The sequence below is a fragment of the Vulpes lagopus genome, chromosome 11, assembly GCF_018345385.1.
Source record: "Vulpes lagopus strain Blue_001 chromosome 11, ASM1834538v1, whole genome shotgun sequence".
Lineage (NCBI taxonomy): Eukaryota > Metazoa > Chordata > Mammalia > Carnivora > Canidae > Vulpes > Vulpes lagopus.
The window spans coordinates 108,245,630-108,315,437 of NC_054834.1; the positions used below are offsets into that span (position 1 = coordinate 108,245,630).

Sequence of the window (69,808 nt, forward strand, 5' to 3'; positions counted from 1 at the left end):
TGCTCCACCGCTGAGCCACCGGGCGCCCCTGTCATACACCCTTTAGTTCTGAAGGTACTGACCGCACAGAGCTAGATTCTGCTCTTTAGTCGTGTCCCCGAAAGTGAGTGACAGGATGTAGATGCTCAAGGCCCACATCACCTACTGCAGTATTTGCCTTCCTACATCTGAAGGGGAGCAACACCTGCCACCCCAAAACATGCCCCTTCGGCAGATTGAGTCCCTGAACCGGTACTGAAGACGGATGGATGCCCTGATCCTACTTGCCCGCCTGAAAGCAGGAGACAAATGTCCCAGGTGACGGTGTCCTTTATCACCAGAAGTCGGGGATTCAAGACTGAGAAGGCTGCTCATATAAGCAAACTTTGTTGCTGCTTCTTTCATTCGTTGCCTCGAGCCCAAACTTCTTTGCTTTGTCAAATCTTCACAAGTATTGTTTACTGTCTGAAACCTGTAAAAGCTGGTCACTCTTTGGAGCTCCCGTGAGTATGAAATTAAATTTGTTTTTCTCCTGTTCATCTGTTTTATGCCAATTTAATTATGAGGCCAGCCAGAGAACCTAGAAGGGAGGAAGGTTCTTCAGCTACGTATCCATCACCCTAGTCCTGGGCCAAGCATATGGGTTACGGTTGTAACAGAACCCCCGGGAGGAATTCACATTGACAGGGAAAATGTGGAAGCCAGCGTCACAGAGTGGAAACAGGAGGGGACTACCCTGCCAGCCATCAGATTCGAAGCTAAAGTCATCATTTTTCTCTCCTAAATCTTTTCTTCTTTCTCTTTCTTCCCCTCCTTACTGAGACTTTATCATCCATCTACTTGAACTACAAAGCACCTGTTGGTTATTCCTACCCCACGGAGACCTCTTGCACATCCATCCTCCTCTCTAGCCACTGGCCCCTCTTACTAACGTATATGACTCGGGCCCTCAAATTCCTTCATAATCATCATATTATTTATCTTCCAAACTAGGACATTTTTTAGTGTAAAAGAGACATCTCGGACGCTGAAGAACTCTTTCAATGCTTAGGCTGGGACCACTGATTGTACATTGGAACCGCCCCTTACAGACCTGGGCGTACGGTCGCTGTGCTCTTAATTAAATCTAACCCCCTCCTTTTCTTCCTCCCCTCTTTTCTTCATCCGAAGCACTACCAGGCTTCCCTTCTTGAGGCATTGCTTTAATCATGAGATTTCCACCTCCCTAATTCTTCAGCGGCTCTACATTTGAACAAAAGAAATCTAAATATTTGGACACGATCTTCCAAAGTCTTTGGTCTGGTTTCAGCTTCCCTCACCTATATTGTCACTTCTTTTGTCCCCCCTGTTTTATTGAGGCATAACTGATACCCAGCACTGTCTCAGCTTAGGGGGTGCCACATAACGACTTCACTTAAATATAGTGTGAAATGATTAGCACAGTAAGTTAACATCCATCATCTTATATAGATTTAGAAAATTTCAATTTTTTTTTTGTAATGAGAACTCTTAGGATCTATTCTAAGTTTTCATTTAAATTCCAGTAGTTGGGATCCCTGGGTGGCGCAGCGGTTTGGCGCCTGCCTTTGGCCCAGGGCGCGATCTGGGAGACCCTGGATTGAATCCCACATCGGGCTCCCAGTGCATGGAGCCTGCTTCTCCCTCTGCCTGTGTCTCTGCTTCTCTCTCTCTCTCTCTCTCTCTCTGTGACTATCATAAATAAATAAAAAATATTTAAAAAATAAATAAATAAATTCCAGTAGTTAACATACAGGATAATATTAGTTGCAGGTGTATAATTTAGTGATTCCGCAGTATAATACCCAGCGCTCATCAGAACAAGCACACGCCTTAATCCCTATCACCTACTATCATCCACTTAACCCGCCCCCCCCACCCTGGTAACCATCAGTTTGTTCTCTCTAGGTAAGAGTCTGTTTCTTTGTTTGTATCTCTCTTTCTATTTCCTTTTGCTCATCTGTTTTGTTTCTTAAATTCTACATATGAGTGGAATCATATCTTTGTCTTTCTCTGATGTATTTCACTTGGCATAATACTATCTCCAACCATGTCATTGCAAACAGCAAGACTTTGTTCTTTTTTGTGGCTAATATTCCAGGGTGTGTGTGTGTGTGTGTGTGTGTGTGCGTATATATATTTATATATATATGTATATGTATACCTTACTTCTTTATCCAGTCGTCAGTTGATGGATACTTGGACTCTTTCCATACTTTGGCTGTCGTCGACATTGCTGCTATAAAAAGTAGGATGCATCGATCCCTTCGAATTAGCATTTTGTATCCTTTGGGTAAATACCCAGTAGTGCAATTGCTGGGTCGTAGGGCGGCTCTATTGTCAACTTCTTGAGGAGCCTCCACACTGTTCTCTGGAGCGGCTGCACCAGCCTGGGTTCCCACCCACAGTGCAGGAAGTTCCCCTTTCTCCACATCTGTTGTTTCCCGAGTTGTTGATTGTAGCCTTTCCGACAGGTGTGAGGTGACATCTCATTGTAGTTCTGGTTTGTATTTCCCTGATGTTGGGTGATACGGCGCATTTTTCATGTGTCTGTTGGCCATCCATATGTCTCCTTGGGAAAAATGTCTACTCATGTCTTCCGCCTGTAGGAATTATTCATTTTGGTGCTTTTATTATTATGTTATTATTACTCATTTTAGTTTTATTAAGTTCTTTATAGATTTTGGATACTAACCCTTTATGTCATTTGCAAATATCTTCTCCCATTCTGTAGGTTGCCTTTTAGTTTTGTGGATTCTTTCCTTCACTGTGCAGCAGCTTTTTATTTTGGTGTAGTCCCAATAGTTTATTTTTGCTTTTGTTTCCTTTGCCTTGGGAGACCTATCTAGAAGGAAGTTGCTATGGCTGATGCCACAGATGTCACTGCCTATGTTCTCCTAGGATATTTATGGTTTCCTGTCTCACATTTGGATCTTTCAGACATCTTGAATTTATTTTTGCGACTGGTGTAAGAAAGCTGTCCAATTTCATTCTTTTGCATGTGGCTGTCCATCGTAAAACTTTCAAATATAATACACAGCGGTGTTAACTATAGGTACCATGTTGTACATTAAATCCCTAGTACCTATTTATCTTCTAGCTGGAAATTTGTACCTTTTGACCACTTTTATTCAATTTCCCCGTCCCCACCCTCACCGTTTGTAACAAGAGATCTGATCTCTTTTTCTATGAATTGTTTTTTTTGTTTTTAATACCACATATAAATGAGATCATACGGTGTTTGTCTTGTCTGACTTACTTCTCTTAGCATAATGCCTTCAAGATCCATCTGTGTTGTCACAACATTATCATTTCTTTAGTCAAATAACTCAAAATGTTAATGCTTAACTTTCCTGATCCTGAGTTACCTCGCTAATAAAATGGGAATACAACACTCCTCGGTTGTGAAGCTAAAATACGGTTTTATGTGTAAAGAATGTGTCTTGGCACATAGGTACTTAGTACTTGCTACCAAGTACTTAGGACTTGCTGCTGAGGAATTGGTAGCTGTTATGTTATAACATAATAATTACTGTATATACTGTCGTTTGGTATGTCTTACCCACTTGTTTCTACTTTGTGAAGTAGTCTCTCGCTCTTCCCTAGTCTCCCAAAGGCCACATTCCTAAATCCTCCCTATCCTTGAATATTCTGAGGATGCATTCCCTTGAAATCACCTTTGATTCCCCCAAATTGGTGGTCTGAAATTCACATCGCAATCTTTCTAACTTGTTTATTAATGTATATGTCTTTGCTCCCATCATAGAGTAGTATTTGCTTGAGGACAGGAACTCTGTCATTAATTTCAGTGCTTCCCCCAGTGCTATGCTTTTAGGCAATAAATATTGGTTCATTATTAAATTTTTTATCATTAAAGGGCTCATTCCTTTGGAAATATTAAGTCTCTAAGACCTCTGGTTCTACACATGTCAAGTATGGTACATCCATATGATGAAGTGCTCTACAGCTCTTTAAAAGAATGAAGTACAGGGATCCCTGGGTGGCGCAGTGGTTTGGCGCCTGCCTTTGGCCCAGGGCGCGATCCCGGAGACCCGGGATCGAATCCCATGTCGGGCTCCCGGTGCATGGAGCCTGCTTCTCCCTCTGCCTGTGTCTCTGCCTCTCTCTCTCTCTGTGTGACTATCATAAATAAATAAAAATTAAAAAAAAAAAAAAGAATGAAGTACAGAGGGGCGCCTGGGTGACTCGGTTAAATGTCTGCCTTTGGCTCAAGTCATGATCCCAGGGTCCTGGGATCGAGGTCCGCATTGAGCTCATTGCTCAGCAGGGAGCCTGCTGTTCCCCCTCTTGTGCTCCTTCTCTCTCTGACAAATAAATAAATAAAATATTTTTTAAAAAATGAAGTAGAAAGACACCTGGCTGACTCAGTCAATAGAGGCTGCAACTCTTGATCATGGAGTTGTGAGTTCAAGCCCCATTTGGATGTAGAGATTACCTTAAAAATAAAGAAATATAAAAAAAGAAAAGTTGTTGAAGCTATATAACTGTTAACAGTAGTTGTCTTTGTATCACAGTGTTTATGTAGGATAATCATAGTAGGGAGGGAGTCAGAGAACCTTGACTTTCAGATTTGGGTGTGTGTGTGTGTGTGTGTGTGTGTGTGTGTAGCACAAAAATCCCACATAACATCAAACTTACCACCGTAACTATTCTTAAGTGTAACAGCTCAGTAGTGTGGTATATTCCCTTCGTTGTCCAACAGATCTCTGGAACGTTTTCGTCTCGAAAACCTGAAACAGTAATTCCCCTTTCCTCCTTCCCCTGACCTCAGCCCCAGGCAGCCACCCTTCTACTTTCTGTTTCTATGATTTTGGCTACTTCAGATACTTCATATGAATTGAACCATACGGCAGATGTCCTTTTATGACTGGCTTATTTCTCTTACCTTAATGTCCTCCAGGTCGTCACCTGAAGGTAGCATGTGACAATTTTTCTTCTTTTTAAGGCTGCGCCACAGCCCATTGTATGTACACACTGCATTACTGTTGCTGTGTAGTCTACTTTGAAGTAAGGAGATGTGAGAGCCCCCACTTGGGTCCTTTAGATTGTTTTGGCTACTGAGGATCCCTTGAGATTACATATGAATTTTAGGATTTTTTTCTATGTCTTCAAAGGATATTGTTGGGATTTTGATACGGATTCCCAGAATCTGTAGGTTCTTTGGGTGGTATGGATATTTTAACAATGTCAAGTCTTCCAAAGTTTTCCTCTTTTTTGGTATCTCCTTCAATTCATTTTAGCAATGTTTAATAGTTTTCAGTATCTAGGTCTTTGATGACCCCCTTTGTTAAGTTTACTCCTAAGATTTTATCCTTTTTGGTGCTCCTGTACATGGGATTGTTTTCTTAATCTCCTCTTCATCCTGATCATTATTAGTGTATAGAAATGTGACTGAATTTTGCATGTTGATCTTGTGTCCTACAACTTTGCTGAAGTAGTTTTGTAGTTTTAACAGTTTGGGTGTGTGTAACATTTAGAATTCTCTACATGGACGTGCATTTGTACACATCATCTGAGGACAGAGATAATTATTTTACTTCTTGCTTTCCAATTTGGGCACCTTTTATTTATTTTTCTTGTCTAATTGCCCTGGCTAGTAGTGGCAAGAGTGAGCATCTTTGTCTTGTTCTGAATCTTAGAGGAAAAGTTTTCAGTCTTTCACATTTGAGTATAATGTTGACCGTGGACTTTTCATATATGGCTTTTATTATGTTGAAATACTTTCCTTTTGTTCCTCATTTTTATCATGAAAGTGTATTGAATTATGTCAAATTTTTATTCTGCATCAATTAAGTATTTTCTCGTCTAAAAAACCTGTTTTTAGGGTGTTTGGCTGGCTCAATCAGAAAAGTGTGCAATGCTTGATCCTGGGGTCATGAGTTTGGGTGTAGAGATTACTTAAAAAAATAAACTTAAAAAAAAAAAACCTGTTTTCACATCATTTTATTTTATTTTTTTTTAATATTTATTTATTTTATTTTATGATAGTCATCAGAGAGAGAGAGAGAGGCAGAGACACAGGCGGAGGGAGAAGCAGGCTCCATGCACCGGGAGCCCAATATGGGATTCGATCCCGGGTCTCCAGGATCGCGCCCTGGGCCAAAGGCAGGCGCCAAACCGCTGCGCCACCCAGGGATCCCTTCACATCATTTTAATAGGTTGAGTGGCACAAAGTCTCCTTTCATGAGACTATGCCTAAATTCCTATAATATGTACATACTATGTGTATAAGTGAATAAATATTTAGATTTATATTTTATTATATACATTATAATTATAAAAGCAAGATATTAGAATTGTATATATTTAGAATTATATAAATATATATATAAATAGAATTAGAATTATATATATAAAATATATAATATATATATTTATATATACATTATAATTATAAAAGCAAGATATTAGAATTGTTTACTGGATACTTAAAAATACTGTGAAAGATTTTTTAAAACCTATTTGATTACTAAATTTAGATTTGAGTTTCCTCTACTTGGGGCTCAAACCCTGTAGAGTTGAGGAGGAATAACACTCATACAATAACATTCACATGGAAAAGCAGCAGTAGGAATAGTGAGGATGGCACTTTATATCTTGAGCACTTGCTGTGTACTAGGCATCATGCTGAATTCTTTGCGTGCTGATCTCACGTATTCCCCACAAGAACTCTGTGAGCTCAGCACTCATCCCTCTCTCTTCCATAAAAAGCAAATGAGTTCCAGAGAGGTTAGGAAAATGTCCCTGGGGCACCTGGGCAGCAGAGTCAGTCGAGCACCCAACTCTTGGTTTCAGCTGAGGTCATGACCTCAGGGTCGTGAGATTGAGCCCCGCATTGGGCTCTGCACTCTGTAGGGAGTCAGTCTGCTTGAGATTCTCTCTCCCTGTCCCTCTGCTCCTCCCGGTCATTCTCTCTCTCTCTTTCTCTCTCTCTCTTTCTCCCGGTCATTCTCTCTCTCTCTCTCTCTCTCAAATAAATAAATCTTAAGGAAAAAAAAAAAAAAAGAAGAAGAAGAAGAAGAAAATACTCCAAGGTCAAATAGCCACTAAGTGTTAGAAGCAGAATCAAATCTGTCCGTCAGTCTTTGGGGCATTATGTTATGAATAGTTCTTTATTTTTAACCTCAGCTAGTATACTGTGGCCTATTGTGATTATCAATATGAAAGTCAACATTACTATGATTTAATTAGTAGAATATCTGAATCTGTTCAACTACTCGTTTCTGGGCAGTGGTTCTGCAAGATGAATTAATTGGGCCAAGGCACAGCAGACTCATTCAGAATGAACGCTGAACCCGGGGCCCCAGATGATTATGCAGTGATACCAGTGAAAGGCTGAGGCAAAAATTTGGTCACTTCATGAATCCATTCATTCCATTTTTTTTTTTTTTTTGGATCTACTCATTCCCTTCTTTTCAGTGTAACATTATCCTCACAATCCTCATTGTAACTAGAACTTTTCAATTAGAATAACCAAAACGTCCCCAGTAATAACGTGCTATTGTTATATGTGGCACTAACCACACAGTAACTCACCTGAAACCATCAGGGGAGAAGGAGTCAGTATAGCAACTGACCGTCTGGGTGCTGTGTTTACTTAGTTATGACTAATTCCGTCAAGCATGAAGGAAAAAAAATAGTGAAATCCCCATGATTTTGTTCCCTTGTTAAGCATCTCAACTTATTCATTCATTCAACAAACACCTGTGGAGGTACCACGTGCAAGCACCCTCCTAGGTATTGGGGATAGCAGAGGTCAAACAAAACAAAACTTTTCGCAAGGCCCCAGTCCACTGGGGAAGATGAAAAAATAAGTGGATGAGTTTAATATAATGTCATAGAGATGTGCACGTGTGCTATGAAAGCTTGTGAAAGGAGCACCTGACTCAAACAGGGAGGATCAAGAAAGTATCCCACAGAAAATAATACTTTAAGTCTTGCAGCACGAAGGGACAGAAACGTGAGCAAGTGGGGCTCATAGTTCAGTATAATCAGAGGAGAGGGGGAGTCATGAGAAATTTCTGATTTCATGGTTGAAAACATCCCGGGCATAAGAAAACCATAGTTTAAGAGAAAAAGAAAAAAGGAAAAGAAAAACAAAACAAAACAAAACAAAAAACCATAGTTAAGATCCAGGGTCTTAAAAAAATCCAAAAGTGAGTTTTCACAGTCAAATGATATTGCTAAAAGTAAAGGAAAATACTAGGCTTGGTGTTTTTTCCAAAATGATCAAATTCTTGGCTTCTTCCAAAACTTTTGATGACTTAGGTCAGTCTAGTACCGCTGGCCTTTAGTTAAGGCCAGAAAGTATGATTTGAGTTGAAGCCCCGAGGCGGCTTGTGCAGGAGAATGAAGACAACACAAAGGTTCATTCCTGAGACGGTTCAAGAAAGAGCCCACACGGCAAAGGGTTAATCAGCTCCTGTTTCTTGAAATGGCCGTGAAGGTCCGGCTGCCTACCGGTCCCGGGTCCCGAGTCCCGATGTGAGCAGAGGCGGGTGCGCTCCTTCGGCAGACGCCAAGCTGATTCTGCTGACCTGTTACACCGTCGAAAAGGATCAGGCTTGGAGCCCCAAAGTGTGCATTTCCCCCCCACTTGCGAATCCCAACCGTCCAGCTTCATCCAACCCGTAATGAATCTGTCAGCCGTAAGTCCTGAACATCGTTGTTGCCGATATTTCAGTCTCATACGTCGTGCTTCCGTGGACACTAGCCCATTGATCGAGCGTAGATTAGATTTAACTACACTGGTCGAGTTCTCGGTGTTTATTGAACGAGATAACCCAGAAAAGACGCGGTGCCGCCCAATGAACTTGATAGATAAACAAACATCTTCAAACAACGGATTGTTTTCCGTTGTTGTACGTGTCTGGTGTGAAATGCAAGGTTCATTCTTGCGTTGTTTCGTATACCCAACATCGAAATGGAAAAAACAATCTTGTTTTCCGCGTTCACTCCCAATTTCAAGTCATTTCTGGCAACCGTACAGGGCTTCATTGCTGTAGGTTTTTCTTTCTAAAAAATCGTGACGGGTCACGGCAGAGCTCGCACCTCTCACGAGGGAAGGCGTCGCCATCGGTGTGCTCGGGAGTCCGGGCTTGAGCCCAGGACGACGGTCCCCTCCCCCGCGGCTCCACCTGCCCCGTCCCTTGGCACCGCCACGGGCTGCCAGGCGTGGAGTCCGAGCGGGACGAAGAGGGAAGGCGGAATGGCAGGTGGCCGTGCTTGCCCCCTCCTCGGCTCCCTGAAAGCCCCGATCCTGCGCCTGGCCATGGCACCGACACCAGGCGCTCGCCCGCTCTCCCGGAGCCCTGCAAGGAGGCGCTGGAAGCACCCGGTCCGGCTCCTTGAACCCGGGCCTCAGAAGCCCAGAGTGGACCTGGGCACGGCCGTGCAGACGTAAGGGCCCTCCCGGCTGCGGGAGCGCAGTGCGCGGCCGGCGGGTCGCTCTGTCCTCCTGTTTGCCCGGTGGCTGCCCGTGGGCTGCGTGGGCTGCAAGCCTGCGGCTCTCCAGGCCGGACCCACTTCTCCCTGGAGCTCTGAGCTGTGGGCGCGACAGGCGAAGGCCTCCCTGGGGTGCTTGGGGCAGCAGGGCGACGCTGCAGACACGGGAGAGCACCTCTGCTCCTCGCACCCCGAACATCCCCGGGCGTGAGCACGTGTCCAGCAACATGCGAGCCCCCCCGGGATCCGCCCGAAAGGTAGGCGCAGACCCCGGCTAGAGCATCAACGGTCAGTCGGCTGGGGCGGCCCTCCCGGTGAAGACCCCAGGGGACGCTATTGTTGTTTTTTTTTTAAACACATTTTTGTAAGAATTATTGGGAAACGTTTGCGTCCACTTGTCCGTATCCCAGGACTGGAAACGTGAAGTATGTTGGCGAAGGCTCAGAACAGCAGTGAGGGCAGCTCGTGTGCCGGCCGGTGAGGTCACACGTGGAGCAGTGCACGCCGACCGTGGGCCGGAGAGCTCGGTCCCACTCTCTTGAACACAGAGGGCCGCTCTTTCCACCCCCGGCTGGTCCGAGGCCCCTCCGTCGGCGGGCGCCCAGGCCGGTGCGCTGCTGCCCCACGGGCACTGACGTCTGCCCAACCTTACTTCGTTACAAGGAGGATTTCCTCTGTGCCCCATGGTTGTCCCGAAGCCCGAGTTCCAGGATCCGGAGCCCCTGAGAAGAGCACAGCCACGGATTGTCACCCTTGACGCTTGCAGGCTGGAAGGAATTTTTTTTCTTTTCCACTCGGTCTCTGGCTTCACTCACTGACTCAATAAATAGTAGTTACGGGGCACCCGGGGGGCTCAGCGGTTCAGCCTCTGCCTTCGGCCCAGGGCGTGACCCCAGGGTCCTGGAATCGAGTCCTGCGTCGGGCTCCCTGCGTGGAGCCTGCTTCTCCCTCTGCCTGTGTCTCTGCCTCTCTCTCTCTCTCTCTCTCTCTGGGTCTCTCATGAATAAATAAAATCTTTTAAAAGATAAATAAATAAATAAATAAATAAATCTTACTTATTGTCTAAAAATTTGAAGAGCAAACCCAGGTGCGAAAATGGCAAAACGATGGGTTTTGGAGAAACACGGCCTGACTCACAAGTGCCGACGACCCCCTTAACGGCTGGATGACCTTAACCTGCCGCCCTCCCTCATCTGTGAAAAGTGGAGGAACCCGTTGGCCCTGGGGACGCTGAGTTTTGAAGAAGCAAATGCACGTGAAGGCCCAGCACGGCTCCTGTCCCTTCGTCCCCTTCCCCCATCTTTTCTCTTTCCTCGTCAGGTTGGACAACATCATCGTGTCTTTAGGAGAAGAGATCACGCAATACACCTGTCCAACCTTCATTTACACGAATGACGGTCTCGTCTGTCTCTGCTGATGCTCATCCTTAGGCATCTCTACGGCATTAAAGTGTGAGCGATGACAAACTGTGATCAAAATACACAGGGCTGGTTTGCCCAGGCCGTGCGTCCTGCGTCGTTTGCCAGATACGGGAATACGCTGCTCGGGCGCGATCGCCGCAGAGGACGGCCAAGGGTTCAGCTGCACTAGGTCAGGCTTGGGCCACAGGCCCAACGGGTGTCCTCAGGGGCCTGCTCTGGAGGTGTCACCTGGACCAACAGGCCGGGTCCTCGCCTGGTGCCCGTGATGCCGCGAGACACAGCAAAGTTCTGCAAGGAGCTACCACAGAAGGCAGGAGGGGGTGAGCAGGTTATAGGGAGGAAGGACGCACCCGGCGGCCGGGAACCAAGTGCCCAAGTAGCAGGGAGGAGGCTGGTTGGCATCGCCGGGAAAGCACACCCCAGAGGGGACAAGAGAGCAAGCCACAGGAGCTCAGGGCCATTCCTATGAGGCCTGGTGGCCACTGCCCGGGTCCTGGCTTCAGCCCTCAGTGAGACGCACGGCCCTCGGAGGATTCAGGGCGGAAGGGGGACGCGACGTGACTTAGGTCCTAAGGGGGTCGCCGTGGTCGCTGCCCTGAACTAGAGCCAAGGGAGGCACAGAGAAGGCAGGGAGACTGGCCGGCAGGTCCGTGATGGAGCAGATGGAAGGGGACGATGGTGCCGTGGCCGAGGGTGCGGGGGGGTGTGGCGGGAGTGGGGTCCTGAGTATATTTTGAAGGTAGAACCACCAGGATTTCTTGTAGGCTAGACGACAAGTACGATAGGAAGTAAGGGGTGTTTGGAGAGGTCTACAGGAGAAAAACCCGACTTTTGGGTTCGGACACGTACCGTGTGTGATGCCTGTTAGGTGCTGGCGAGTCCCTCGCTGATCACGCGAGGCTCCAGACACAGACCTAACGCCTGGCGCGCGCCAACTCACCCCGGCCTCCCCGCAGCCCCGTAAACTGGGTGCTCGGATCGGGGGCATCCTCAGTCATCGACAGTAACAAACACCCGGAGTCTTGATGGAGTCACCAAGCGAGTAAGAGCCGATACGGAAGGGAAGGCCAAGGGCTGAGCTCAGTCCTCCCGTGATCAGCCCAGGGGAGCGTGAGGGAAAGTAGCAAAGGAGAGGAGGAGGGGGCCCGGCGGGGCCGGCCGGGGCAGCCGGGGTCCACGGGCCCCAAGTCCCCTGGAAACACAGATGATCGCGTGCCCGACGCCGCTCCGGTTTCCAGTAGGGCGAGGACCGAACCCACCACGTTGTGCGAATGGATTCAAGAGGGAGGAAGAGGGGAGACAGCGAGCCCGGCAGCTCTCGGAGGCGTTTTCCTCCTGAAGGGAGCAGGTAAGCGAGCCGGAGGCTGCAAGGGAATGTGAGGTCCAGGGAGGCTCTTTGGCTTATTTCTGGTGTTTGGTTTTTGGTTTTTGCTTTGCTTTTAAATCGACTTTGTTTTTTTAGATGAGTCCCGGTTTATAGCAAAATAGAGGCTTCCCAGACGCTGCCGAGCCCGCCGTAGAGCCCCCCACGGTCGGGTGTGTGTGGGCCTGTGGCCACATTCCAGGTCGCTCAAGCTCGGGCCCACCTGGGGGGTAACCATAGGGGCTGTACCCCACGGGCTCGGGCACACACCCTGGTATAGGGTCACTGACCTACATACACCTCCTGCGCCCCGCTGTTCCTCATCTGCACCCCCAAAGCCAACAGCCGTTGATCCCTTTACTTTCTCCATAGTCTGGCTTTTCCAGAACCAAATATTCTAAAAAAAAACACTCCTGGGCCTCGGCCTGTGCATAGGCCCACAACCCTCGGAACAACCGACCTTTCCATCGTCTCCGAAGTGTCGCCTTCTCCCGGAGGGCCACACGGTCGGAGCCGGCCAGTCCGCGGCCTTTCCCGGGGGGCCCCTTCCACGTAGCAGTGCGTCCGCGAGCTCCCCACAACTGTCCACGGCTCAACAGCTCATTTCTTTGCAGCTCCGCGCGCTATTCCAGCGTCTGGACGTGCCGTTTCCCGCGCTCGGCTGCTTCCACGTCCGGGCCCTCACGGATCCGGCGGCTGCACTCAGCGCTGTGGGTAAGTTTTTGCGTGGACGTGACTGTGCAACTCATTTAAGTACCAAGAAGAACAACTGCTGGATTTTATGATAAGATACGTCTGGTTTGGCGAGAAACCAGCAAGCTGTCTTGCAAAGTACGTCTTCGTTCCCGCCAGCGGCGACCGCTCCCCGTCCTCCACGTCCTCGCCAGCTTGTGGGATGGCCAGTGTTCTGGATTTTGACCGGCCGCTCTAAGAGGCCTATAGTGCCTCCTCCTTGTTTCCATTTATAATCCCCCAACGACGTACGACCTTGGTCATCATTTAGGCGCTTACTTGCCGCTTACATTTTCCTGGATTGAGGGTCTGCGCAGGCCTTTGACTCTGCGTTTAAGGCTGTTGTTGATTTTCCTATTTCTGAGTTGTAAGTCTCCTCTGTGTGTTTTGGAAAACACTCCTTGATCAGATACGTCTTGGAAATATCTTCTCCTACCCTGAGGCTCGTTTGCTCATTCTCTTGATAACATCTTTTGCAAAGTAGAAGATTTTTTTTTTAAGGATTTTATTTATTTATTCATGAGAGACACACAGAGAGAGGCAGAGGGAGAAGCAGGCCCCATGCCGGGAGCCCATCCTGGGACTTGATCCCGGGACCCCAGGATCAGGCCCTGGGCCAAAGACAGGTGCCAAACTGCTGAGCCACCCGGGGAATCCCCACAAAGTAGAAGATTTTAATGAAGTTCACTTTACCAAGTTTTTCTTTCACGGGTCACGCCCGTGGTGTTGTACCTAAAGAAATCATCGTGCAAGAAAAGAAAAGAAAAGAAAAGAAAAGAAAAGAAAAGAGAAATCATCGTGCTACCTAAGGTCACCCAGGTTTTCTCCTATGTTGTCTTCTAGGAGTTTTACGATTTTGTATTTTACATTTTGGTCTATAATCCATTTTGAGTTAGTTTTTGTGAAGGGTGCAGCTGTCTTTCAATGTCCTTGGGAGCTGGAGCGACATTCCCTCTTCCATTTCCCTCTTTCTCCGCCTTCTAGTATTCCCGTTATGTACGTATCCCACCCTCTACAGTTGTCCCCCAGTTCTCTGTGTGTTGTCTTGCACCCAATCTTTTTTTCTCTTCGTTTTTCACTGTTAGGGGTTTCCGTTAAGATCTCAAGCTCAGCCATTCTTTTCTCAGCTGTGCCCAGTCTACCAACAAGCATGTTGAAGACATTCCTCATTTCCGTTACAGATTTTTTGATCTCTGGTATTTCTTTTTTATTCTTTCTCAGAATCTCCGCCTCTCTGCTTACATTCCCCATCTCTTCCTGCACCCGACCTGCTTTAATCCATTACAGCCCTTAGTGTGTTAAACATAATTGTGTTAAGTCCCTGGTCTGATAGTTCCAACATCCCTACAATACCCGAGTCTAGTTCTTTTTTTTTTTAGATTAGATTTTATTTATTTATTCTTGAGAGAGAGAGAAACAGAGAGAGAGGCAGAGACACAGGCAGAGGGAGAAGCAGGCTCCATGCACCGGGAGCCCAACACGGGACTCGATCCCGGGTCTCCAGGATCACGCCCCAGGCGAAGGTGGCGCCAAACCGCTGAGCCACCCGGGCCGCCCCGAGTCTAGTTCTAATGCACGCTGTCTCTTCAGCGTATTCAGATTGTACTGTTTGCCTTTTAGTGTGCTTCTGAATTTTTCCTTGATAGCCAGACATGATAGACCAGGTAAAATTAACTGTGGCAAATGGTTCCGTTAGCAATGTGGCAGTAACGTGCCGGGGAGGGAAAGCAGTCTATAGTCCCATGACTAGGTCTGGGTCTTTTAGTAATTCCCTCAGAACTGTGAACGCCACGGTCGCATCTGTGTTTGCCCCCCAGGTGGGACGAGATGGCTAGTGGGGGCTGGGGTGGGCTCCTCCCCTTCCCCGGTTGGAAGGCCAGAAGGATCGGGGTGGGGTGTTTCCCTCCTCCCGTGTGGAAGGCTAGAGCTGCCTGGAATTGGAATTGGGTGTTTCCCTTCTGATGAAATCTCGGTCGTTTAGGTCGGGCACCTTCTTGTTAAGGTGCGCTTGCATATTTCGAGATAGTTTTCTCTTGAAAACTATCGATACTTTTCTCTTCCTCCTATGGGAAGCACGAGCAGAATTTTCTCCAATATTCACTGTGAGAACCAAGGCAAGATCCTAGAGATAAAATCCACAACATCGTGGGGGGCCTCTGAGGACTGAGTCTCCCAGGAGCGTCAACTCTCAGACTGGTCTGTCCTCAGCCCCCAGTAATCCATCACTTACGTTCAGGTTCTCCTACGGCGACAAGAGCCCTTATGCTGGTTTCTGCTTCAGTGCGTTGTCACTCACTCTCTCCATCGGCCTGTCTCTCAGGTTCAGAGGCAGTGGTTTGCCTGCGACCTTGCATCTCTGATGGATCTTAGAAAAGCTGATTTCTCAATTTGTTCAGCTTTTTACTCATGGTTAGGACAGACTGACAATTACCTACCTCTTTTTTTTTTTTTAAGATTTGATTTATTGGAGAGAGCATCCATGCACACACACACGCACATGCGCACGCGCACATGCCCACGAGCAGCGGGGAGGGGAAGCAGGCTCAGCAGAGCTCAGTTCTTGGGACCTCGAGATCACAACCGGAGCCGAGGGCAGATGCGTAACCCACTGGCCCACCCAGGTGCCCCAATCACCTACATCTCTAATGCCAGATCAGGAACCCAGGAAGTCTGGTTTTGCTTTTAATGTAGGAGATATTCCAGGATAACCTGTATACTGAGGACAATGATTGAGCAGTGGTAGGAAAATTGAGGATACAGTAAAGAGGATGGATTTGAAAGAAGCCATTGTGGAGAAGGTAAGGAAGGAATGGGGTGCTGTGCACAGCGAGGAGCGTTCAGGTTTGGGCGGGAGCGTGGACACTCAGCCCCCACCAGCGCAGGCAGGTACACGGGGCTGAGGCTGTAGGTCAGTAGATGCCTCGGTGGCAGCACGGAGTTCTCTGCTGCTTGTTTTCATGCTCTCAGTGACATGGGAAGTAAGTCCCCAGCAGAGCAAAGATGGAAGAAGTGGCAGCAAAACTTTGCAGAAAGAGAAAGCAGGGACCAATCCACGAGTGCACTGGCTGGGGGGTGAAGTCGGCCTTCGGGGCTCCGGCTCGGCCCACGTGTGAGGGGAGCACAGTCAGCGGGATCACCAGGACACTCCGGATTTAACCAAGGGAGAGTCTTGCACGGGGCCCGAGGCCGGGTGCTTGCTCCCTGCAGGCGGGCTGCTCGGTTCGGTCCCGTGGGCTACGGGCTCGTGAGCCAGCCGCCTACCCTCTCTGGGCTTTAGGCTCCTCACCTGCGAGGCGGGTGTAGCCTCCTTGTCCTTTAGAGGGAGACAGGAAGTACTTAGACGAGACTTCCCCAGGCTTCGGCCGCGGTCTGCCCACCGCCCCGTACTCGGGCCCGGGCCCCGTGCCGCCCAAGGTGCCTGGACCGTGGGGTAGCGGCTGAGCTTGCGACGGCTGGCGTGCAGAGGCCTCCAGAGAAGCGCCCGCTGCCTGCTAAGGGGGGCGAGGGGGACGGAACCTGCCTCTCCAGATCTCGACTAAAGCCGAGAAAACCCTTCGACTTCGGGGCAACCCCTTCTCCCAGAAGAACACTGTGGAGCTGGGCTTGAACCCCGATGAGCGTGAGGCCGTCTCGCCCAGCGCCCACGGTGAAAGCACAGCCGGGTGCCAACCAAATGACACGCGCTTCGTGCAAAGCAGAGAAATTCTGCGCCTTTCCCGAAACTGCTCCTTCGTGGTTCTACTGTGATAACGTCAGTGGCGCTGCCCGTCCCCCTGTCCCCGTGGGGGCAGCTCCGGGACTGTGGTCACGCGCCCGCCCGGGTGGGGGGGTCCGGGGGCCGATGGCCCGGTGCTCGTCCTCAGTGTCCCGGGCTCGGGGGCCGCGAACGGGCTCGCACATTCTCGTTTGTTGAAGAAAAGGCGGCTCTCGTTGTCCTCACACAGGGCTCCACCAGCGTCCCCCGGTTAAATTTTTTTTTAAGATTTTATTTATTTATTTGTTTATTTATTTATTTATTTATTTGGCAGAGAGGGAGCGAGCGAGAGCACGTGCGAGCGCGGGCAGGAGCGGGGAGCAACAGAGGGACGGTCCGGCCGGCCCCCGCCTTCCTGGCAGCGTAGGGGCTCTATCGGGTTTGTCTGGAGGGGCTTTCTGTCCTAATGTAAGTAAGGGAGTCTCTTCTTTTTAAGGATTTTTTTTTTTTTGAGACAGAGAGAGGGAGAGGGAGGGCAGGAGCTGGGGAGGGAACACCCACTGGGCAGGGGCCCCATAGGGCTGCACCCCAGGCCGGCCCCAGAGGGGAGGGTTCCCCAGAAGGCAGAGGGACCCTCGGCCTGGTGGCCCTGAGCGGGCGGGCGGGCCGAGGCCTGCGGAGCCGGATCTCCTGGGTTCTCCCACTGGGAAAAGGGCCATTAATGTAGGGTTCGGTGTGAAGACCAAATGAATATTTGGAAGTGTTCAGAGCAGTACGCGGGGCGACCGGCACCCCGGCACCCAATTACACAAGGAGCAGGCGAACCCCGGTGGTTCCAGCAGCTTTCTCCCCACGTCCCCGCCTCGGGGCTCCCCCCCCTCGCCCCATCTTCTTGTTTGCTTGTCTCTGCTCGCGGGGAGCCTGGGCCTGTCCCACAGAAATGGGGCCCGTCAGGGTCGCGGGCTGCCTGCGGGGCCTGGGGCGCAGCAGGGGGGTCGGGAGGGCCCGGGGTCGGGACTGCAGCTCACGCTCATGCCCACGGGCTTCTCGTCCAGCTGATTCATACAAAGGGCCTAGAACAGGGGCGCCCGGGGGCTCGGGGGTTCTGGGGTCGAGTCCCTGCTCCTCCGACGGCCTGTGTCTCTGCCACCTCCTTGCCCGAGGCCCCGCCACGGTCGGAACCGGGAATAAGGAGGCAGCAGGAGGTCGAGGGGCCCCGGGGCGACCCGCAGGGGCCACTAGGTGCGGGGACAGTGGAAAGGGTGTGCGGGTTCAGAGCTGGGCCCCCTGTCGGGTCCTGGATGGAGCACTGGGCTCCCGGTCAGGTCCAGGATGGAGACCTGGGCTCCCCGTCAGGTCCAGGATGGAGCACTGGGCTCCCCGTCGGGCCCCGGGATGGAGACCTGGGCTCCCCGTCAGGTCCAGGATGGAGCACTGGGCTCCCCGTTGGGCCCCGGGATGGAGACCTGGGCTCCCCGTCAGGTCCAGGATGGAGCACTGGGCCCCCCGTCGGGCCCCGGGATGGAGAGCTGCCCCCCCCCCCCCAGTCAGGCCCGGGCTGTCAGAGGAGCCGCCGGGGCCCTGCTGAGGCCCAAGTGAGGCCGTGGGCCCTGCTCCGGGGACAGGGACACCAGGCTTCAAACCGCACGGGCTGGGCCATGGCGCTTGAGCATCTGCTCCTCTGAGTACTTTCTTCTCTCGGACCCGAACCCCACTCCCGAGGACGAGGACGGAAGGGAGGTGCTCCCGCAGCCTGGCGCCTGGCCGAGGACCAGCCTTCTCGGCCCCTTTCTGTTCCGTCTCCTCATTTTCGATGTCAAGGGATTGTCTCCACGGTGGAAGGCTCGTGAGGAACATTCGGGGGCCTCTGCTGAACCATGGCCGTGGAACCGCCTACTTAGGTTTGCTTTAGTAAGAGAATAATCAACGTCGTCCTGGCCCCCTCCGGTGAAGAATGACAGGAGCCCGGAATGAGAACCTGCGCTCGGGGTCAACGTGGTGGGAGGTTGGCCCGTGGGAGCCGGAGAGTAACATCCTCGGCTCCGCTACAATCCAAGTTCCCAGAAAGTCCGGGGTGGGGGGGGTGACTCGGCGGGGCTGCGGGGAGTCTGGGGGGATCAGACTCAGGCGCTGAAGTGTGTTTGCACAGTGGAGACCTTCCCCTCCAAGCAACCGTGCGTGGGGCCTGCCGTATGGACCTGGGCAGCCCTGACCCTCAGGATGCACCAACTAATTTCTGCCTGCGAGACAGGTGGAGAACCCTGCGTGCAAAGAGGTCCCTGCAAATGGAAAGCTGCTCCCTACCGCAGATGCCCTCCACACAGCCAGGAGACCAAGGATGGAAAGAGCCGTCGGGCACCCCGCCGCCCACCTGGTTAAGCATCCGGACTCCTGATCCCAGTTCAGGTCGTGACCTTGGTGTTGTGAGTTCAAGCCCCACGTTGGGCTTCACGCTGGGCTGCATGGCTGGGTGTGGAGCCTACTTTAAAAAGAAAAAGAAAGAGCAATTAAAAGATTGCTATGTGGTACCCAGACCATATAAAGAATTTTCTATAAATAGAGAAAACATGAACAACCCAACAAAAAAACCAAGCAAAAGTCATGAGCAGGAAACTCCTAGAAAAGTAAGTGCAGATGACCCAGAAACGTTTGAAAGGATGGTCAACTTCATTTGTAACCGGGAAAATGCACACTGATGGGGCCATGAAATACGTTTTTTTTCCATCAGCTACATTAGCCAGTATTTAAGTCTGACTTTATCAGAATTTGGATGAGAAGTATGGGAAGTTTTTCCTTTTTTTCTTTTTTTTAAGATCCCATTTGTTTATTCCTGAGAGGCCCAGAGAGAGGCAGGGACACAGGCAGAGGGAGAAGCAGGCTCCATGCAGGGAGCCCGATGTGGGACTCGATCCGAGGACCCCCGGGGTCATGACCTGGACCCAAGGCAGAGGCTCAACCGCTGAGCCCCCCGGGTGCCCCGAGACACTTTATATATATATATATATTATTCCACTTAGTCGTGACGACAATTCTAAGAGTGGGCACCAACAGGACCCCCACTTTCCAGTGAGAAACCACGTGAAAAGGCCTAGTAACTTGATCGGGTCCTAAGTAGGGAGGAGGAGGGGCGGGGGCGGCTGCTGGTCCTCCAGCCAGTCCTCCCCGCCTGCGGGGTGCCGCTCCTGAAGCCTCCCTGCACCTCACCTTACTTGACCTTGAACCCTGAGATGCCACGTTGTGACCCTAAGGCAGGTCCTTGCCTTTGTCCATGAGCCCCCTTGGTTTCAGTGCCGGTGGTACCCCCGTGTGTCCTGAACTCTCCCTCGCCTTGGGGTTCCTCCTCCCGTGTCTGGGCTCACTTGTCATGGCAGATGGCCCCCCAAGCTGGGCCGGGAATGGCACTAGCGCCCGGTGGCCCTCACCCCCTCTCCTCCCCCCACTCCTGCCTCAGCAGCATCGCGCTCCGCAGCCAGAGACGTGCCTGGGGCCGGTCAGCGGGCCGGGTGTCCTGCAGCTCACGCGTCCCACCTGGCTAAGCCCAGGGGCCTCGGCTCGGCTGCAGCCAGCCCCCCAACGCGCCCTTCAGCTCCCACCTGTCAGAAACTGCCGCCGCCCCCCCAGGGCTCCGCGTGGCCCGCTCGTGTCCTCACCTCCCCCGGGCCTCTCTGCATGGTGTTTGCACCCACTTTCCCTGCTTGAATTCCCACAAACATTCATATATATATTTGTCCTTTTATCCTCCTTATAAAGATCTTTCCCATGGGACTCCCGGGGGACTCGGCGGTGTGGCACCTGCCCTCGGCCCAGGGCGTGACCCCGGGGTCCTGGGATCGAGTTCTGCATCAGGCTCCCTGCTTGGGGCCTGCTTCTCCCTCTGCCTGGGTCTCTGCCTCTCTCTGTGTGTCTCTCGTGAATGAATAAATAAAATCTTAAAAAAAAAAATCATTCCCTTAACTTTACTACTGCCCAGGCTGCTACCCTATGTTTTCCTTCTTTTCTTTGCAAAACATCTTTCAAAATAGGCTGCATTGTCTTCCCGTTTTCCCCACCACCCAGCCACCCTTCAGTTCCTTGGAATTTGGATTCCGCCCTTGATTCTCTACGACCGACCGTCCCATCAACATCACCAAGCACCTCAGGTAGCAAACCTGCCGTTTTGCTCAATCCTTTATGTGCATCTAGCAGCCTCGAACATCCCTCGCTTTGTGCGACCTCCTCCGTCCTTGGGCCTGTGACCGGTCACGTTGTTCTTCTTCTGGATCACTAATCCTTCCTTATGCACCGTTTCCGGCTTCTCTTCTTCCTCTGCGCGCTATAAGCAAACCCCTAGTGTGGATCAGCAGCCCCCCTTTCTTCTTAGACTCCCCCTGGGTTCCCCCCATACTCCCTCTAGGTATTACCTCTACGCATATTATTCTAAAATTCATACCTTTAGCCCAACACCCCTGAATCCCTCGTAAACAGGGTAAACTGTCTGCGAGATAGCTTCAGTGCATAACTTAAAATATCCTCCTATCTACCTACCTAATTTTGTAAGTGAGATAGGTATTAAGAAAATTGTTTAAAGAACCCACATTTGGTGGACAGGTGATATCTACCTGCTGTGATTAGAGAAGTAGTGGTGGTGGTAGTGGTAGTAGTAGCAGTAGCCTATAGTAATGGTAGCTGGTATGTAGAGCCTGGACTACATGACAACTGTCGTGCTGAATGCTTTACCTCCAAGAACGATGACACCTTCACAGCAATGCTGGGAGCTGCTAGCACTGTCATCTTGGGAAGTCCTGGGCATAGATCACCTCGTACATTTTTATGACCGTAGTTACTTATGATCCCCATTTTAAAGCTGAGCAAACCGGGGTTTACGAGGCTAACTAACCGCACAGCTAGTCAACGACAGAGCCAGTAGCCGAGCGTGAGCAGAAGGGTGGTGGCGACGGCGATAGCCATCATTTCCTAGCACCCTTCCCAGGCCAGGACCTGTGTGGGGTAGGCCCGCGTGTGATCTCCTCTGACTTCCAGAAGTCCGTGAGGTTTTCCTTGTGACTATTAGGAGACTAGAGCTGAGAAAGTTTGAAAAAACCCTAGTTTACAAGGCTAATAAATTGCAGAATCGGTGTAACTGATTAAAAGGGGCAACAAATTCTTCACACTCCCCACCGGGGTGGAGGGGGGGCATCTATTTTCCTACCACCTAGAGGATAGAGCGGAGCAAGAAGTGACTAGCTCCTCAGTTGCCTGGTTCTGTGGTATCTCAAACTCCACGTCCGGGTCTGAGCCAGTTGTCTTATCCCTCTAACGTAAATCTATGTTATATGCTTTATTTTGTGAAACCGAGGCTTAGGTTCAAACAAAAAAGGAATCAACGCAACCCCAATTACTCCCATTCTTCAACCTTTGACCCAAACCTGCCTTAAGTATCACTGCCTGATTAATCTCCGTTAAATGCATCTGCAGAAAAAAAAAATAATAAAAGTAAAAAAATAAATGCATCTGCAGAGTTAGTGTCCCGTTGGAAACCCTCCCATGGGTTTCGCTATACGGCCCATGCGTGCCCAGCCTCCTCGCCCACTTCCTTCCTTACACTCTATTTTGGCCAAAATAAACTATTCGTTGCTTCTCCACAGATCTCTCCTCACCACCCTCCCTCTCTTGACACACACTCACCGTCTTCTGCCTTCATAGCATTGCTGTTTGCTCAAAATTCTTTCCCCCGCCAAAGTAAGAACCACATTAAATACGATCTTCTTTTTTTTTTTTTCGATATGTCCAGATGAAATAGATTTCTCCCTCCTTTGAGTCGCCTGTAAAATTTCCTTTTATTATTTAAAGAATTAATCTTGTGTGATAGGTATTTATGAAAAGTCATCATTCCTTTTACTAGACTTCAAGCTTCCCAAGGAACTGACGGTATCTTAGTCATCAATGTGTCACCTACAGTAACCTCCTGGAACCTTCCACATAAGAAGGTTTTGAGAATTCGGGGATCTAATAAATAACGTTTTATTTTCTCTGAGTCAAAACCAACTGAGAAAAAGGCCCTGAGGTTATATTGGTGGAGAAGTATCAGCTTTGTTATTGGTAAAAACTAGATTAGAAAATATGACCAAATGACCTGATAATATGCCTCTAAAATAGTAGGCTTGTCATCTACCCTCTCGCAGAAGAGCTGGCCCAGTTCGTCTTCCCCTCAAGGCCGAGCCTGACTGTTGGGTGGAGAGCCAGGTCAGAACGGACCGATCCCGCTTGGGACAGATGCATGGACACACAGGCCCTTCTCCCAAACCCTCCAGGGAGACAAGTGAGTGACAAGGCGGAGGCCTGGGGTGTTGGAGACCAGCTGAAGTCCCCCCACTTGGTCACGTGACGATCAGCCTAGATGGAAATGATGAAATCTAAAAAGACAGTCTATCTTCCATTAACACCCAAAGTCACGAAACCAGGAATAGAGGAAAAAGTGACTGACCTAGAGGAGTTCAGGGGTGTACACGCAGGCAGCAATAACAACAGTGCTCGTGGCGATATTCACTGAAGTTACCCTGAGTTGGGGCATGGTTCCAAGCTTCTCCATTGTATTCGTTCAGTTACCATCGCAATAAGTCTATGAGGCATGAAGTAATGTTATCTCCACTTAATAAAGAAACTGGAACATGGAGAATTTTAAAAATTCACCCAAACTCACACAGCTAATAAGTAGGAGAGCTACGGGCTCCCTCTAGAACCCAACTGTTCATTTTTTTAAAAAATATTTTTATTATTTTATTTTTAAATATTGTATGTATTTATTTGAGGGAGGGAGAGAGAGAGAGAGAGCACAAGCAGGAGTGGCAGGCAGAGGGAGCCGGAGAGGCAGGCTTCCCGCTGAGCAGGGAGCCCGATACGGGGGCCCCACCCCGACCCAGGGATCATGAGCTGAGGCCCCCGAGGGTCCTGGAACCCAACTATTCATAAGGCAAAAAGTATTCATGACCCTTTTCTCATTGCTTTACTATTGAAACCTCCCCAGCTCACACTGCACCTCCCAACCCCTAGAGATTTCAACAGCTCAGGGATTCTCTGTGTCACAAATAGGTTGTTATGGGTTTGGTAGTGAGTGAGTGGGAACTCCTGGGACTGTGTCCCCAGGCTCCTTCACGGCTGCATCAGTCGTGAAATCCTAGGGGTGCCTGGATATTCCCTTAAACATGCATGTAACTGATAGCGTCTGGTCTAGAGGTGCCTCTTTCCTCTCACCCACCCCATTCGTGGTATTTCCCTTAACAGGTTCAGTGTGCTACCAGGACACTCTGCTTAGCTGAGAAAATGCCAGAAAAACGGCTTGCTGACCAACGCGGCCTGCCCAGTTGGCCCGCCTGGAGAGCCACGTGTCACAGCAGGTCGGGACCCACCACCCCCGGTTATGAGGGGCCAGTGGCCTCTGTGGCTGCTACGGGAACACAGCTGCAGACACCCCCTGACGGTGGGTGCCCCAGGTCGGAGCCCGGCGGCCTCCACCAGCAGTGTGGTCCCTGGGGAGGAGGAGCGGGCCCAAGGGGGAGGAGGAGTGGGGCCCGAGGGGGAGGGGGAGGAGCGGTAGGTGGTGAATTGGGCTGCAGGGGTGACCCTCCAGCACCAGGGCGGAGCCACCACACACCCAGAGTGGGCGCAGGTGCAGTGGACCCCCACACCGACTCCCCCACACACTGGGTCCCCCCACACCGACTCCCCCCACACACTGGGTCCCCCCACACCGACTCCCCACACACACTGGGTCCCCCCACACTGACTCCCCCCACACACACACACCTGCCCCCCCACCGGGTCCCCCACACCGACTCCCCCACACACTGGGTCCCCCCACACCGACTCCCCACACCGACTCCCCACACACACTGGGTCCCCCCACACCGACTCTCCCCACACACTGGGTCCCCCCACACTGACTCCACACACACACTGGGTCCCCCCACACTGACTCCCCCCACACACACACACCTGCCCCCCCCACCTGCCCCCCGCCACCCGCCCACCTTCTGTATGGGATCTTAGCCGGACCAGGCTGATTCAGGATCGAGTCCTGGGGGAAACTCCCTGTGGCCCCGACCCACTGAGTCAGAGCAGTTTCTTCCCCAGAACCCATGACTCACCGGCTCCAGCCTGTTGCTCCCGCCCTGAGGACATTTTAAGCCAGATTTCCTCCTCCGTCCCCCTGAGCCTGGAAGTTCCTCAGAGGCCAGTGCGGGTGGGACTCCTTCAGCCTCCCCCGCCTCCCCGCCTCCGGGTCCACCAGTCGGGGCTGCCTGGAAACCCTCTTCCTGTGCCTCCCCCACCACCCCTGCTGGCCGAGCACTCCCGTGGGCCCGGTGGAGAAGGGCCAGGGCCAGGGGGAGGAGGGCTGTGGGGCCGGGTGGAGGAGGGCAGGGCCCAGGTGGAGGAGGGCAGGGCCCAGGTGGAGGAGGGCCAGGGCCAGGGAGAGGAGGGCCAGGGACCAGGTGGAGGAGGGTCAGGGACCAGGTGGAGGAGGGTCAGGGCCAGGGGGAGGAGGACTAGGGACCAGGTGGAAGAGGGCCAGGGCCAGGGAGAGGAGGGCCAGGGACCAGGTGGAGGAGGGTCAGGGACCAGGTGGAGGAGGGTCAGGGCCAGGGGGAGGAGGACTAGGGACCAGGTGGAAGAGGGCCAGGGACCAGGTGGAGGAGGGCCAGGGCCCAGGTGGAGGAGCACTGAGGCCCCAGCTCCCTGCACCCCCACTCCGGGCCGGGGTTGGGGGGCAAGTGCAGGCCTGCAGATCGGGACGAAGCTGGGGCAAAGCCGGGGTGTCCTGGGTACCCAGGGCCTTGGGGAGCTGCTCCCCGCGGAGGTTGCAAGAATCCCGTGCGGATCCCGGGGCGCCTCCCGCCCCGAGCCAGCCCAGCCTGGAAGGGTCGGCACCCAGGGGCTGGGGGACAGACGGACAGACTGGGACACCCGGGTGGCGCCGGCCCTGGAGACCCCCCGCCCTCCGCGGGCGACAGTGGGTGGGACCGGGGCCCCCCGCGGGCGACACCCGGAGCAGCCTTCACATTCAGTGACGTTTGCTAGAACCCGAGGCACCGTCCCCAGACCCAGAGGTGACCTGCGCAAGGACCCACTGGGCCAGCGCCGTGGAAGGGTTGACCTAAGAAATGCAAGAGCCAGTTTGGCAGAAAACAAACAAAACAAAACAAAACAAAACAAAACCAAAAACCAGGTGTTCTCTGGGAAGAGCACGGAATGGCAACGTGGGACCTCGGGGCTGTGCAAAGCTGAGCAAGCCTGACCCGGAGGGGACAAGGGAGCCGGAGTGCGAGGGCTCGGGGACAGCTGCTCAGAGGCCGCTCCCTCCAGGGACCGGGACGTTGGCCTGTTGGCCCCCAGCAGGGCCCCCCACCCCGACCCCGTGGGATGGACAGCAGCCCCCGACCCCCCAGGGACCTCCCTGTGTGCAGGGTCACGATGTGGGGGCAAAGGCCTGCACGGGGCAGGCCCAGAGCCCAGGGGAGAGCTTTGTCCTAGGTGTTAACTTATGAGCTTCAATAAAAACTTGAAATAATGATACTAATACTACTAACTACTACTACTACTACTAATAGTGCTAGAAGGAACCATTTAATGCGGGCCTGTATTTCCTGCTGAAGGCCCCAAATCAAGGGCGGTACTAGAAGCTGCCTAAGGTCGGCAGCGGACTTTGACCCAAGTGGAAGGTCTGGCCGGGAGCCAAAGCTCTTTCCAGGGGACAGTGCAGCTCCCCGCAGGGAATGTGGGATAATTTCCGTCTAGAAAGGAGGGGATTCAGGAGCAGCTCGTCCTGTCTTCTCCAGGGCCGGGAACCAGCAAGCACCGTCCTGCGGTCTGTTCGGTGTTGATTTTTTTCTTACTTTGTTCAAGGCTTCCAGACTTCAGCCCTCGAGGGCCCCGGGGTGTGATTCTTAGCACGCGTGCACATCCACTCTATTATGTACTTTTTTAAAAAGGGGGATTTAAGTTTTATTATAAGAGCATGTACATTCCTGCCATAAATGGAAAACAAGAGAAAAGCAGAATCATTGGCTATAAAAAGAAGGTACCCTTGGAATGAATATAAAACAATGTCGCTGGATTTTTAGTTGATACCGTCCGTCGTCCACTCAATATCCCTAATACAAGGCCGGCCCTTCTTTGTTAGAAAGGAAGGTTAGTGGGGCGCCTGGGGGCTCAGGGGGTAAGCATCTGCCTTGGGCTCGGGCCGCGGCTCGGGGTCCGGGGCTGAAGTCCCTGCACAGGGCTCTGAGCTCAGTGAGGAGCTCCTGCTGCTACACGTCCCGCGTGGATTACCACTGATGCTTCTTTTTATTAAGATTTTATTTACTCATGAGAGACACGGGGACAGGGAGAGAGAGAGGCAGAGGCCCAGGCAGAGGGAGGAGCAGGCCCCGCGCAGGGAGCCCGACGAGGGACTCGATCCCGGGACCCCGGGGCCACGCCCTGGGCCGAAGCGGCCTCCACCACTGCGCCCCCCTGCCCGGGCGTCCCTGTCCCCGTTGTCATTGGTGCTTACCCCTGAAGTCCTTTAGTCCCTGCAAGGACTGTAAGAGGCCCGGGTGTGCTCAAGCACGGGCAGCTAGGCCCCGGGTCTCCCCTCCGCCTTGACTTGCCTTGGGATTCCCGTCCTGGCCTCGCGACCCGTCATCTATGGGGCTGTGGGCAGCAGTCGGTTCCCTCATTACTTGTTTCTTCGTGATGCCTTCCGCTTCGCTTGTCTTTCTCGAGAACGCTTTGGCGATCGGGGCCTTCTGCGGTTGCGTATGTTTACGGTCGGCTCCAGGCCCAGCGCGGGGCCTGCACTGGCGACCTGGGATCCAGGGTCCGTCCCTGCCTGAGGCAGCCTCGCACTCCTCGGGTTTATCTTAAGGTCAGAGGAGCAGTAGCACTGGGGCTGGTGGACACGTGTAACGGCCTAGGGCAGGGGCGCCGGGGTGGCTCAGCCCCCCACGCTTCTGACTCCTGATTCCGGCTCAGGTCATGACCTCAGGGTGGTGAGGTGGAGCCGGCTCCGCACTGGGCAGGGACCTGCTTTGGCTTCTCGCGCCCTCTCCCACTGCGCCTCCTCCCCCTCCCTCCATCTCAATAAATAAATAAATAAATGGAAGGTCTGATGCGTATGGAAACACGTGCTTCGTGGATACCCGCTCAGTTAGCATCGGAAATGTGTATGAGCCTCTTGTGACAGCAGAATAAACTACCAGGATCTAGAACAGCCATTTTCAGGGGCTACTCTGTACGCGGACGGGTCGGGTTGACGCCTCCTCAGGGGAGGCCTGTTGCCCAAGAGCTGCTCTCCCCTAGGTTCCCTGAAAGGGCACCAGGAGACAGCCCACAGCTAACAGTCTGCAGAGCAATCTGCCATCCACCCCGTGTTGGCACCCCCAGCAGGCCCCGTTTCAACCTGCTGCTGGGGCCACCCCGGGCCACGGTGTGTGTGAGCTTCTTGGCCCCATGGGCATGGTAGCTTCTGGAGCTGGTGAGGGAGCCCGGTCACGTGCAAAGTCTAGTCACGGACTCAACTGTTCGGACACAAGGTAGGAAATTAAGCAGAGGACGCGATGGAGGGTGTAGGCTGGGCACCGACACGAGAAAAAGACGCACGGTGAATGACACAGAGGAAAACAAAACAAAACAAAAAAATAGGATAAAGTAAAAAAAAAAAAGAAGCAACAAAAACCCCCCCAAAAACAAAAAGCCATAGGACAATACTCGTTGTAAAATACAGGGTACCCCAAAAGTATTCTTCGAGCTAAGCGATACTGCAGAAAAGATTGTGATTTAAGGGAAGACGGGCTAAAAACGGATGACACGAAAGCGACAGAACTAGAAGAAAAAAGAGGGAGGTATCTGGCTACAAAGGCTTTTGCGGAAATTTCCCATAGCTGACGTTTTGTTCGCACCTGTTCTGTGTACATGTGCTAGGGACACGCTGCATCGTGACCAGTAGCTTCGAGGGCACTCTTATTCCTGCTGACATGTCTTTGGGTGGAAAACAACAAGAATGTGCAGATATGCTTTTCCTTCCTTAAGTCACATTCCTTGACTCTAGCCAAGCCTCGCACGGAGTCACAGATGATAAATTCCGGTGTTTTCCAAGCCAGACTGACTCTGAGGGGGTGACTGTTTGGTTTCCATTAGAAACGTGAAGAGAAGTAAATTATTCTAGGCCCACAGAAAAACGCGTGTCACAGACACGAGATTTCCAAATCTGGAAAATATTTCGTGGTCGAACAGTTCACATGATAAAACCCTAGTGCTTTTCTCAGTGGCGTCGGGAGCACAGCTGCAAGTGGCCCCGGTGAAAAGACAATCCTCCAGTCTCCCGGGACGGTGGGTGAGGTGCGCCCATCACCAGGCTGATCTTCTTTTTTTCTGAAAGGCTCTGCCTCCCAGCCCGGTGACCCTCAGGATCAGGAAGCGGGTTCGCCCGAGACGGTGGCTCCCGGCGCGACCTGGCCGCCGAAGCCACGAGGAGCTTTTAAAGCTACTGAGCCTGGCTCCCACCTGCAGCAACTCGGCTTTCATCCGGATGGCGTGGGGTTTGGGCGTCAGGAGCTTTCGAATTGGGATCCCTGGGTGGCGCAGCGGTTTGGCGCCTGCCTTTGGCCCAGGGCGCGATCCTGGAGACCCGGGATCGAATCCCACGTCGGGCTCCCGGTGCACGGAGCCTGCTTCTCCCTCTGCCTGTGTCTCCGCCCCTCTCTCTCTGTGTGTGTGACTATCATTAAAAAAAAAAAAAAAAAAAGAGCTTTTGAATTATTCTAATATGCAGCCAAGGGTGAGAACCCCTGAAGGCCTGGCTGCTGGCACCCCTGCCGCCAGCTGGGAGCTTGTCCGGAAAGCCCCCGCAGGCTGCTGCAGCCGAGTCCCCCCTTGGCCAAGATCCCAGCGGATCTCCTGTGCACGCTCACGCGTGGGGCACGCGGCTCTGCAGAACGCGGGTCTTCGGTGACGTTTCTCTCTTTGGTGTTACAAGTAATTACGTGATCAATAGAAGAGGAAAGAAAAACATGGCTCGGCGTCTGGTCGCTAAAACTCAGGAAACAGACTTTCCTTCCCCTGAGAGCCTGCGAGGGAGCCACGGTGGAGGGAGCGAAGCAGCCGTGTGCGCTCGGGTTCCCGCGGGGACTCGGGGATGCCTCAGCTGGACGCGAATTTCAGACAAGTGGTGTTTGGGGCGATTTTTTTTAAAAAGTAGAAGTGGGCCAGAGTGTTGCGGGGACAGACGTACTCAAAATAGTCGTTCAGTGTCTCGAATCCAAACGTGACCAAGCATCCGGGAGGGTCGGCGCCGTCTGGTAGCCCACGTCCACTCCTGGGCTGTCCTCCCCCGGCCCGGGCTGCCCCAGGGAGAGAGGAACCATAGATGGCCAAGAGGCTGCCCCTGCGCGTCTAGACGAGGGACTCTGGGGCTTGTCACGCCGCCCAGACAGCCGGGCCTGTGACTCAGCGCCCAGGGGGGGGAGCACTGGGGAGCGACTTGCTGACTCAGGGCCACAGGAGCCTTGGCAAACGCTTCCCTGGGTCTAGGCCAAAGGGGAGAGGCCTCCCGGGCAAATCCTGGGCTGCGGCCTGCAAGACGCACACCTGGGCCGCAGCCAAAGGCGAGGGCTCGTGGCCCCGTTGCCTGTGAGGGGACGAAGGACGGTTCGGTGGGGATCGGTGCTTTGTCGCCGCCTGCCTCAGCCGCTGGGGGTTCCCTAAGGGTCGCTGCTGCCCCGGGCCGCCGAGGCCTCCTCCCAGGCGGGCGTCCGGGCCGCTCCCCGCACTGGCCCAGCTGAGCAAGCGGCGGATCCGAGCGGCCGGGGCCGTGGCCTGGGCGGCCCCCTTGTCCCTGACCCACCTCTAGTCTCAGACTCTGGGGCCTGAGCCCTCGGGCCGCCGCCGGCTTCAGGTGAGGCCTCTCGCGCCAGGACCGCTGGGCCGCCGCTCCGGGGAGGCGCGCAGGGCGGCCGAGGCTGCTGGTTTTCATCTGGAGACTGTTCTCAGGAAAACCCAGACCAAACAGCGTGAGCGTTTAGCGATTTTGTGCGTTAGTGACCTTCTTCAAATGACGCCAGGGCCGATGTTGAATTGGTCGAACGTGGGAGCGGACACGGGCTCGACGAGCCTGGCGCTGGGCCGCAGCGGGGCCGCCACCTCGGCCTGGGGGCAGGAGCGCGAGGCCCGGGGCCGCGTGGAAAGCGGGCAAATGCCACATTCTGGAGCTCCGTGAGCGCTCCAGTGTCCGCAGACGTGGTGGCGGGGCTGCAAGTGTTAGGCGCCTCGTGTGCCCGGAGCTGGCCCTGCGGGGGGCGGAGGCCACCACTGCCAGAGGGAGAGTCTCTTCCCAGGCTTCCACCCTGCTCCGGCCCTGCAGCTGCCTCTCCCCTGCGCCGGGACAGGGGACGTTGTGCCTGCAAAGCCTCGGCCTCAGGGGACCCCACGGCTTCCCCCACTGGGAGCGGGTGCGGGGGAGGCTGAGGGGCCACTCGCGAGGAGGAGCGCAGAGGCCGGGAGGCCCCGGGGACAGCAGCCCAGGTGACAGTCATGGAGGCCCGGGGACAGAGGCCAAGGTGACAGGCCCGGAGGCCCGGGGAGACCCAGGTACAGTGGCCCAGGTGACAGATGTGGAGGCCCGGGGACAGCGGTCCAGGTGACAGGCCTGGAGGCCCGGGGAGACCCAGGTACAGCGGCCCAGGTGACAGATGTGGAGGCCCGGGGACAGCGGTCCAGGTGACAGGCCCGGAGGCCCGGGGACAGTGGCCCCATGTGTCAGGCCCAGAGGCCCCAAGAACAGCCTCCCTGGCCCCGGAGAACCGCGGCCTCCCCCAGCCTCCATGTCGAGGCCGAGGACCATCTCGAGCAGCAGGAACTAAATCTCCGCAGCTGAAGTTGTTGCTGTTGTTTCAGAAAAGCAGATGTCAGGTCCCTGCTGGATCCATCGTGCTGGGTTGACGGGCCTGGGCCGCCGGGTGGCAGGCGTCACCAGGGCCCCAGATGCAGGTGCCCCGGGCCTGAGGGGCCTGAGGACCCAGGGCGAGGGCAGGGGCGGGCCTGCGCGGAGCCTCTGCGGCGCCACCTCCCGCCTGGAGACGTTGTGGCTGCAGCCCATGGGGCTTGAGCTGTTGGGTAAAGAGAAAAAAATCGCAGGTGCCTGCAGAGGGGGGCGCGGGGGTCACCCGGGCTTTATGGGCCTCAGGGCCCTCGGACACTCCGAGTCCTGCTTGTATCCCTTCTCTTGAGAAAAGCGATGGAATGAGCTCATTGTTAGGGAAATTTTGCAAATAGATCTGTGTTTTGGCACAGAATGTAAATCATACACATTGTAACAGGAGAAATTACAATATTTACAGCCTGAAGGCGAGAGTATTTTTGCTTATAAATTAGGATTACTTGTGTTCACATCCATATCTGTCAGGATGGCCTAGGATGTATGAAATTAACTCAAAAATCTCAGTGGCTTGACCCAACGAAAGCTTGTATTTCACTTTCTGGCATGTGAGCTAAATTTAGTAAAAAAAAAAAAAAAAATTGCAAACGTAAGGTTTTTTTTTTTTTCTTTCTTTCTCTATATACCATGACAGCATGAGCAGAAAATAACACAAATTATGCTTTCTAGCCCATGAAATTCCTATAAAACTAGTAAGTTTCTGTGCGGGGGGGCGGGGGGGACCAGAATAAGTTGTCTCTAAATATAGTAGCAACCGAAGCACTTTTCGGTTAAACCAAGAAGCAATTTTCGGACCATTGCAGTCACAATAAACGAGGAAATGACTTGTTACATTTGACATAGTTTCCACAATATCTAAAGACAAGTTTATCACGTACCATCCAGAGAAAACCTTTTGAGCCAACATCCCATCGTGACTACACACAAAAATTACGCTAATGATCAAATAATTTTCAAACTGGTCTAAGACTAACGAAACCAGATTTACAGAACTGTAGGAAGGACCAAGGGGTATTACAATGGTTTTTAATCTAAGTAACTGACTGATACCGAAATGTAAGAATTTAGGGCACAATGGCAACAGGGTGGCTCCGTCACTTATGCGCCCGACTCTTGATTTCAGCCCTGGTCATGGTCTCAGGGTTGTGAGATCGAGCTCCGGCGGGCTCCATCCTGGCCGTGGAGCCTGCTGGGGTCCTCGCTCTCCTTCAGCCCCGCTCCCCAGCCCCCACCTCGGCTGTGTACCCGTTCTCTAAAAATGAATAAATAAGGGGACGCCCGGGTGTCTCAGTGGTCGAGCATCTGCTTTTGGCCCAGGTCGTGACCCCGGGGTCCCGGGATCGAGTCCTGCATCGGGCTCCCTGCACGGAGCCTGCTTCTCCCTCTGCCTGGGTCTCTCCCTCTCTGTGTGTCTCTCATGAATAAATAAATAAAATATTTTTTAAAATTTGTAAAAATTAAAATAGAGGGAGGCCTCGTGCAGGGGCAGGAAGGAAGGGGGTGGCACCCACGAGTGTCAGGGCGCTGGGAATCTGTCCTTCCCAGTGGTCTGGGCGCCTGCAGGTCTGTGATGCCCTCGGGGATGGAGTGTAGACCTCAGAGCGGGTGGCGGGTGCAGACGCGGTTAGCAGCCGGGTCTATCCGCTCCCTCTGGGGCTGCGGCAGGGAGGCCGGGGACTGCGAAGTGGGCCTGCACACCTGCCTTCCCAGGACCCAGCCCCAGCCCAGGGCTCCACAGCCACGCGCAGCTGGTGCAGGTTGGAGCCCATGCGGAGACGCTCCAGCAGTGGAGGCGCCCATCCCTGCACACGTCCACGGCCTCCCTGGGAAGCCATCCCCCCCCCTCCACCCTAGCTCACAGTTTTTAAAGATTTTGTTTATTTGAGGAAGAGGGAAAAGGAGAGGGAGAGAGGGGAGAACAGGAGTGGAGAGGAGAGGGAGAAGCAGGCTCCCCGCTGAGCTCGGGTCCCAGGACCCCGGATCCCGACCTGAGCCCAAGGCGAATGCTCACCCCACAGGCCCCCCGGGTGCCCCTACAGTAACTGTTTGAAGATTTGGTCGACGATAAGGGAATCCTAAACTGCAATAGATTAAGTGGCTGGAAATAGGATAAAACAAAGTTAGCCCAGTTTCCTAAAGAATCTCGTTCTGCTCAGAGCACCATTAATGTAACCACCTCCATAAGGGTAATCATTTTTATTTCTAAGACCGAAAAGGAAAAAAAAAATAATGAAACAACTACAACTACCTCTAGAAATACCTTTAGGCTTCCCAACAATGCTGACCATGCACTAAGCCTTTTATTTAATTCTCCTACGTTTCTGTGAGCGAGGCCTAATGCAATTATGTGATTAAGAGCTCTGTGTGTGACTGCTTAGTGAATATAATCATTTCCTATTAAATCTAAATAGTCAACATTTGGTGAAAATCCCCTGGCAGACCTTTCAATAATGACTGAAAGGTGGAAATCCTTCATTAGTGTTTAAGCTTTTAGAGGAAGTAAGAGTGGAGAGTTTAGAAAACCCCCCAAATGAATCATTTAAAAGGAACCAAATTGGCAAAGGCACCGGCTGAGCCGAGGGAATTGCTCACAAGACCTTAACTCACATTTGTTTTATTAACACCCACACTTGACAGAGCTCCCGGGAACTTAGAAGACCCTATTAGACACTAAAAAGTGAACTGATTTGGATCACCAGGAAATCTGTTGGGCGCCCGGGTGGCTCCCTGGGTTGTGCGTCCAACCCTGGACCTTGGCTCAGGTAAGGATCTCAGGGTCATGCCATCGAGCCCCACACCGGGATCCCCAGTGGGACGGAGCCTGCCTGGGAGTCCCTCCCTCTCCCTCTCTCCCTCTCTTCCTCTGTCGCCCACCCCCGCCCCCCTCAGGCTCTCTCTCTCTCTCTCTAAAAAAAAAGAAGAAAAAAGAAAACTGTCAGACAACGCTTCTGTTTTAGCTACTTGAACAAAGAGAAGGAGTGGCCAATATATCCAGAACCATTTCTATCAAATCGGGTAAAAACACAAATATTTGGTGCTCAAAATTTAAATTTATTCCTTGAGGCATTAATGTGGGAATATCCACTTGGGTTAGGTTAGTCCGGGTGTCCCTGGAGCCCCCAGGAGCCCCTGGAGCACCTGCTTAGACTAAGGGCAGGCGTAGTTTTGTGCCGTTGAAGATACTGGGCGCGTTTGGTGGGTTCAGGGTCGTCAGCAAGCCGGACGTGCTGGGAGGCTCGGCCCGTGCCCTGAGCTGCCAGGTGTGCGTCCTCGTGTCACGGAGGCCCCGGTCCCTTCGGGCAGCCCGTCCTTGTCCCCGCATCAACTGTACAGAAACTGCAGGGAAGGAGTCCTGGCCCGACGGTCGCGGGCCTCTTCTAAGAGCTGGGAGCGCCAACACGCTTCCGTCTGTCGGTCTGTCTTTTTTTTTTTTTTTTTTTTATGTTTCTGTATTCAGAAGTGAGAGAGAAAGTGGGGGGAGGGACGGAGGGCGAGAATCTCCACGCGGACCCAAGGGCGAAGCCCAACGACAGTGGGGCCCGATCCCGGGGCCCAGGAGCCCACGGCCTGAGCCAAACCAGGAGCCCCCTGAGCCCCACGCGCCCCACCAGCCCACGACTCCCCGACGTCTTCCCGTCACCTCTAAGGAAGCTGGGCAATGCTTTCGGCTTCAGTGGCTCATTTCTGTTTCCAGCTACACACTGTGGCCGCCACATGCCGCCGCCGCAAGGATTTGATGAGCAACAGGAGGGCCCGAGCATCCTGGGGAGTCCGGCCGCCCGCCCGGTGCTCCGCCTGCGGCTGGCCCGTCCCCTCCTTCACATGGGAAAGCGGGCGGGTGACCGTCAGGAGCAAGGGCTGGGATGGGGCTGACCCTACGGCCCGTTGCTCCTAGACGTTTCCGGGACAGAACTGTCCTATCGACACAATCCTTATCCGTATTCCTGTTACTCTCTACAGTGTCCCAGTTGGGTAATAAATTACGTGGTCACCTTGGCTATGTAGACCATCGGGGACGAATGTCACACTTGCCGGCTCTGTGACCCTCATGGCAGATGGTGGCAAACGGCATAACCTCGCTAAGCTCGTCCTGTTAGTTATATGTCACTCAGCAACAGATTATCCCCTAAAACGCCTTTTTAAAAAAATTTTTGGACTTGAAATATATTTTTATCTTGAGTTTTGTCCTTCATGTTTTATGGAATAAAAAGTTCGGCCTTTTTATTGCATGAAATTAGAATTGGGACAGGTGGGGGGGGCTGGAGGAGGGGCTGCCCCTCCCTCGGCTCCTGGTCAATGACACCTCACTTCTTGTTGCATAATTTCTGGCATCGTCCTGCCTGCAATGCTGGCTCTGTCAGCGTCCCGGAGAGGAGGAGAGAGAGGAGGAGGGGATCGCAGGCTCAGCGTCACGCTTGGAGAAGAATTGTCATTCTGGAAGGACTGGAGGAAGTTCCCTCCGAGGAGGAAGTCCCCGGTTTCTGTGCATCAGTCCTTGAAGAGCAGCTTCGATGGGTAACGTCTAGCTCGGGCGCTCTTGAGCTTAGAGGGGGCAGGGGTGCGATCAAAGGAAGGCCCGACTGGGGAGAGGGACCCGCTTTGAAGATGACTCCCTTAGGTGGCTGCTGGGAGCCATGTGGGCCTCTCCCTGGGCTTGGATGTCCCTCCCAGAGGGCATCCGGCTGCCCAGCGGAGAGAGGGCAAAGGAAGCCGCGAGCCGCCTATGACCTAGTCCACAGGAGCGCACGGTTGCCTCTTCACCCTCGGCATTAAACGCCCTTCAGGAAATCCAGCCCGCGCTCCAGAGATGGGAAGTTCTGTTCCACATCTTGAAGGGGTCGGATTTTATTTTATTTTTAAGATGTTATTTATTTATTTGGGATTGAGAAAGAGAGGGTGAGAGACAGAGAGTGAGACGAGCTGGGGAGCAGCGTAGAGGTGGAGGGACAGAGCATCCCAAGCCGACTCCAGGCCTCGTGCAGGACCCTGAGATCCTGACCTGAGCCCAGATGAAGAGTTGGAGGCTTAACCAACTGAGTTACCCTGGGGGTGCCCTGGGGGAGGATACTTTAAACTTTTAAAACTTTTTTTTTTTTCTTTAAGTAGGCTTCAGGCTCAATGCGGGGTTTGAACGCACGGGATCCTGAGATCTAGAGTTGCAGGCTCTACCAACTGAGTCAGCCCGGTGCTCCCCAAGGGAGCATATTTGAACATCACCAGACTTATGTTCTCATCTGTAAAATGAGGTAAAGTCACCCACGTGCAGAAATTGCATTTTATGAAGAGGCATCATCCACATACAGCATTTCAATAGAGCACTTGGCACATAGTAAAGTATGTCCCTTAATAAGTTGAAGCTGAAAAATAAATAAATAAATAAATACATAAATAGAAGCTGTTATTATTGACTTAAGTATGTGTTTCATTAAACTCTAAGTTCCTGGCAGGTGTCATACCTAATTCGTCTTGGTAATTCAAGCTCTGATGGCAGCGTGGGGCATATAGGGGATCCAATGAATAAATGAACACATAACATATATTTTTTAAAGATTTTACTTATTTATTCATGAGAGACCCAGAGAGAGAGAGGCAGAGACACAGGCAGAGGGAGCAGCAGGCCCCTTGCAGGGAACTTGATCCCGGGACCCTGAGGTCATGACCTGGGCTGAAGGCAGATGCTTAAACGCTGAGCCACCTGGGTGCCCCCAAATAACATGATTTTTGATAAGATTAGTGTAAATGGAGCGAGTCGAAAGCAAACCAATGCAATAGCCATGGGAATAAATTTATGTTTTATTTGTGTTAAAAATCAGATTTACATAGCTCTTTATATAATAGGGCACGAAAGGGTGAATACCGGTGTATACTAAGTTCTGTAACTTCAGTAACATTCACTGGTATAGGATCTACGATCGCATTATACAGTATCATACTTTAATAGTATTACGTGGGTATGATAATATCACTTTGTTATGTTCTTGATATTAAAATTTCTCCTGAAAACTCGTGTTTTGTAGACATATGTCTAGCTATGCCTTTTCGATATATGGAATTTATTTTTACTTACTAAAAAAATTTCGATGATCCTAGGGTGACATATTACTAAATAACAGTAAGACCAGAGCATGTATCTAAGGAGAATTCCAGGAACTATACACCCAGAATATACATGCACAGTCTAAAAAGGGTGTGCTTTGTCATTAATGACATTTTCTTGCCGTTTTTTTCCAAGGAAAAAATAAATACATGCCCAAGTGTGTAGACTGTAGTTCTTAAAGGTCTTCTGATTATGACTGTTTATATTTATCATTCATCTGAGGGGAAAAAGAATTAGAAGTTTTGAGTTATAATCTCCAGTCAAGGCAAGGCTACATTTACACAAAATGCTTAGTAGGAGGAAAGTATTAGCAATCATTTATCAGGTGCCAGAGACATTTAAAATTGTACCATGATTCCTTTTATGACTCATGATATAAATAAAGCAGAGTGTTCTTTTGAAACTGTGTTTTTTCGGTGTATTATTATCTTTAGAAATGTGTCTGCTAATTCTGAACATATCACAGACACTCTGCTTTCTATAGCTAAGCCTCCAATTTGACTTTTCAGCGATAGAAGAGTAATTTAGACAGCATTACCCTTTTCCAAACATGGATTTTTTTTTTTTTTTTTTTTGTATGACAAGTGCTTTACTGAGAAATGTGGCCTGTCCCTCAGCACACATCAACACCTCAAGCCTCTAAAACAAGTGAAATCCTCTTCGGTGGTTATAACGTAATAGGACACTGTAATCTTTTTTTTTTTTTTTTTTTTTTTTAGGACACTGTAATCTTTAATTTAAATAAAATAACACACACAGCTTTCCTTCTACATTTTTTTATAACACGTTGATTATTTGAAGGGAAATTCTGAAAACCACCAGAAGTAGAGAATGCCGAGGGGCGCTTGGTTGGCTCAGTTATAAGAGCGAGAGACTCTTGCTCTTGGGGTGGTGAGCGTGAGTCCCCATTGGGTGTAGAGATTATTTAAATAAAGGAACTTAAAAAAAAATGCCTATCTTGAGGGCGCAGTGGTTCTTCACAACGAGATGCCGAGAACTCCAGCAACGCAGAGGACATTCCTTGTCATCTGTGATTAATTTTTATCGCCTTCATAAGCCCCAAATCCTAATCCCAAAATGCAACCGGGAATGAAAAGCAGCTACGAATCTCAGAAACACAATTCTACATAAAGTCAAAATCCTTTTAAAATCCTTTTCTTTCCCTAGCCATGCAACGACCGTACCAGATATTCTTGGGCTTTTCTACTGGTTGAAAAGCGCACGCATTCATTCACTTAGGCAAGAATACCTACCCACTTACTACCTTCACGAGTTCAGTTCGTCAAGGCGACCGTGGCCTTTTTGCTCTCACCTTCATTTATCTCTCCTTCAGTAAATACTTCTCGGTTTCTTGCAGCTCAGTAGGAACCTGCTGGGCTCTGAACAGTTAGGGGTGCAGGTAAGATCCGCAAGCTCCCTACAGGTTTGTGGGGCATGCCTCAGTAGGCTGAGGGGGCAGCACGCTGCGTCCCCCGCGGGATTTTACAGACAGTTCTTCAGCAAGGGTCTTAGTGGTTTCTTTGAAATGCCAGCGTTATGGGAGGTTATATAAATTAAGAAGGCACAGCTCTTATTTTTAAGGAACTGACCATTTCACTGAGAAAAAAAAATACTGAGGTGCCTGAAAACATCAAGAATTAATATTCAATAGGATTTCATTCAAATGCTGTCAGAAACACCTGGAAATAAGTACAAGAATAATTAAATGCTAACTTGTGAGTGGATTAGACTTGGAAGTACAAGTTATTTTAAAAAGAAAGGAGGGGGGGATCCCTGGGTGGCCCAGTGGTTGAGCACCCGCCGTGGGCCCAGGGAGTGACCCCGGGGTCCTGGGATCGAGTCCCACGTCAGGGCTCCCTGCGTGGAGCCTGCCTCAACCTCTGCCTGGGTCTGCCTCCCTCTCTGGGTCTCTCATGAATAAATAAGTAAAATCTTTTAAAAAAATAATAAATAAAAAGAAAGGAGGAACTGAAGCTATGTAAGACTTCCCAGAAAGGATGAGCCTTGAGGTGAACGCCGAGGTCTGGGTGGAACTGGGGTGGGAGAGAAGGTGAAAGAAGATAATCCAGACTGAAAAAAAAACAAAAAAAGAATAAAAATAAAAACCACCCCAGAACCTGAGGCACAGAGGAAGGGGTGCGCATGGCGGGTCCTTACCTTACCCAAGCTTCCTGCCCCCCAAGCTCTGCTCCCTCCGGGCACAGAATTCCAAAGGGCTTGTTTTTCTATTTCCAAGGTTTAAAGTTACTTTGTGTGCTGGGACTTCTGATTTGGTGTTTTGAGTCTCAGTTTTCTTTTTTTTTTTTTTTAAAGATTTTATTTATTTATTCATGAGAATACACAGAGAGGAGAGAGAGAGAGAGGCAGAGACACAGGCAGAGGGAGAAGCAGACTCCATGCGGGGACCCCGATGTGGGACTCAATCCGGAGTCTCCAGGATCACGCCCTGGGCCTAAGGCGGCACTAAACCACTGAGCCACCCGGGTTGCCCGTGGCTGGATATTTATAATGTAAGTTTGACTCTAGTGGAAACAATATATTTTATGCATAATTTGTTAATCCACTTACTTTCTCTTTACATTTGAGGTTATGGAGTGATATCAATTTTTAATATGTGTGTTTATACATATTACATTCTCAGGATTTTTTAAAAAAAAATTTATTTATTTATTTATGATAGTCAAACAGAGAGAGAGAGAGAGAGAGAGAGGCAGAGACACAGGCAGAGGGAGAAGCAGGCTCCATCCACCGGGAGCCCGACGTGGGATTCGATCCCGGGTCTCCAGGATCATGCCCTGGGCCAAAGGCAGGCGCCAAACCACTGCGCCACCCAGGGATCCCCATTCTCAGGATTTTTAAACAAAAGCAATCAATATGGTTATTTCAGTTTTACTATTGGTAAAAGTAAACCATGGTATTAAAAGGAAGAGATGAACATGTCAGGACCAGGTGAAATGGGTAAACTGAAAGCACGTTGGAGAGAAAAGAGATAGTGAAATGTTTTCTATTCATTAAGCTAGAGACGGGACAGTGCGTATTTTCAGTCTTCAGGGGATAAAAAAATCAAAAGAAGCTTCTTGGATAGCAAATATTTCTGTTAAGCAATAATCTATACAGGTTAAACCATTTATTTATTTTTTTTTTTCAGGTTAAATCATTTAAAGAGAAAACCAAATACAAGACAGGAGGAGAGCTGCGTATTTGTTTTTGACACCTTGGAAGATTCGTCACCTTTGTCTTGCTCTTTCAACAGGAGAACTAAGATATTTCCAGATTTTCCCCACCATTTATCCGAACCCGAAGTTTGTGGCTAACTTTTGCTAGTATAGGGAAGGGCGGTCTGTTCTGAAGGCAACAGATGATTGATTCCTGCTGATGTGAAAATGTTATGAGGAGGATTAGACCCGTAAATGAGGACCGGGACCATTTTCCCCTTTTCATTTCCAATGTTCATGGATGTGAGCCAGTGCATCCTCAGGGGCATCTTCATTCTGCCCCGAGTCGGGAAAATACCTGAATGAGGCCCAGGTGACTTCATTTCCTGGGGCCATGAACTCCCACACCAACTGGCCTGAGGAGGTCCCAGACGCCCCAGGTTCTCAGGCACGGGGAAGGCCTTGGCGACCATCACGAATTCCCTTCCTTGTCCACAAGGATTCGTGATGTTGGAAAAATTATTCCATCTCCTAGAGAATCAGTTTCTTTGTCTTTCCACTTGGGCTACTACTAATAGAACCTATCTGATAGGATTTTATGACTAAGAAGTGATTTAATACGTATCAAAATGCTTAGCACAGTGCCCAGCACATGAGTAAGCTTGACGCAATTGTTAAGTCTCTGGACAGCAGGATTGATGCCATTGTTAAGCTCAGCGTTGAACGCTAAGGATACAAAAAACAGCCAAGTATGGTTCTTTATGGGCTTCCTGGGGGACCTGAGGACGCCCAACACACATCTAGAAAGAAAAGCAGGAAATAGCTCGATGGAGGACCTCCTGTGGGTTTGCATGTGGCGGGCGGAAGAAGGCCGGGGAAGTGGTCCAAGAGGAGGGCCAGTGTTTTCTAGGAAGCTAGAGCGCTGTGAACCAAGATGTCAGGAATCTTTTCTTATCTTTTCAGATAGGATAATGCAGCACAGGGTGGGGGGAGTGAGGACGGAAGCCGGAGAAGCCAAGTAAATGTCCCTCATTAATAGCTGGGGGAGGAGAGGCAGGAGAGAGTCAGCCAACAAAGGCAGGGGGGACCCTCCCCGGTTGAGTTCAGTGGGTTCCAGTCTCCGGGGAGATGGAGGAGTAGGAAGCCGGGATTGCAGACGGGCTTCCCGAGTCATGAACCGAGTCCCCCTTGGTGCTGGGAGATAAACATTTGAAATTCCCCTTAACATTATTTTGGGGTGCGCAGAGACAAAGCCCCGGGGGGCCCAGCTGGGCCGTGGTTGGTGAAGGAACTGCTGGGTAGGTCCTAGGCCTCCAAGAGCGAGAATACAGGCCTAGTGTGGTGCACGTTCACCATCACGGCCCTACTAAGTCCTAGGGGTATGGATGGCAACGAGTAGCCCAGTAGCGCTCAATCCCAGGGGTGGGTGCCATCACCTGTCCCATTTTAGAGACAAGGCCACTGAGGCACAGAGCGTCCAGCTCACAGAGCTAGCACTGAACGAACCCAGGAATTGAATTCAGGCATTTGCATTTACAGAAACGAAGGGAATCAAGCTTCTCAGTAAAGGTCGGCATTGGTAGGGGGTAAAACCTCAAGTCAGGATCCTTTTCTACTGATGTTTTATTGGGTCTGCAAGAAAGTGATTACCCTGAAGGTAGCAGATGTATTGTTATCCGGGTCTGGTAAGTGGGGAAAGCGACAAAGTAGTTAAGGGGTGTCACGGGATGGAGGGGCCCAGCTCCACCCCCATGGAATGCAACCGGGTTTCCCTCGCTGCCCGGGCCCACGCGGACCAGAGAAACCCCTGGGTGCGGGGCCTGCCTGCCGGGGCGGTGAGGCCCCTCCTGCGTGGGCCGACTTCCGAGGCGCTGACCCCGCTCTCAAGGACCAGAAGCCCCGCGGGGTGATGCGTCCCGGGCACCTGCAACGCGGTGGCGGGAAGGGGCGTCCCCATTCCCGGGTGTGGGGCGGGGTCAGGGCGGGGTCAGGGCGCCACGAGGCCACTCCCTTAGGGACCTGCCGGGCCCTGCTCTGGGACACGCGGCCGAGGGTTTCTCGGCACAGCTTTCAGTTGAATTTAATAGATTCAGTCAAATTTAATGCAGTTAAGTAGTAGGAGCTCGGATTGGGCCTTTCACGTCCCCTTTTGGTCCCGCTCCTTCGCGGGAGGAAACGAAAGCTCGGAGCGCGCCGCACGGAGCGAGCTGCACGGCCCCAGCCGGGCCCTGGCCGCACCCCTGGGTGCAGGTGCCCCCCCCCCCCCGTGGAAACCCCGGGCGCTTACTGGGCGGCTGGTGCACTGGGGACGGGGACGGGACGGGGACGGGGCTTCCGCCGGAGACCCCTGCTTCCACACTGGTCCTGCCACCCCTCCGGCCCGGGGAGCTTGGGGCGGGGTGCGGGGGTGCGGAGGCGGGAGTGCAGGGGGGCAGTGCGGGGGGCGGGGAAGTGCACGGGGAGTGCGGGGGGGGGCGGGGGTGTGGAGGGAGAAGGGGGGAGTGAGGGAGGGAGTGCGGGGGGGTTGTGTAGGGGGGAGAGCGGGAGTGCGGGGGGGTTGTGTAGGGGGAGTGCGGGGGGGGGCGGGCAGAGTGTGAGGGGGTTTGTGTAGGGCACAGTGCGGGAGGGAGTGCGGGGGGGTTGTGTAGGGGGAGTGGCGGGGGCAGTGCGGGTCGGGGGTTGTGAAGGGGGAGTGAGAGAGGGAGTGCAGGGGGGGTGGAGGGCGGGGCGATTGTGTATGGGGGAGTGTGGGGGAGGTTTGTGTAGGGGGGAATGCGGGGGGTTTGTGTAGGGCACAGTGCGGGAGGGAGTGCGGGGGGGGGGTTGTGTAGGGGGGAGAGCGGGAGTGCGGGGGTTGTGTAGGGGGGAGTGCGGGGGGGTTGGTAGGGGAGTGCGGGAGGGAGTGGGGGGTCTTGTAGGGCGGAGTGCGGGAGGGAGTGCGGGGGGGGGTTGTATAGGGGGGAGTGCGGGGGGGGCGGGCAGAGTGCGAGGGGGGTTGTGTAGGGCGGAGTGCGGGACTGCAGGGGGGGGTTGTGGGGGGGGAGGGTTTGTGTAGGGCGGAGTGCGGGAGGGAGTGCGGGACTGGGGGGGTTGTGTCGGGGGAATGCGGGGAGTGGAGTGTTGGGGGGGTTGTGTGGGGGGAGTGAGGGAGTGCGACGGGGGTGTGTAGGGGGGAGTGTAGGGGAGGGGAGCGCGGGGGGGGGGCAGGCGCGGGGTCGGGCGGGGAGAGTGCTGGGGGCCCCCTCCGCCCCCGCGAGCGCCCGGACCTGGCTCGGGCCCTCCCGACCGCGCGGCCGCCGCCGGGGCTCCGGGCGCTGGGCCTGGAGCATCCGCACCTCCGCGCCGCCCCGGCCGCCGAGCTCCCACGGGCGCCCCGCCCCCTCCACTTCCGCCCGCCGCGCTCGCCCCTCCCCCTCCCCCTGCCGCGCTCAGGCCCCGCCCACCGCCCCCCTTCCGCCCGGGGGTCCCGGGGCGCTCTCCTCCTTCGCTTCCTCCGGACGGGCCCGCCCCCTCCCGCCGGCCCTCCCCTCCCCTCCCCGCCCCTCCCCGCTCAGGCCCCGCCCCCTTCCCTGCGCCCCGGGGTCGGGGCGCCCCGTCCTTCCTTCCTCCGCGCCGGCCCTGCCCTCCCCTGCCCTCCCCCTGCTCCCCGCCCCCCAGCGCTCCCCCTGCCCCCTGCCCGCCGGCCCTCCCGTCCCCAGCCCTCCCCGCCCGCCGCGCTCAGGCCTTGCCCTCCCCGTTCCCCCGCAGCCCTCCCCTCCCCTCCGCGCTCAGGCCACGCCCTCCCCCGCCCCCTCCCTATGCCCCGTGGCCGGAGCGCCGCGTCCTCCGCGTCCCGGCCCTCCCCCTGCCCGCCCCCCTCCGCCGGCCCGCCCCTCCCCCTCCCCAGCCCCGTCCTCCCCGCCTCCCCTCCTCCCCTCCTCCCCTCCGCGCTCAGGCCCCGCCCCCTCCCTGCGCCCAGAGGCCCGAGCGCCCCGTCCTGCGCCTCCCCCCGCCCGCCCCCGCCCCTCCCGCCCCTCCCGGCCCTCCCGGCCCCGCCCCTGCCCGCCCGCGCCCCGAGGCCGGCCCGGCGCCCCCCGCCCGGCGCAGTCGGGAGCCGGAGCCCAGACGCCGAGCGGCCGCGCGGGAGGCCGGCGGGCCCGACGCCGCAGTCCCCGCCGCCCGCCCGCCCCGCGCCCGCCGCCCGCCCGCCTCGGGGCCCCGCGCCCTCGGGCCATGTCCCGGCCGCCGCTGCGCCCCCGCCTGCTGCTGCTGCTGCTGCTGCCGCCGCTCGGCCTCCTGCCGCGCCCGGGCCGCGCCTTCAACCTGGACGCGGACGGCGCCGCCGAGTTCGCCGGGCCCCGCGGCAGCTACTTCGGCTTCGCCGTCGACTTCTTCGTGCCCAGCGCGTCCTCGTGAGTGGCCGCCGGGGCCGCGTCGGGGCCCGCAGTCCGTCCGCCCGTCCGTCCGCCGGCGCCTGGGCCGTGCCCCCCCCGCCGCCCCCCTCCGCGCCCGCGGCTGCAGCCACCTGGGCCTGGGCCCGCGGGACCCCGCGCCGCCTCCGCTGCGGCCCGACCTGGGGCGCGGGTGCGGGTCCGGGCGCGGGCGCGGGTGCGGGTCCGGGCGCGGGTGCGGGTGCGGGTGCGGGTGCGGGTCCGGGTGCGGGTGCGGGTCCGGGTGCGGATCTGAGTGCGGGTGCGGGTCCGGGTGCGGGCGCGGGTGCGGGTCCGGGTGCGGGTCCCGGTGCGGGTGCGGGTCCGAGCCGGGTCCCGGTGCGGGCGCGGGTGCGGGTCCGGGGTGCGGGTGTGGGTGCGGCCCGGTCCGCCTCCCTCCGCCCCGCCACTCGGGGAGCCCCGTGACTGCACCCCAGTGCCCGGTGCTCGCGAACGGCCCCACCTCCAGCCCCTTCCCGTCCCTTGAGCCCTCCACTTCCGAGCCCCCCACCTCCACTCCCCTACCGCTCCTCCACCTGCTCCTCCTACCTCCAGCCCCTCCCCCTCCCGTCCGAGCCCCCCACCTCTTCCTCCCACCTCCCTTCCTCCCACCTCCAGTCCCTGAGCCCCCCACCTCTGAGACCCCAACCCCACTCCCCTCCCTTTCCCCCCAGCTCCTCCCGCCCCCTGCCATCCCCTCCACCTCGGAACCCCCCACCCCCACTCCCCTCCCGTCCCCCCACCTCCCCCACCTCCAGCCCCCACCCCCTCCCGTCCCCCCACCTCCAGCCCCCCGCCATCCCCTCCACCTCCGAGCCCCCCACCCCCACTCCCCTCCCGTCCCCCCACCTCCCCCACCTCCAGCCCCCACCCCCTCCCGTCCCCCCACCTCCAGCCCCCCGCCATCCCCTCCACCTCCGAGCCCCCCACCCCCACTCCCCTCCCGTCCCCCCACCTCCCCCACCTCCAGCCCCCTACCCCCTCCCGTCCCCCCTCCCCGTCCCCCGCCATCCCCTCCACCTCCGAGCCCCCCACCCCCACTCCCCTCCCGTCCCCCCACCTCCCCCACCTCCAGCCCCCTACCCCCTCCCGTCCCCCCCTCCCGTCCCCCGCCATCCCCTCCACCTCCGAGCCCCCCACCCCCACTCCCCTCCCGTCCCCCACCTCCCCCACCTCCAGCCCCCACCCCCTCCCGTCCCCCCACCTCCAGCCCCCCGCCATCCCCTCCACCTCCGAGCCCCCCACCCCCACTCCCCTCCCGTCCCCCCACCTCCCCCACCTCCAGCCCCCTACCCCCTCCCGTCCCCCCTCCCCGTCCCCCGCCATCCCCTCCACCTCCGAGCCCCCCACCCCCACTCCCCTCCCGTCCCACCTCCCCCACCTCCAGCCCCCTACCCCCTCCCGTCCCCCCACCTCCCGCCCCCTGCCATCCCCTCCACCTCCGAGCCCCCCACCCCCACTCCCCTCCCGTCCCCCCACCTCCCCCACCTCCAGCCCCCACCCCCTCCCGTCCCCCCACCTCCAGCCCCCCGCCATCCCCTCCACCTCCGAGCCCCCCACCCCCACTCCCCTCCCGTCCCCCCACCTCCCCCACCTCCAGCCCCCACCCCCTCCCGTCCCCCCACCTCCAGCCCCCCGCCATCCCCTCCACCTCCGAGCCCCCCACCCCCACTCCCCTCCCGTCCCCCCACCTCCCCCACCTCCAGCCCCCCACCCCCTCCCGTCCCCCCACCTCCAGCCCCCGCCATCCCCTCCACCTCCGAGCCCCCCACCCCCACTCCCCTCCCGTCCCCCCACCTCCCCCACCTCCAGCCCCCTACCCCCTCCCGTCCCCCCCTCCCCGTCCCCCGCCATCCCCTCCACCTCCGAGCCCCCCACCCCCACTCCCCTCCCGTCCCCCCACCTCCCCACCTCCAGCCCCCTACCCCCTCCCGTCCCCCCACCTCCAGCCCCCCGCCATCCCTCCACCTCCGAGCCCCCCACCCCCACTCCCCTCCCGTCCCCCCACCTCCCCCACCTCCAGCCCAGTAACCCCCTCCCGTCCCCCCACCTCCTGTCCCCCGCCATCCCCTCCACTTTCCGAGCCCCTCCACCCCCACTCCCTCCGACCCACCTCCCCCACCTCCAGCCCCGTACCCCACCCGTCCCCCCCCACCTCCCGTCCCCGATACCTTCCACCTCCGAGCCCCCCTCCCCCACTCCCCTCCCGACCCCACACCTCCCCCACCTCCAGGCCCCCTACCCCCTCCCCCCCCCCCCGCCCCCCCCCCCCCTGCCCAGTCCCCCCACCTCCCGGCCCCCGCCATCCCCTCCACCTCCGAGCCCCCACCTCCACTCCCCTCCCGTCCCCCCACCTCCCCCCCCTCCAGCCCCCTACCCCCTCCCGTCCCCCCAACCTCCTTGTCCCCCGCCATCCCCTCCACCTCCGCAACGCCCCCCACCCCCACTCCCTCCCGACCCCCCACCTCCCCCACCTCCAGCCCCCTAACCCCCCCCGTCCCCCACCCTCCCCGCCCCCCCTGCCCATCCCCCCCTCCACCGCCCGAGCCCCCCAACCCTCCACCTCACCCTCCCGTCCCCCCACCTCCCCCACCTCCGCCATCTACCCGTCCAGTCCCCCACCCTCCGCCCACTGGCCATCTCACCCTCCCGAGCCCCCCCCACCTCACTCCCTCCGTCCCCCCAGCTCCCCCCCCCCCCCCGTCCCGTCCAACCCCCCACCTGGCGTAGTAACTTCTCTGTCCTGGACCTGGGACCTTTGCACACCTGGGGGTGGGGGCTGAGCGGACGAAGGGAACGAGCCAGGTGTTCTTTATAGTGATTCGTGATGGGGTCGTGGGGGGAGAGCGGCTGCTGCCGGAGTGTCGGTCGCCCCAGGTCGCCCCAGGTCGCCCCAGGTCGCCGGACCCTGCGGGGTTGAGACTTCAGCTCCGTCCTGCAGTCGCGGTGGCCCGAGCGGCCCCCCCCCCCCCGCCCGCTCCTGGCCCGCCCCTGGCCCCCACCTGGCGGGCGCTGACGTCACGCCCCGAGAGCCCGGGGAGCACCGGTGCCTGCCCGCGGCCGCCCCGTGGGGTCTGCACCTCCGCAGGCAGAGCTGCTCCGGCCTCCCCGGCCTCCCCTCCTGGTGCCCAGTCGGCTCCTTCCCCGCGTCGCCCCCCACCCCGGGTGGGAGGGAAGAGGGCGGATGCTTGGATGCTGGATGCTCAGCACTTGCAGGGGACCGGCCCCCAGCCCATTCCTGCCTGACCTGGGGGTGACCTGAACACTTGGGCAGGACTCGTGGTGGTTCATCGTCCTTCAGTTTCGGTGCCGGCCCCGCAACAGGGAGGAGGCTGCAAGCGGCTCCTGGAAGCCAGGCCTCGTGTTCTCTGGCGGACTCAGTCGTTTGGTTTGTCGTCCCCATTCTCAGGGCTTCCCGTTGGGCACGCATGTTCCAGAACGGGGGAAAACAATCAACTTGGGCAGCATTTTTTAAAATTTATTTATGATAGTCACAGAGAGAGAGAGAGAGAGAGAGAGAGGCAGAGACATAGGCAGAGGGAGAAGCAGGCTCCATGCACCCGGGAGCCTGACGTGGGATTCGATCCCGGGTCTCCAGGATCGCGCCCTGGGCCAAAGGCAGGCGCCAAACCGCTACACCACCCAGGGATCCCTCGGGCAGCATTTTTGTGCCTTCTCGTTCGATTTGATCCTTTTCATCAGCCTTATCTGGTACCTGGAAGCCTTTTTGTTTCCAGCTATTTTTAGGTGTGTGCCCGCATGGTACAGGCTCCCTTATTTGTACTTTGTACAGAAATTCTACAGGTTTGAAAATACGCTTTGTGTTTCATCAAGAGTCGGTACTTAAATTAGCAAGAGTTAGCACTTAAATGCTTTGGAGTGGATGGAATGTTTTGCAAATGGTAGGAGTGATCCTGGGCAGCCCTCTGGGCTCAGTAGTGTAAAGACAAGGACATGGTAAAGGTCGAGTGTGGTCGCCAAGGAAAACGCAGTAGTGTTGCACTGTTGGTGTGATGTGTGCTGTTTTTTTTTTTTTTTAATTTTTTTTTTTTTTTACTTATTTATTCATGAGAGACAGATTGAGAGAGGCAGAGACACAGGCAGAGGGAGAAGCAGGCTCCACGCAGGGAGCCCAACGTGGGACTTGATCCCGGGTCTCTAGGATCAGGCCCTGGGCCAAAGGCAGGCGCCAAACTGTTGAGCCACCCAGGCTGCCCTGTGCTGTTTCTGATTACAAGGCTGGATGCCTAATCTTTGACTAGTCACTCTGGGCCTTGAATATATTAGGAACCCACAGGTTTCATGATCTCCGGGTGGCCTTCAGGGGTAAGGTAATCTTGAACTTGGTTTGATCCCATAGAATATTTTGAAATGTTTACCCGTGACTTTGTAACTGACAAAACTGACAGCTGAGCTCTAGATGTAGCCTACCTTAAAAATATACACATCAATTTTGAAAGTTTTTTTTTTTAAGTATATGTAAACAAAGACTTCTGCATACTGAGCTTTTCAGATTTTAGCAAAGATTCATGTAAAATTATGCTTAATTTTGTGAAAGATACTTTTAAGTATCCATTTATATTAGCAGCTGCATTTATTGTTGCTGTTATTTAGTGTGATGATAAACTTCTAAAAGAAAAAATATCCACATCATAAAAAACGTATTTGCTAATTAAAGGTTTTTTTCTTGGGCAGCCCGGGTGGCTCAGCGGTTTAGTGCCTGCCTTCGGCCCAGGGTGTGACCCCGGGGCCCTGGGATCGAGTCCTGCATCGGGCTCCCTGCACAGGGCCTGCTTCTCCCTCTGCCTGTGTCCCTGCCTCGCTCTCTCTCTGTTTCATGAATAAATAAATAAAATCTTAAGAAAAAAAAAAAGATTCCTTTCTTCCGAAGGAAGAATTCCTGGATTATTGAGGAAGCAACAGTAACGGAGATTTCTATGGCTTCTCATTTCCCTTGGTGCCCGCTGGGGCGGCTGTGTCCCGAGCGCCCAGGCTCTGGCTTCCTGCTCCTGCCGTGATCTCCGGGTTGTGAAATCCAGCGCTCTGTTGGGCCCCGTGCTCCGTGCGGGACTCTGCTTGGGATTCGCTCTCTCCCTTTCCTTTTCCCCTCCCCCTGCTTGCTTACATGCCAACTTATTCTAAGATAAGATAAAATCTTTAAAAAAATTTAAGTTCCCACAGGTATTCTTTTAGGTTCATTTTTGTTCAAAAAAATCGATATTATTTCCATATTGTTGTGAAAAGTAAAGAATCACTGTTTTTTTGTGTGTGTGTTTCTTTAAAAAATTATTTATTTATTTATTCCTGAGAGACCCAGAGAGAGAGGCAGAGACACAGGCAGAGGGAGAAGCAGGCTCCATGCAGGGAGCCCGATGCGGGACTCCAGGATCGCACCCTGGGCGGGAGGCAGGTGCTGAACCACTGAGCTCCCCCAGGTGTCCCTGAATCACTGCTTATTAAAGAAAACAGGAAGTGAATTACTAAGGAAAAACATTAAGGTGACTCCTTCAAGAAAATTCCTCCAGTAAGGAGTCCTAGGTTTAAAATGAAAAGTCACAAAAATTGCGATTTAAAAATTCTGAAAAATAAGTGTTCCATAATTTTTTTCTTGTGTACATTGATTCCCGATGGCTAGATCGCCAAACTTACCTAGAATTTAAAGATCACATATAGGCCATGAAGTGAAGTCAACGTTTTTCTTATGGGGAATAATCGGAGAAATTAAAAGTTGCGCCCTGGCTTTGAGTGTGAGTGCCCCTGGCGTTGGCGCGCGCTCTCCCGGAGCTCGCGATCACTTTTACTCAGGACACTTGGCTCCATCGCAAAGCCCCGGGGGTGGGGGGTGGGGGGGGGTGGGAAGCGGGGAAGCGGGGACACAGGATCAACTGTTTTAGGATTAAGGTCACTGAGGCCACAGGGATTTTCAGGCTTTGTTTGTTAGGGTGGCTTGGTGTGGGGTCGGGGGCAGGGTGGGATCCAATGACAGGGCATGAAATTAAAATTCCATTTAATTTTTGTATTTAGGGGGATCCCTGGGTGGCGCAGCGGTTTGGCGCCTGCCTTTGGCCCAGGGCGCGATCCTGGAGACCCGGGATCGAATCCCACGTCGGGCTCCCGGTGCATGGAGCCTGCTTCTCCCTCTGCCTGTGTCTCTGATCTCTCTCTCCCTCTCTCTATCATGAATAAATAAATAAAAATCTTTAAAAAAAAGAAAGAAAAAAATTTTCGTATTTAGGTTTTAGATTTTTAGGAAGAAAGTACTGGGGCGATTTTCTTGTTCATTCTTCACACCCGAGTTCTCCGGTCTCGGTCCCGTTTTACATCTGCCTCCTCTCCCCGCTGACCAGCAGCGCCGGGTTGGGATCCTCCCCACCCCCCACGGGGTTAGGTAACCCCCGGGCGCGTCCCTGGAGCACCCACTCGTGGTTCCTGCTCGGGTGGGGTCTCGGGGGCTGCAGCCCGGAGGCCAGGCGGCGTCTCTCCTCCCTCTGCCCCCCCCACTCTCTTGCTCTAATAAATAGATGAATCTTTTATTTTTTAATTTAATTTTATTTTTTTAAATGAATCCTTTAGAAAAACAGGCGCTAGTGGAGCCTTATTTGCAGTTTCTTCGTGCTCCCTTGAGCAGGGACGAGGGGGCGGGTGCGGCCTGGCCGCCGGGGGCCTGGCAGGACAGTCGGACCCGCGGCTCTCCATGACCCATGCATGACCCAGCCGCCCTGGCAGCGGCGCCGGAAGCTAGTGCTGCGCCTCAGGCCTGCGCCCGCTCCTGCCCGCCGGGCCGACTGCCCCGCTAGCGCCTGCTCTCGGTCGCCCGGGGCGTAGTTTCGCCGTCCTCCCTCCTCCCTCTCGTCTTCTGTTTCTCTGGGCCTCTGCTGTGCTCCCCGGATCCTCGTCAGCGATTAGTCACCGGACAGAAGGTCCCAGAAGTGTCCCTCGTCCCCGGGCCTTGCGCTCCCCTCTGCGCCCCACTTCGCCGTGGGCCCCCTTCCTTCCGTGGGGCCTCATCGGGCCTCCGAGCTGCGGGGCGTCCGGCTGCATCTTTCTGAAGCATCTTGTGGGTCTCGTCTTCTCCGATGCCTCCCGACGCTGCCCGCGGCCTCCCGGGCCCACCGAGGCCTGCTGTGCCCGCCGATGCCCACTGAGGCCCGCTGAGGCCCGCTGATGCCCACTGAGGCCCGCCGATGCCCACTGAGGCCCGCTGAGGCCCGCTGATGCCCACTGAGGCCCGCCGATGCCCACTGAGGCCCACTGAGGCCCGCCGAGGCCCACCGATGCACACCAAGACCCACTGTGCGCAGTGAGGCCCACTGAGGCCCGCGAGCTCCCGGCCATTGCGCGCTGTTTCCGCCCCGGCCACTTCCAGGGCAGTGACTCCCGCTCATTCCCGCGCCCCGGGGGCCCTGGCCCTGTGGCCCTTGGCCCTTACCCTGAGTGACCGGCAGGTGCACGCTGCGGCCTTCTCGTTGGAAAAGCAGGCTCCACGTGGCTTACGCCCGATGACGCCCGATGACGCCCGGGCTTTATACGACGTTCGGAAAGAGAGAACGTGCAGAGGTCACGGTTACTGTGCCTGTTTTATATCATAGAACTGTTGACTCTGTAGCATTTTTTTTTTTTTAAATGAAAAGCGAACCTGAGACTGGAATTAGAGCCAAGGAAACATGCTGGTGCTGCGCAAACACAGTTTTGTACGACGTATGTGATAGTGTTTCAAAGGTTGACGTTGCTGGAGGCCCATTCGTTGCTCAGCCCGCGGTCGCCAACTGCACAGAACCTGCTTTATGTTGGAGGAGTCGGTGCCCAAAGCAGCCAAATAACTTAGTTCACTTGGACGGTTTTAAAAAACGCCCTGGCCGTTGTTTGGCTGGTTGCGTCCCCTTGGCCATGAGGTCACGCTCCGAAGCACCTGCCCTTCCAGAAAGCACACCTTGCTGGGACGGGCCGCGGGTGTCCTCCAGGTCGTCTCGCTCCGTCCTCTTCCTTCCCCCACCCCGTCTCCCCTTTCTGTCCTCTCCCCCCTCCTGCTTTTCCAACCTCCGCCCCCTCCCTCTACCTCCTTCTGCTACACCCCCCCTCCCCGCCCTTTAGCTTTTAGAGTTTATTGGCCTGATGTTCATCAGCTGCGCTCGTGTGCGTAGACCGTAGACCGTCAGGTCGAGGTCAGGTAATGGAAATGTCTCATTTGAGGAGAATGGTGAGGATGGGGATCCTGATGCCCTTCTTGGGTCGACGGTTTGGAGGGAGAGGGACTGAGTCCAGAGAAGGCTGCAGGCTCGCGGGCCCGAGTTGCGCAGCGTCACGTGTTCACCGCTCGGCAGTGAAATAAATCTCTGCGAGTCTCCACTCCCCCCCGGTACCTTCTGCAGCTCCTCACTGGTGTCAGCAAATGTTGCAAGTTCCCCGTTTGGTGCTCTTCTTCCTTTTTTTTTTGGTCTGTTGAGATCTTGCATTTAAGTTAATTAGTGGTCTTTTGAGGAAACGGGAAAAAGAAGGCCCTCCCCTTTTTTTTTTTAAGATTTTATTTTTTTATTCATGAGAGGCACAGAAGCAGAGACACAGGCAGAGGGAGAAGCAGGCTCCATGCAGGGAGCCCGAGGCGGGACTCGATCCCGGGACCCCAGGATCATGCCCTGGGCTGAACCGCTGAGCCACCCGGGCTGCCCTTTACCTGTCAATTTTTATATTTTTATTTATTTATTTATTTATTTATTTATTTATTTTTATTTTTATTTTTTTGTCTCTTTTTTTTTTTACCTGTTGACTTAAGCGACTTTCCTTCAACGCTGGTTGTGTCGGCGAAGATGAATCGAGCCCCCCTGGTTTGAAGGAAGCCGTTGGCCGCCGCGCAGGAGGGCGGGCTCCGAAAGCCCCTGCAAGCGGTCCCGTGGGCTTGCTGCGAGCCACGGCCCCAGAGGCGACCCGTCCTCACCGGGACCCCGGCTGTGATCCGCAGCGCGGGGATCCCGTGTGGACCTGGGCTCCTGTTGCGCGTCTTAGGACTGTTGCAGGAACGGATCCGGGGCCTTTTCAGGTGTAGACCTTGGAGAGTGCGCTCCGGGGTCCGAGATACTCTCTTCTCTGTCGTGCACGCAAAAATCACTTCATCCGGGTGGAGGGGGAAGCGGTGTGATTTCGGGGGCCAAAGTTTTGACTTGAAGTGGAAAATTGTATACATACACGGCTGTGCCTACACGCAGGTGCGTATGTACACGAGTAACGCGGTGGCTGCTGCCCCGGAGGAGCTGCCAGGAGCTTCGTGCCCTTGTCCGTGGGGCAGGGCCCTCCTGCTCAGAGCCGGGGGGTTCGTCCCCCTGAAGGAAAACGAGTCGGCCTCGAGCTCGAGCAGAGGGCGCCGGCCCGGGTGTCGCGCTGACGCCGAATAGGGCCGCGGGCCGCTGGCGCAGCAGGCGGTGCTCTGCCTGGGACACTTGTCCGCGAGCCGGGGTCTTGCGATCAGCCCCGGGAAGCGGGACCCGGTCAGGCGGCCGTCCGGGCGGCCGGCTCTGGAGCGACTCTGCGGGCGCCACGCAGGACGTGTGCAGCGCAAACGGGGTGCAGGAGCTCGAGGGGGCCTTCCACGCTCCGGAGCGGGGCCGCTCACGACTGTGCAGACCCGTGAAAGGCAACGAAGACTCTCGTTTGCGAGGACGTAAGCGACCGGGTGTTTAACGGGGAAACGAAGTAACGGGACGCGTTGGCTGCAGGCCTCGTGCGTCCACTGCGCCGGCGCCCTTCAGACTCAGTGTTTCCCTCGTTCCCGCCTGTGTCTCACGCGCCCTGTCCGACCCCTGGGTGCCCTGGCTCCTCGGGCTCGCTCCTGGGCCCTCCTCCCTCCGAGGCCCCTCGGCACCCCTCTGGATGCACCTGGGCTCAGCACCGACCTCCAGGACCCCCCGGCACCTGTCCTGGGGGCCCCCGGCTACCCAGGGAGCCGCGCAGGTGTCCCGGGCCAGCGTGCAGCCCCTGCCCCTCCTGCGAGCACCGCCGCCGCCTGCCTCCCCGCTCCCGAGGGCCCTCAGGTGCAGTGGCCGCGTCTCCCACCCGTGCGCCCCCGAGTGAAAGGCCGCTGGCGTTTCTGGGTTTTCACCCCCGCCTGTGGCGACCCGTGGTGACCTGCGGGACCCGCCGCCCGCCCCTGCTGCCTGCCGCCCTCCCAGCCGCGACCCTCTCCTTGTTCCACTTTGCTCCCCTCCCTCCTTGATCTGATCCCCGAAAGGCACCACATCTAGTTTTCTTTATTGGATGTGTCATTCTTCTGCTTAAAAAAAAAAAAAAATTCCAAGGCTTCCCACGGACCTTATTGCCGTGGCCCAGGGCCCCCCGTTCAGTGCCGCGAGCTCCCACGTTCGTCCTGTCGCGCTCAGTGGGCTTTCTGGCCTCCGCTGAGCCTCCGTCCTGAGCTCCTGCACCTGCTCCCCCGCCCCCGGCACGCCAGCCCCCGAGGTCACCCTCCAGCCCCGTGTGTCCCCCCGTTTACTTAGATGGAGGCGCCGCTGCTACCTTATCTAACTGAGGTCGCTGTGCGTTCTTTGCAGAGCAAACCTCCTGCGATTTCCCTTGATCCGGGGAGGCCTTTCCCCTCCGTTCCATACAGCTCGCTTCCTTGTGCAAGGAGGACTTCCCGTCCCTATTTCCGAACACCCCCTCCCAGCGGTCGTGGGTTCCCTCTGCGGCCCCGGGAGCCGGGAGCTGAGCCTGATTTTCCGGGTCAGCAGGTGACCCCTCCGAGGCAGGAACCAGGCTGCGCTCTCTGGGCGGGACACACTCGAGCCACTTCTTCCTTCTGAATGAATAGAAAAAGCAAACCCTGAGGAAAAAAGTCTCTTTTGCTTAAAAACTTGATTATTTTGTCTTCTGCTCGTTTTATTCTGATGAGAGGTCGAAGACCGATGCTGGGGGTTGGCGACATTAGCCCTCTGAAGAGGGAACTCTGTTAGTCGCTTAAGATGGAACGTAATTGTTCTGAAACAAGATAAGTTGCCCCAAAGGAGGAACGTTCATGTTCAGCATCCCCGTACTTTAGAACCAGGTACGTGTGCATACGATCTAGGAAGTCCACAGCAGACGACAGACACAGACCAGAGAACAAAAACCTCCGCAAAACGCAAAATACGAAACCGAGCATCACGGCGCCAGGCCCTGGACCCTGGCCAGAGCGTACGTGCTTACAGCCTTTTTGAGATGTGACTGACACGCAGCGAACGGTTTATACTCGGAGTGTGCACTCTGACCCGCACCTTAGAGAGTCGTGGTGCTGAGGTCGCCTCACGTCACTAGGATGAGTCGCCCGCGATGAGGGGCGCGTGTCCGCAGCGGGCGGGGGACGCCGATGGTGCCTCGAACATCGCCGCGGATAAAGCGAGAGGGTGATGACCCGCCCCAGGTCATACGTCGTCGTTTATGCTTTTGCATCATTTTATTTTTTTGGTTTTTATTTTTTTTGCTTTTGCATCATTTTAAAGTCTCCTCTTCCGTCCTGTCTTTCAGCAGGATGTTTCTCCTGGTGGGAGCGCCCAAAGCGAACACCACCCAGCCTGGGATCGTGGAAGGAGGACAAGTCCTCAAGTGTGACTGGTCTGCTCACCGCGGCTGCCAGCCAATTGAATTTGACGCAACAGGTAAAGGTCGGAGCGCGGGTCCCGTTCCTCAGTTTATATTAGTTGATATTTTCTCCCTTCTTCCCTACCATCCTGTTAGTCGCGGGGGTGTGGGGAGCGGGAGTGCTTGTCTCCTCCAAAGATCCTTCTGGCTGCTAAGAATCAAACTGATCTGAGACCGATTAACTAGAGAGCATCAGGTTGTTTTTTTTTTTTAAAGATTTATTTATTTTTATTTATTTATGATAGACATAGAGAGAGAGAGAGAGGCAGAGACACAGGAGGAGGGAGAAGCAGGCTCCATGCTGGGAGCCTGACGCGGGACTCGATCCCGGGACTCCAGGATCGTGCCCTGGGCCAAAGGCAGGTACCAAACCGCCGAGCCACCCAGGTATCCCCCGAGCATCAGGTTTAATAGGTGTAGACACTGGGTAACCACAGAGTCGTGGAGATTCCGAAGATGCTCCGTGTGAGCCAAGGAGAAAGGGGATGAGGGTCTGGGGTTTCAGGGGAAAGGAACACGCTTCATGGGGTCATAAGACAAGCAGATGTTTGAGGTGCCGGGCGGCTCAGTCGGCTGAGGTCATGACCCAGGGTCCTGGGGTCCGGCCCAGAGCTGGGGACTCTGCTTCTCCCTCTCTCTCTGCCCCTCCCTGCTCCTCATGCTCACGCTCTCTGTCTTTCTCTCAAACAAATCACACCCTTAAAAAAAAAAAAAAAGAGCAGATGTTAGATAATTAGATGTTTGCCCTACCCTAGAGATGGGTCACTCAGCTAAAACTTATTTCTGTTAATAACTGTTATTCTGGGAAAGACCCTCAATTTAGCTGCCTCGGTGTGGTTAAGGGAAGGATAAACGTTTTTCTTCGGCCCGCAGGATCTGAAAATAATCCATATGCCAGAGTGGTAATTTGTTGGTTGGTTGGGGCTGGGGGCTGTCCTGAATCCCTTCATTCCCCCCATTTGATATTTTTTTAATACCATGTAATTTTTTAAAAAGATTTTATTAATTCATGAGAAACAGAGAGAGAGAGAGAGAGACCCAGGCAGAGGGAGAAGCAGGCTCCATGCAGGGAGCCCGATGTGGGACTCGATTCTGGGACCCGGGGTCACGCCCTGGGCCGACCCCATGGCGGATGCTCCACCACTGAGCCCCCCCCCCCCCCAGGTGCCCCGTGATCATGTATTTTTTTTTTTAATTTTTATTTATTTATGATAGTCACAGACAGAGAGACAGGCAGAGACATAGGCAGAGGGAGAAACAGGCTCCATGCACCAGGAGCCTGATGTGGGATTCGATCCCGGGTCTCCAGGATCGCGCCCTGGGCCAAAGGCAAGCGCCAAACCACTGCGCCACCCAGGGATCCCGATCATGTAATTTTTGAAACAACTTTTAACTTAAACAGGACTGCTTAATAAAAACAATGTATATGAGCAGCTCAGATCCCCGGGGAAAGTTCCATGAAACAAAAGGCTTCTGTCCCTTTCTCCCCGCAGCTTTGTGCTGCATAAAAGCCTCAGAAATCCATTGTGTTCTGGGTTTGGGACGCTTCCATTTGCCAGTCTGTAGAAATCCGGGAAAATCTGCCGCGGTGTTTTTGTGGTAGATCACGTCCCCGGTGGTGAAATGATCTAAGCCTTGAGCCGCGCTGCCAGGGCCAGTCGAGGGGTCTGTCCTGTCCCGGGAGCGGGGGGCGGGGGGGGGCTGAAGGCAGGAAGCTTCTAGGCCTCGGTTTATCGAGTGAGCCCTGCGTTGTGGCTTGGGTGACCGTCGGGGCTTACCTGCGGGGAATGTAGTGTGGGTCCGAGTTGCGGGGCGCAGAGGGCTCCCGTGAGCCGGATGGGAAGACCTAAGGTGCTTGACTTTGAGTCCACGAGGGGACGCGCGTGTGGCCCCGTCCGCGGTTGTATGCGCGTGTCTGCCCACGTTTGTGAGAACTCAGGAGAATTTCCAAAAGGAAGGAAGAAAGAACGCAGCATTGTTCTGGCCAAAGAGTCTTACCAAATTTTTGTGACGGATTTGGGTTCACGGGGCTTTGACGGACTATTTAAGGCGAGCCTGGAGGTCACCGGTCTCCCCCGGATCGTCGCGTCCCGCCAGCTCTCAGCGGTGTCGGTTCTGCGAGTGGTGGCGGCGTGGACCGTGCCCGCCCGACGGTCCGGCACTAACCTGACTCGTGCTAGAAAGTCGGGTCGTGTCTGGCCTTTCCCATCCAAAGCCAGCCCCGTGCAGCCCGTCGCCCCCGTCCCCGTGTGGCTGGCGCTCAGAAGGCGCCCAGGGCGCGCAGGCTGGCTCCGTCCCCCGCCGAGGAGGCCCGGGGACTCGCCACGCTGACCACCGACAGGGCTTTTAGGTTTTTCTCACAAAATAGAAACGACAGTGACGTGGAACCGTAGTCCAGTGTTGGTGGTCGTCCCGCGCAGGAACGTTCCCGGGCTCGGCGCCCAGGTCTGCGCGCAGCATGAGGTGGTCGCTGCTGTTCTGGAGCTCGATCTGCAGAGGCTATTTTGTTTATTGAGGAGATACCACATGTGCTTGGGCGGAAAGTCTCCAGTGGGCTACAGAGGGTCTGTGGGCACATCAGGAGTCGGTGACCTCAGGCTGCTTAGAGGCACTCGCTGCGAGCAGTTGTGCAGACGTTTCTAGAATTTTCTCATCCCTACACTTGTGTATATCCTTTTTTTTTTTTTTTTAAGATTTTATTTATTTATTCATGATAGACATAGAGAGGCAGAGACGCAGGCAGACGGAGAAGCAGGCTCCCTGCAGGGAGCCCCACGGGGGACTCAACCCCGGGTCTCCAGGGTCACACCCCGGGCTGAAGGCGGGCGCTAACCGCTGGGCCGCCTGGGGATCCCCTCGCATATTATTTTAAAACTATCACGTGTCATATATGTCGTATCATGCCGTGTGGTCGTATTAATTTGCGTTCCTTTAACGGTAAGAGCCTGCACCTTTGCCTGTGTTTGCAAGCCACGGTATCCCTTTCCTTGCGTGCCACTTTTAATGCATTTGTGCACATTTTCCGTCGATTTGTGATTTTTAAGAAATCAGTCTGGGTTGATGGCCTCCCACCCCTTGGGTTCTTGGGCCCACGTCTGGATTTATGCCTGACCTCATATCTGTCAGCAAATGGACACCTGACTGCTGCTTGTCGCCCTGGTCCACGCCACCGTTGCTCCCCCTGGGCTGTTGCCTGGACTCCTGGGCTCGCAGGGCGCTGCCAGGGAACAGGTGACACAGCTTACATCGGGGCAGCACCAGGGGCTTTTAGGAAAGGGACCGTTCACGAAGAGTTGTGTGCGAGGCCTCGTGGGGCCTGAGGGGGTTGGAGAGGGAGCGCTTAGTGGGGCCGGGTGGAGGGCTCTGTGGGGAGAGCTGCAGGCCAGGAGCCGTCGCCCCGCCAGGGACAGCTGGCCCGGAAGGGCACCACAGCCCTGTGCGGAGAGCAGGGCCGCAGGAGGCTGGGGCGCTGGAAGGCCACGCATGGACCCCGGTGGCCGCTGGGACCCTGCTCCCGGCCCGCTGGTAGCTTCTGTCTCCCGCGCTGTGGCCTCACATTGGGGCGCCCGCGGGGCACATGCTTCGCCGCCGCCGCCTGGCCAGTGTCTATGTCCTCCGGTCTTTATCTCCTGCCCGTCTGGCTGGGGGTCGCCGTCGCTGTTTGCCCTGTGCCCCGTCCCCTCGTTGCTTTACTGCTCCCCTGGAGTAGGTGCGTCGCCGCGTGGGGTCCCCTGTGCGGTCAACACCTGCCCGTGAGGGTGCGTGCTCTGTGCGGCACAGTGAGCGGGCCCCCGCCGAGCCCAGGCCTGGAGCGGGCCTGCAGCCGTCCGCCAAGGGGACCGGGGCTCGGAGCGGCCCATTCCGGTTAGGGACCAAGGTCTTCGGGGACGTGTCTACAGGGACGTGTTCTCGGTCCGATTCCTTTGTCTCGCTGTGATATTTCTGTGATCGTTCATGAAAGTTCCGAGACTTCTCGTGCCAAGAGCACAGGAACGAAGACGTCGGTTCTCCGTTAGAGTCCCGTCCACGCAGGAGGGAGGCCGGGGTCGTCTGCAGAGCCCGTCAAGGTGCCGCGTGTCCAGGAGGAGCATGTGAGGCTGCGTGTTGACCGAGGAAGCGATGCCTGTGATGGAGGCCCCTCCCTCCCGGCCTACACGGCTTCCCCGAGGCCGCCCCGCCGTCCAGGCCGACGCCGAGACCCCCCTGCCCCACAGGCGTCTGCCATCTGGGGCACCTGCCCACGGAGACTGTAGCCCTGGGGGTGAGGGCATCCTCAGGAGGCCCCGGCTGGGCTCGCGTTTGCGCAGGTTCCTGCCTTGTCCCTGGGGCCGCGTCCCCTCAGACCTGAGTGTGCATCACACGGGAGTTCAGACATGGGAGTTGCTGGGTGCCTGCCGCTGGGTGCTCAGTCCTGGGTGCTCTTCGCTGGGTGCTGGGTACTGAGTGCTGGGTTCTCGCTGCTGGGTGCTTGGTGCTGGGTCCAGGGCAGCGGCTCCAGATATATGAGCTGCTTTGCGTCAGCGCCTGCTCCCTCACTTCCCCCCGACCTTCCTGTCTCTCTGGCTCTGCTTTGCATTCGTCCCCCGCCCTTTTTATTCTTCACTTTCAAACAAGTTTGACTTGTGTCTACCTGAGAAACGAACCAGAGCAGCCTCCCCTTGGACACGATCTCCTCGTGGTCATTATCCTTCCCTTTGCCTTCGCATCCAGGGCCTCGTGCCCGGGTCCAGCCACCTCGTCTGGCGGTGGCTGCTGCTCGGTGGATCCTGTGGGCCCCTCGCATCACTGGGCCTTCCACGCTTCGCCCCCCTGACCGTTCCTCGCTGGTTTTAAAGTCTCTGCCTTGGGGACGCCTGGGGGGCCCAGCGGTTTAGCGCCTGCCCCCGGCCCAGGGTGTGACCCCGGGGTCCTAGCACGGAGGCCCGCATCGGGCTCCCTGTGTGGAGCCTGCTTCCCCCTCTGCCTCTCTGCGTCTCTCATGAATAAATAAAATCTTTAAACAGTGTCAGCTCCCTGAGCCGCCACATTTGCTCCTCTCCCCGACCTTCCTGATGCTCCCGCGGCGTTTGCCCCGTGGCTCTTTTCTCGTCCTTTGTATTTGCTGTGAAGGTCCTGAGAGGAGGACGGGCCCTCGGGCCTCGGCGCTGCTGGGGGAGTCCCCTGCGCCCTCCTGGGGTGCGTTCCCGGGAGGGCCTCAAGCACCGCAGTCAGGCGGCCGGTGGGCTGCTTTGTCGTTTGTGGCTGCACAAGAGACTTTGTGCTTGAAAGGGCTCTCGCTTGTGCTTTTAATAACGTCATCCCTGAAGTCATTTTATTTGACTCAGCGCTGGTTCATACGAGGCCATAGACATTACGTGCTTCACTGTCCCGTTTCTAGAACTGGGAAACCTTCAAAGGTAGGTCCGCTCCTGTGCCTGCTGTGCCGGTAACACGCGCGAGGAAGGCTGGGTGGCACCGCCCGCCCCGTACCGGGGGCCACGCGCCAGGTGACGGCCTCCATGAGCCCGGGCCCCGAGCGAGGACAGAGCGTGGACGCTGACCTGCGGGCGACGGACAGACCAGCTCTTGGTTCGTCCTGAGGAATCCATTTAGGACGTTTGTTCCATCCCTCCTCCCTCCCTCCATCCCTCCTCCCTCCCTCCTCCATCCCTTCTTCCTCCCTCCCTCCCTCCTTCCCTTCCCTCCTCTCTCCCTTCTCCCTCCCTCCCTCCCTCCCTCCTCCTTCCCTCCTCCCTCCTCCCTCCCTTCCTCCCTCCCTCCATCCCTCCTCCCTCCCTTCCTCCCTCCTCCATCCCTCTCCTCCCTCCCTCCCTCCCTCCCTCCCTCCATCCCTCCTTCCATCCTCCCTCCTCCTTCCCTCCCTCTCTCCCTCCCTCCTTCCATCCTCCCTCCCTCCCTCCCTCCATCCCTCCTTCCATCCTCCCTCCTCCTTCCCTCCCTCTCTCCCTCCCTCCTTCCATCCTCCCGCCCTCCTTCCCTCCCTTCCTCCCTCCTCCTCCCTCCCTCCCTCCCTCCCTCCCTCCCTCCCTCCCTCTGGTTGCGTCATATTAGGCTTGTTTTTCCTTTTCCCGGCTAACCCAGCTCTCCAAGCCGGGGCTGAATGTGTTCCTGCTTCCCGTTGCCTGCTAGTGCGTGGACAGGCACCCACCATAGGCGTGTATTTTCCACGTAGGTGTTGGGTTCTTTGTGAAAAGCGGTAAAAACGGACTTTGGCTAACTTTAGCTGAACAGGAATTTACTAGGAGGGTATCAGCGACTCCCTGGTGTTCTGAGAACTGGGCCAGAGAAGGCCGCAGAGGAACCCTGGCCCGTGTCCCACCGCTGCTGGCGTTGCCGACCATCCGCGGGGCACCGGGCGCAGGATTCCGTGCCTGCTGGCCTCGGCGTCCCCGGCAGGGATCCGGGCCGTGTGGCGGTTTCCGATGGGCTGAGTCTGAGTGTCGAGCCTGTCCCCATGCCCGTTGGGAGGAGCCCAGCTTACGTCACCCCACGGAGGAACAGAGATGGCCAGCTTGCACACGGAAATAAAACTTGGAGTGCCCTTCAGAAGAAGGAAACGTAGGGGAGCAAGAGGGTGCATCTTTCTCTTTTTGGGCCAGAAAATGAGGTAACAGGGAGAAAGCAGTCTATAGGTACGCAGTGCGCCCATTACTGATCCGTACGTGATCGGGGCCACCAGTGTTGGCCAGTGACGGCCGGCGTCAGGCTGTGTAGACCCTGGAGGACGAGTTCCCGGCGCTGGCTCCGGGCGTGGACGCTGCCAGTAGCTAAGCAAGGAAGTCGGCGCTGACTTCAAGGCGGCCTGACGTGGAGTTTAAGAAGCTAAGGAAGCTCTTGAGGAAGCCGAGCATGCTTAGCACTGCTCTTCCTCCCCGAGGCACAACTTGGGGTCCTGGGGGAGGAGGGAAGATTTCGAGAATGTCTGGGAAACGCCTGCGTCTGCGTCACTGTACCTCCACGTAGGGGACACAGATGCGTGGGTGCGGCCCCCAGAAGGCTGAACGCGCGGCTTCGGGAGTCAGGCGGTGCCTGTGGGGAAGGCCGTGCAGGCAGGTGGCAGCTGCCCGAGCCCCCGGAAGGCCGCGCGGAGGGGGCCCAGGTGGACACGCAGCGCGCGCCCAGGTCGGCCAGTGACAGGTCACTCCGTGTGGCCCGCAGGCGCGGACTGTGTGAGCACCACGCGTCTGCACACTGTGAGCGAGGAGGGCACCGCGGGCCTGGCGTGATGTGGCGGGGCGCCTGGGGGCCAGGCCGAGACCCGGGCCCGGGAGCGAGTCCCGCATCCAGCTCCCCACGGGCAGCCCGCGTCTCCCTCGGCCTGTGGCTCTGCCTCTCTCTGTGTCTCTCGTGAATAAATAGCATCTTTAGAGAGAGAAAGAAACGAAGCTGGAAATAAGCAGAAGAAACGTCTACGTGGATTTGAGAAAGGTACCGTACGCTAGCAGCCTACCCAGACCCGGGGTCACTGACCCCAACCCCCAGGGAGCACTGCGTTGAGATAAACGAGTCTAGGGCTCCGTGGATGCACCTCGGTCCTTTCCGTACTACGTAGATTCGACATGAACGTCACAGAGAAAATGACGCTTTCAGCTCCGAATTAATTAATTTTACTGGTCGTTACTTTGAGCGGAAGCATGTACACGCGATGAAATACTGGAGATCATCACGGATTCAGCTTCAAAATACTGTATGATAAGGGAAAATAGAGGGTTCTGTGATTAAAAGTTTAATGGAGTAGGAAGTTCGGTGTGAGATGGAAGCTTAATTGCTGTGATTTCTGAAGGGTGTTTCCCGCTAAGCCTGCAGGAGCAGGAGACCTCAGTCTAAAATTTCTTGTCTTCTGCAGTCGTGAAACTCAGCTCTCAAGCACGTGTTATTTTTCTTTCAGGCGACTGACTCCTGTTTTCCATCTTTTTTTTTTTTTTTTTTTTTTTGTCGTTACTAACTTCTAAACACGACCTTTATTGCATTTCTACTTGTGTCCCTTTGTGCGACTTCTCCATTCTTCCTTTCCCTGCAGATTTCCGTGATGTTAGATGTAAGCAGAGCCAGAGCTGGGATGTCAAAGGGAAAACCTAGTGACTCAGTTTACATATTTGGAAAATGACTCTAATAGGTCAACTTGCTTTGAAATCGTAGCTGTCCTCTTGGATTTTAAAACCCCTTGATCTAATGACCGCACAGCATTGGTAGGTTGTAACCAAGGCCCGCATAATGGCTGAAATGGATTTTTCCGTCAATTGACAGAATAATAGGAACTTAAACAACTATGGACTCAGTCCAACTATGGACTATGGAGAATGAAAACATTATCTTGGCATGTGATTTGTTTGCCAGACGTGACGATGATCGGTATGAAAAAAGCATAGTTAACCTATCTGGATGCAGAGGTGGGAAAGTAGGACTTAAGATTAACAGGTGCTTTAACTGAAGACGCGCGTATTTTAGGAAGTAAAAATATTCTAAAATGTATTGGGATGGAAAACAGTATCGAGAATATTCGTGTAGCCCAATGCATGTCGTATGTTGCTTGGTTTTGTCTCCATTCCCGGATTAGTTTCTTCTTGTTGTAACAAGTTACTTTGAACTTGGTGGCTTACAAGTGGCACAGATTGATTATCTTCATTTTGGAGGGCAGATGTCCAGAATGTGATTTGGGCTCGAATCAGGGTTTTGGCAGTGCTGCCTTCCTTCTGGAGGCTCCACGGAAGAACCCGTTTTCAGCCCTTTTCCAGCTGCTGGGGCCACCTGCTTCCTGGGCTTGCAGCTCCTCCTTCCATCCTAGAAGCCGGTGGTGGGTTTGCTGGTTTTTGTCACCCTGCATCATCCGACACTAAGTCTTCTGCTCCCTCCTGTGACTACTGCTCAGATAACCCAGAGTAACCTTCCACCTCAAGACCCTTCATCTGGTCACAGCTGGAAGCTTCCTTCTGCCGTGGAGGGGCCTGGTCACAGGTTCTGGGGGTGAGGCCATGGCGCTCTGTGCACAGGGATGCTTCTCCATTACCCTTCTCTGTGTCTGTTGTCGGGTGGGGGTGACACTGCGAGCGACTCTACGGCGATGGCGAGCTGTTCCCTCCCCCGCTCTCGTGTTGGTCCTGTGAGCATGAGGGGTGTGGAGCTACGGAGACGACCTGACTTACCGTACTGCGTAGGACCCTGGCCAGTGGCTGGTTTGCCAGCGTCCGATTTTCCCATTTGTTAGATCAACAGGGCCCATTCCCCTGAGGCAGACTTTCTGTGGGGCTCACACGGGATGACGCCCTGAGGTATGTCGTGTAGGAGGCGGCGGCGCTGGAGGCCAGGGCACAGCTGCAGCGTGGCGAGTAGCTCCGGAGCGAAAGCAATGGAGCTGATCGTACACGTTGTCAAGTGGCTCATATCTGCGTTCGTGCTGTAACCCTGGCGGTGACCGGTGGTGACCTTCGGGAGCATTCTGTCCTTGCAGTGTGGTCTCGCGGACCATAGAGCAGGTGTCGCGACACCCTGACGGCTGCCCACTCTTCTCAGGGATGAGTCTTTCCCAAAAAGATCCGACTGGGGACCTGCCCCGAGGACGGGGAACTCGGAGCACCTGCCTGAAGCTTGTGGGGCAACACGGGCTTTCTGGCATGATTTTCAGGTCTGTGGGACAGCTGGTCGGTCTGTGACTGAGGCCGCGGCCAGAGAAGTGGGCCCCCCCCCCCCTCCGGGCCTGCCCCCAGCAGGTGCTCACTGCTGCCCCCCCCCGCCCCCGCCCATGGGCTCGGCTGGGGCTGGGGGCCGCCCTCTGGGCCCCGGAGGCACCGCGGGGTGTTGCCCCGACACTCCGCATCTTGTATTCATGGATGTGGAAGACTCCTGGCCGCTCTGCCTCCGTGCTGCTGCCCAGCGCCTACCTCACTGCGCTTACGGCGCTGGCCCGGCCGCCCCAAAGCCCGTGTCTGACATGGCCCTCCCGCGGCTCTTCCAGAGTTGCGCCCGGGTGTGTCTACCGCTCTGACATGACTGCGGATTGGGAAGTCAAAATGACAAAAACAGTCTCTCTTCCCCGGTTAATACAAAATAAACGTATTTTAAGGTGTGTGTGTGTGTTTTTTTTTTAAGTATCTCTAGGCTTAACGTGGGGTTTAAGCTGATGACCTTGAGTTGCGTGCTCTGACTACTGAGCCAGCCTGATGCCCTCCCTCACCCCCCCCAGGAATTTTTTTATTTTTGACGTTTATTTTTTTATTTTGAGAGAGAAATCACACATGTGTGGGTGCAAGGGGGGGGTGCGGGTAGAGGGGCAGAGGCAGAGGGAGAGAGAGAATCCTAAGGAGGCTCCACGCCCGGCACAGTGCCCCAAATGGGGTTTGATCTCACGACCCTGATCGTGACCTGAGCTGAAATCAAGTCGGTTGTTGGATGCTTTTAACCATCTAAGCTACCCAGGTGCCCCAGGAATTTTTGTTTTATAAATGAAATTGTTTGTTTTGCTATAACCCATCATTCCTTGGTGCATTGCTTTCTTTTATGTATTTATTTATTTGTTTATTATTTAAAAAAATTTTTTTTTGGTTCATTGCTTTCTATAGCTGGAGAGCTAGGAGGCAACCTAGAAATTAGTAAATCCAATTAATCCAGTTTCTCCATGACTAGCCAGTTAATCCACATGCAGGTAGTTGTTATGTTAACACTTCAAATGTTTCATCAGAGCTGCATGTATATGTTCCTTTAAAACCCATCTTTTTCCTGGCCCGTTTTGACCTGATTCATACCCAGTATTTTAAGGCTTAACTTTGACTCGGCTTTTTTTCTTTTTTTTTTTTTCTCACCCCTCTTTGAATCTTCAGTAAAGAGTTCTTGTCTGAAACTGTGAGATGCGTTCAGGGTCATTTCCTTCTCATTGCTAGGAGGAAACAAACTAGCCTTGATAAAGTGGTGGATGTTTTCACTGGGCCTGTGTTCTCTGTGCGGCTCCCGCAGAACCACCAGACTTGCTCAGGGAGGAAGGAGGAGGTTTCCATTCTCTGTTCCCTGTGGCAGTCGGAACTCAGTAAATAAATTTAAAAAATCACAGTGGAACAAGCTTCATCGTATTTCCTTCTGGCTCTGCTTTGGACCCTTGTTTACTTCTGGAAAACAATCTAATTTCACATGAGAGATGGTTCTCAACACCCCGTGTGGTTTGGTGACACTTTCTCATGTTCATAGATTGTGACTTCAGAACTCACTTTTACAGTCACAAATAATTAGTTTTTCGTGTTCTCCGCAACTCCAGACGCTCTGAGCTTAGGGATTTTTATCTTGTGTCATTTCAAGTCTGTGCACCTCATGCTTCTAGAGACTTTTAAAGGCATTTTGAAGTTTACAGAGCAAATCACCCTTTAATATGGATACCTGACTGCTCCATATTATCTATCAGAGTTTCTTGAATTAGCAGCCTGGAGCCTCTCGCTTCCTCTCCCTCTGCCCCTGCCCAGCCTGGGTTCTCTCTCTCTAAAAAAAGGAGGAGGAGATATAGAAGCTTCTAACCAAAGCCTTTATATGTAAAGGCTGATAACATATCCACACTAGTTTTTTTCCTCATCTTTTAAAATATACAAATATTCATTGATTGAACAAATGAGAAAACATCAAGAAGCAAAAAAAAAAAAAAAAAAAAAAAAAGAAATCTGAATCCCAACCACTGGGAAAGCTAGTGGCCATAGGATATATTTGTATGCATGGATATGGTATGTTTTTGTATGTACCTGGTGTATATACTTCTCTGTGTGTGTGTGTGTGTGTGTGTGTGTGTGTGTGTGTGTGTGGAGAATCATAATTCACTCAGTCCATCTCCTATTCTGTTGGGTATTTTGCTTCTTTTTTTTTTTTTTAAAGCTATTGTAACAAAGGTTGGAGCATGCTTATTCAGTCATTGTTCATATTTTTATTTATTTAGGATTCCTAAAAATGCAATTTAGAAGCCAACAAGATGTGTTTTTTGACATACTTCTAATATACATTTGCTAACTAGGAAAAAAAAAATGATATAACCTGTCCCTGAACCAAACTCACCTAAGTCTTGCTTCATCCCGTGGGTGAAATATTTATCTTGTTTTAATTCGTACTTCTGATTTTCTCATATGTTTACTCTGCTCTTTTGGTATTGTTTGTTCTTATACTTGATCTGTTACCCTATTAATGAATCTGTTTTTTTCTGTTTTTGTTTTTTAAAGATTGTATTTATTTATTTATCCATGAGAGATACAGAGAGAGGCAGAGACACAGGCAGAGGGAGAGCAGGCTCCAAGCAGGGAGCCTGACGTGGGACTCGATCCTGGGATCCCGGGGTCACGCCCTGGGCTGAAGGTGCTCTTAAACCACTGAGCCACCCGGGCTCCCCTGTTTTTTTTTTTCCTATTCATTTTGAAAAGCAGTCTTTACTATCTACATACAGTCTTAGTATTGCAGTTACTTTTGCACTTGACAGGTTTGTCATTTGTTTTTTATTTTTTTAAGTTTTTATTTATTTTTTAAAATATTTTATTTATTCATGAGAGACACAGAGAGAGGCCGAGACACAGGCAGAGGGAGAAGCAGGCCCCATGCTGAGAGCCCGATGTGGGACTCGATCCAGGGACCTCAGGATCACGCCCTGAGTTGAAGGCAGACTCTCAACTGCTGAGCCACCCAGGCATCCCGTCATTTGTTTTTTAAAACAGCTTTCTTGAGACATAATTTGCCATGAAATTCACCTGTGTGCACCTTTTAAGTGTGCAATTCAGTGAATTTTACCATAATGAGTATGGTTTTACAGATACTATTATAATGTAGTTCCAGAGCATTTCCCTCACTTTAAAAAGAAAACCCTCTTGTTCGTGGTCAGTCACTCTCCCATTTGTCCGCCTAACCCTCAGCGACCACAGATCCGCTCTCCGCGTCTCTGCGCTCCCCTTCTCTGGATATCGCGCAGAAATA

General features: G+C 54.5%; 1 protein-coding gene and 3 long non-coding RNA genes across 5 annotated transcripts in view; 3 read left to right on the plus strand and 1 right to left on the minus strand.

Annotated features, from left to right (window-relative positions):
* Positions 1-19,020: 19,020 nt before the first annotated feature.
* On the minus strand, positions 19,021-25,060 carry LOC121501340. Its single transcript, XR_005990585.1, has 5 exons — positions 24,796-25,060; positions 23,136-23,270; positions 22,337-22,473; positions 20,821-20,984; positions 19,021-19,154 (listed from the first exon to the last, which is right to left on the minus strand). It is a non-coding gene; the product is annotated as an uncharacterized LOC121501340 (long non-coding RNA).
* LOC121501341 lies at positions 19,186-24,451 on the plus strand. Its single transcript, XR_005990586.1, has 3 exons — positions 19,186-20,811; positions 22,834-22,970; positions 23,933-24,451. It is a non-coding gene; the product is annotated as an uncharacterized LOC121501341 (long non-coding RNA).
* A 9,253-nt stretch (positions 25,061-34,313) lies between the features above and the next one.
* LOC121501488 lies at positions 34,314-41,047 on the plus strand. Its single transcript, XR_005990618.1, has 3 exons — positions 34,314-36,134; positions 36,726-36,865; positions 40,865-41,047. It is a non-coding gene; the product is annotated as an uncharacterized LOC121501488 (long non-coding RNA).
* A 3,980-nt stretch (positions 41,048-45,027) lies between these two features.
* The window catches only part of ITGAV (integrin subunit alpha V), an 89,548-nt gene continuing 64,767 nt past the window's right edge, over positions 45,028-69,808 (plus strand). The window contains exons 1-2 of one of the 2 annotated variants that reach the window (XM_041773838.1): positions 45,028-45,262; positions 56,771-56,901. In XM_041773838.1, the coding sequence (XP_041629772.1) occupies positions 45,084-45,262; positions 56,771-56,901 (310 nt within the window). In that variant the 5' untranslated portion in view covers positions 45,028-45,083. The remainder of the gene's footprint in view (positions 45,263-56,770; positions 56,902-69,808) is intronic. The other variant, XM_041773839.1, reaches the window with a different exon arrangement.